This window comes from Gossypium raimondii, chromosome 13 (assembly GCF_025698545.1).
Source record: "Gossypium raimondii isolate GPD5lz chromosome 13, ASM2569854v1, whole genome shotgun sequence".
Taxonomy (NCBI): domain Eukaryota; kingdom Viridiplantae; phylum Streptophyta; class Magnoliopsida; order Malvales; family Malvaceae; genus Gossypium; species Gossypium raimondii.
In genome coordinates, this window is record NC_068577.1 from 9,255,709 (window position 1) to 9,327,797 (window position 72,089).

The following is a 72,089-nucleotide window of genomic DNA, read 5'->3' on the forward strand; positions in this document are numbered from 1 at the left end:
TCCCAAAATTAGTGGCGTTTTTTAAAAAATCGCCGCTAAAAGTCATATCATATAGTGGCGTTTGTGAAATAAGCGCCGCGAAAGAACACTACTTTTAGCAGCATTTGTAGATGAAGCGCCGCTAAAGAACATTACTTTTAGCGGCGCTTTTTACCAAGCGCCGCTAAAGAACATGATCATTAGCGGTGTTTTTTCCTAAGCGCCGCTAAAGAACATGATCATTAGCGGCGTTTTTTCCTAAGCGCCGCTAAAGAACATGATCATTAGCGGCGTTTTTTTCCTAAACGCCGCTAAAGATCATGTTCTTTAGTGGCATTTTTTCCCAAGCGCCGCTAAAGAACATGATCATTAGCGGCGTTTTTTTCCTAAGCGCCGCTAAAGAACATGACCTTTAGCGGCATTTTTTTCTGTAAGCGCCGCAAAAGTTAGCGACGTTATCCTTAGCGGCATTTTTTGTGGCGCTTCCTTAAGCGCCGCAAATGCCTTTAGTGGCGTTAAAAAGCGCCGCTAAAAACCTGTTCTGGTGTAGTGGCTCTAACCATAAGTCTAGAAAGCTTAATTTCTAACAGCCCGATTTTTCAGTGGTGTCGAAAATAGTGGTTTCGAGGCCACCAAATTCGGCAAGTAAGTTTGTACATATTATTATTTAATATTTACGAGTCAAATGTGGTTTTAAAAAGATTTTTGATTCAGTAATTTATGTTTTACAACGATTTATTAGGTTCAAGTGGTAAGACCCTAATGTCAAGTGGTTTTAGAAAGTGAGGTTTCGGGATCTTGTTTCTATAAACCGAGCCATAAATATTTTTATAAATATTTTCGAAGTGTCATTAGGGTTGTATTAAAGTTTCGTTGAAAAATTTTAATGTTTCGATAGTTAATTAATTAAAAAGAACTAAATCGTAAAAGATGTAAAATTTAGTCACTATTTGATTTGAGTGATTAAATGGTTTATTGAATAAGCAAAAGGGACTTAAACGGTAATTAGACCATTCAAGGGTTGGTGGATGTTAGTGGGCTTTTAAATTGTTAAAGTTTGATTATATTTATAAGGGTAAAATAGTATATTATTAAATATGTATAATATAAAAAAACATGATAAAAGCTCATTATCATGTTCTTCATTTTAAAAGCCACCATCGAAACCCTAAACGAGAAGAAAAAATTCGACCAACTTTGGTTTGGTGATTTGGTAAGTAAACTTTGTCTGTTTTTAATAATTTTTATATTTTTGAGATTGTTACAATTAGGTCTAGCTAACCCGTACCTTCGTTTCTGATTTTGTTAAAAATTTTGGAAGTTTACATTTATAAATATTAGATGTTTTTGATGAATAACATAGATTTGGAGCTGTGATTGTGTGATGATTTTGTAAAGTGATTTTTGTTAAATATTGATTTTAGGATTAAATTGTGAAAATGTCAAAATATTAGGGTTTGAACGTGAAATTTAGGTTTATTAGGGGCTGTATGAGGGCCTAGAATATTTTTATAGATTATTAATTTGAGAAAATTAGTTAATTTGATAGATTAATTAATTAAGGGATTAAATTGTAAAATTGTAAAAATTGGGGTAATTGTGTAAATTCAAAAATAAAAGGGTACTAATTTTAAAATGGGTTGGAAATGAAATATATGCTAATAAATAAGTAATTTTACATTTTAGATTAAGATCCCGTAGATACTGTGGAAAAGGAAAAATAGTGGAATAGTCCTTAAACTTTTGTAATTACTACAATTCAATTAAGGTAAGTTTATACGGTTAAAATTTAACATTTGTATAAATTTATGATTGGTATTATGTATATATTATATTGTTGGAAATGAATTATTGTTTGAATTATAATATTGAATTAAATATTCAGTTTGAATTGAATGTTGGATTTGAGTACATTTGTGATTTGGTGTATAACAGGGGTTTGGAGTGGAGATGGTATTGGAGGGAGATATCGACATTTTACCCAAGTAAACCGGGGTTCAGCATTTGTTGCGAACTCTCGTGTTTTACTTTCTTTTTGGTGTGATTAGGTGGATCAGCTCTTACGAGCTTCTGTTCACCTTTTGAGCTTCTGTTAGCGTATTCAAGAGGACCAACTCTTATGAGCTTCTGTTGATGATGTACTCTTATCCATAAGTCATTCTTTGAATAGAAAAATCTCGGTAATGTGATTTAGTTAATGAATTTGAAAGACATGTTATATATTTTTGTATTGATTTGAATACGGATGTGTTTATCGATTGAAGTTGTGAATGGCAGGGAGTTGTCATGGATGATTTATTATTATTATTTGATTAATTATAGTTAGTTCAGTAAGATCTTTGTTCATCTCGTCAAACTTACTAAGCTTCATTAAGCTTACTTGTGTTGTTTAATGTCATTGTAGATTTTCAGAAGGTTGGACGATCGAATCGGCACTCAAGTCACACTATCCAGTTTATCTCAGTAGTTTTTGAAACGTTAAATTCAGATTATATCACATGTATAGGCTCTTGTGCTATTTCGGTTAATGTTTGGCTTATGTAAATGTTATAAATGATATTTTGTGCAAATAACCAATTTGCAAAAGGTATGAGAATGAGGTATAGTTGTTATGCTAGTATGTGTGGCTTACATATATTTGATTTGTTGTGGTTGTGGTAACTTTGTTAGGTATTTTGATTTGGTATTGCTTGAATGAGTTGATGAATTGAATTAATGTGTATTTTGAGATTAAATTGTATATAATTGTGGTACCAATAAGGGTACATTGGTTAGGCACATATTAGGTTCGTTTTGATGTGTTTTTGACCCGATTAATGTCATTTTGATTTTGTATTTTGGTTAGTATTTGAGTTTCTTAAGGTCCAAGCAAATTGATTATGTTTGTATTAATGTATGATTTGAATGATTTACTATTCTATTATCCTATAATACTCAATAACCCTATTATGACGACAGATATGGGTTAGGGATGTTACATAGTTGCAGGTTTATTTTAATGAATTTTATGCATAAACGACTTAGCATTAATGTTTGATTATTGTATCTTCTACATTAAAAATGCTATTAATTTGGTTCTCTATTTGTGCCAATTTTCTATTGTTGTACCCCTAACATTTTACAAGAGCACTGATTGAAAATGATACAATGCATTGAACATCCACATTATAAGTAAAACTTGTTGCTACATCTCAAGCATTTTTAGTGTTTCATTACATATGATACACATGCATACACATTCAATTGATGCAATTTTATGCATGTTCATGAAATAATAAAATCATTTAACATAATTACTTCAAATTTATTTATATATAGCGTTCATACTACTAACGTTACTATTATAGGAGGTAGCATTTTGAGGAATCATTTTCATGATAATAGTTGTAATTTATCTTATCATTTTCATGATAATGGTTGAATTGATCAATTAATTATTTACAATAATAGGTAAAGTTCTACTTTGGTGGAGTTATAATCTATTGCAGTGATTCCTTGTAATTACACTGCTATAATGGAATTGATAAACTTCTTTGTTAGCATTTTATCATTTTGCTTGATTGCTTGTATTAAATGGATGATGTACAAGGTAGAGGTAGGTTTTTTCAATATGAGTGTTTAACATATAGGCGCATTGTTGGTCCTTGTGCATGTTGCTGAAATATTCTCAGTTTGCTTCTAAATAGCTCATTGATTTAATATCGCAGCTAACGATTATTTGAGTTAGTTGATTTAATATCGCAACTCCAAACAGCTCGCTGACCTACGTTCACAGCTGATATTATTAAGGTTAGCTAATTTAAGATAGAAAACCTAAGTTTATTTTAGTTAGTTGATTTAAGATCACAACTCTGAACAGATCACTGACCTACGTTCACAGCCGATATTATTAAGGTTAGCTGATTTAAGATCGCAACCTAAGTTTATTTGAGTTAGTTGATTTAATATCGTAACTCCGAATAGCTCACTAACCTTCGTTCACAGTTGATATTATTAAGGTTAGCTTATTTAAGATTTCAACCTAAGTTTATTTGAGTTAGCTAATTTAATATCGCAAATCCTAACAGCTCGTTGACCTACGTTCACAGCTGATATTATTAAGGTTAGCTAATTTAAGATCGGAACCTAAGTTTATTTGAGTTTGTTGATTTAAGATTCCAACTCCTAACAGCTCGCTGACCTATGTTCACAGTTGATATTATTCAGTTTAGCTGATTTAATATCGCAACCTAAGTTTATTTGAGTTCGCTAATTTAAGATCACAACTCCTAACAGTTCGTTGATCTACGATCACAACTGATATTTTTAAAGTTCGCTCGATTTAAGTTCACGATTTTTGATATTCCAACAATTTATTTGATTTAATCTCGCGACTATCATTTTTAAAGCTCGCTAATTTATTTGACAAGGGGAGGGACAAATTTTTACTTATAAGAAATACAGTTCGCAATGTTTTACAACACGGTTTATTTTTTTTAAACCATTCCTTTTAACTTCAGTATCACACCATCGAACAACAGAACCTACTTATTAAAGTTTCGTATGAAAACTTAAGTAGTAAGCCCCCAACAGAACCTACTTATTAAAGTTTCGTATGAAAACTTAAGTAGTAAGCCCCCAATTACATGTTCCATGCATCTAAGTTTGTCTTAGAAGAGTCACTTTATAACTTTTCTTCTACAAGGTGGGGGCAAATTGTTATACAATTATAATAAAATATATAATAACTTGACTCGAGATCCGATCCGAAATATCCATGGTTTAAATATATAATAAAACTGTAACGTTATCACTTAATCAAATTTTTATATTAAAATATTTTTATATTTTTATTTTGCTATAGACATTTTATTGTCTCCATTGATTGTATATCTATACTATTTATTAAGCCTTTTATTGAATTAGTGTCACCCATTAATCGGGTTCCAAATCAGTTAGAAAATTACCAAAAAATATTTTTACTTGTAAAGTAAGTTATATGATTATGAGGGTTGTGAAAAATAAAACGTCGATAATGACAATGTATCGCAAAGAAAAAAGAAAGAAAAAAATAAAGAACATACAAATTTTTACGTGGAAACCCTTTCGGGAAAAAACCACGAACAGATGAGAAGATAATTCACTATGTCGATTTCGAATGATTTCAAGAGTAGTAGACTATGTCTATTTATAGGTGTGTAAAATCATATTCTAATCAAAATAAAATAGAAGTAATGCAGTAAGGTTAAAACACCTTATTCAAATCAACATTAAACAGAGGAAGTATACTTTATTCGAACTTCTCTTGCACAGTTGTATTTTACCACTTGTATTTTATTTTATCATAAATTTGGGTCACATCTCTAACAATCTCCACCTTGACACAAATTCTTCAAAAAAACAAGTTCTTCATTGCGAACTCTCAACGAACAAGTTCTCCACCTCTTCCATAAAACCCCTTAAGGGTTTAACTTCAACAATGAACACCAACCAAGTCTAAACAATGCTCAAACTTGGTTATGGGAATTGACTTAGTCATCATATCTACATGATTTTCATGAGTGCTAATTTTGCTCACAACAATATCACCAAGAGTAATAATATCACGAACAAAATGATACCGAACATTAATGTGTTTTTTTCTCTCATGAAACATTTGATCTTTTGTAAGAAAGATAACACTTTGACTGTCACAAAATAATGTACTAATTTGAAGGTTCTCATTGAGTTCACTAAAGAATCGCTTCAACCAAATGGCTTCTTTACAAGCCTCAGTAATCGTCATGTACTCAGATTCAATGGTAGACAAAGCGACTGTAATTTGCAAAGTGACTTTCCAACTAGTTGCACAACCTCCGATTGTAAGGACATAACTTGTGAGAGATCATCTTCTATCAAGGTCTCCAGCAAAATCAGCATCAACATACCCAATGACTCCATTTCTAGTTCTTGCAAACTGTAAGCAAACATCAGCAGTACCTCGTAGGTATCTTAAAATCCATTGAACTGCTTTTCAGTGTTCTTTACTAGAATTCGCCATGTATCTGCTAACTGCCCTGACTGCATGTGACAAATCTAAACGTGAACAAACCATAGCATACATGAGAGATCCTATTACACTAGAATATGAAACATGTGACATGTATTCAATCTCATCATCTGATTATAGAGGCAAAACCAATGAAAGTTTGAAATGGGCTGCTAAAGAAGTACTAACAAGCTTAGCACTCTACATATTGAACCTACAAAGAACTTTCTCAATGTACCCCTTTTGAATTAGGTACAATTTACTTGTTTTTCTATCTTTAAAAATCTTCATACCAAGTATCTTCTTTGTTGGTCCTAAATTTTTCATCTCAAATTTTTCACTAAGCTGGCTTTGACCTTTCTTATCTCTCTTTTATCTTTTACTACTATCAACATGTCATCAGCATAGAGGAGTAGATACACAAAAGAACCATCACTGTTTTTTTTAAAGTAAACACTACTGTCAAAGCTACTTCTTTTGAAATCATGAGAAGCCATAAAGGAATCAAACCTCTTGTACCACTGTCTTGGTTATTGTTTCAAATCGTAAAGAGACTTTTTCAACAAGCAAACATAGTCCTCTTTTCTGAGGCTGTAAAACCCTCTGGTTGCTGCATATAAGTATCCTCATCAAGTTCTCCACGCAAAAATACAGTTTTTTTCATCTAACTACTCAATATCCAAATCATGCATGGCCATAATACCAAGCAAAGCTCGAATTAAACTATGTTTCACAACTGAGGAGAACACATCCGTGACGTCCACTTCTGGAATTTGAATGTAACCCTTACCAACAAGCCTTGTTATATATGGGTTCTTCATTTCCTTGAGTCTCTTTTTTCTTTTTAAACACCCATTTACAATGAACAACCTTTTTACCTTTAGGAAGTTTCATAATATCCCGTGTTCTGTTTTTACGGAGTGATTCCTTCTTCTCTTGCATAGCAAACTTGAGTCTTCAAAACTAACCGCCCCAGAATAAGTAGATGGCTCTTGGTTTGAATCTATATCTTTAGCCATATTTAAAGCATAAGCAACTAGATCAGCCTAGGCATACCTCTTTGGAGGTTTAATCTCTCTTCTAGTTTTGTTTTTGGTGATAGAGTATTGCGGTGAAAAAGCAACTCTATTCTAAATTTCTGTACTGACTTTAGGAGTTGATTTTATTGTGGATTTTGGATTAATCTGTTGCTCTACTTACTTTAGTTGTTCTTTATTGGAAGATTCTTTAAGAGATAAGTTAGATAGCATAGCAGTTTCATCAAAAACAACATCTCTGCTAATCACAACTTTTCTATTTTCAAGATACCATAACTTATACCCATTTACACCAGCTTTATAACCAAGGAAAACATGTTTAATGGATCTTGGTTCTAATTTTCCATTATCAACATGAGCATACGCAAAACACCCAAAGATCTTTAAATTAAAATAATCAACAGAAGTACCAAACCATACCCCTTATGAAGTTTTTTTCTCAATGGCAACGGATAGAGATCGGTTGATCAAAAAACCTACAGTAGAGGCTGCTTCGACCCAAAACAACTTTGGTAAGTTGGCATTCGACAACATACGTTGAACCTTCTTCATGATGGTTCTGTTCATTCATTCTGCAACACCGTTTTGCTGTAGAGCATGACGATCTAGCAAGTGTCTCACAATCCCTTCTAACTTGCATAGTTCATTAAAATCATCAGAACAAAACTCTAAGCCAATGTCTGTATAGAGGTCTTCTATTTTTTTTTCCGTCTATTTTTTAATCATAGTTTTCCAAGACTTAAATGCAGAAAACACGTCGCTTTTCTACTTCAAGAAAAACGCCCAAACTTTTCTAAAAAAAATCATCAATAAGTGTTAACATATAATTAGCTCCACCTCTCGAAGGCATTCTAGATAGCCCCCACAGATCAGAATGAATATACTGCAATGTTCCCTTCGTGTTATGGATCCCTTTGGTAAATCAAACTCTCTTTTGTTTCTCAAAAATACAGGGCTTACAGAAATTCTTTGCCCATCAAGAAGTCCTATTTTGCTTAATTTTTCCATGTTATTCTCACTCATATGCCCTAAGCACATATGCCAAAGTCTAATAATATCATCATCTGACAAAGAAGGGGAAGGGACAACTGCATCACCAGCAACCATAAAACCCTACGAAACATATAACTTGGCAGTCTTGCTCTTCCCTTTCATCACGACGAGGAAACCTTTGAAAATCTTCAAAACCCCGCTTTCAGCTGTGTATTTGTACCCTTTTGAATCAAAAGTACTCAATGAAATCAAATTTCTATTCAATTCTGGAACATGTCGCACGTCACTAAGTGTTCTGAAAACTCCGTCAAATATATTAACTTTAATCGTTCCAACACCTGAGATTTTACTCAAAGCATTATTTCCCATCAAAACAACACCTTCAGACACTGTTTCATAAGTTGTAAAACAATCCCGACTGGGACTCATGTGGAAGGTGTATCTCGAATCAAGGATCCACTCTTCTCTCACTTTAGAATTGTTAATAAAAATATGGCTAGAAGTTCACCATTGTTGTAGTCTTCTACAACATCAACTTCACCGGATTTTTCTAGTTGTTCGCTCTTTTGATTCGCAACCTCCATTTTGATCTTGTTCTATAGCTTAAAACACTCAGATTTAATGTGTCTCTTCTTCTTACAAAATTTACAAGTTTTACTTCTGTTTGAAGACTTCGATCTTTCCTTAGATTTATCGCGAGGATTCCGTTCTTGTGTCCTTCCACGATCATCATCAACATTTCGATATTGTCTCTCATGAACAATGAGACCCTCTCCCTGAAAGACGAGTTTAACCACAATATGCTTCATCTTATCATAAGAGGTCAAAGAATCATAAACCTCACCAACTGTGAAAGACTCGCGGGTATACAAAATCGTGCCTCTAAAGGCTGAATAAGATGAGGGAAACAAATAAAACAGAATCAAACCTAGATTTTCTTTATCATACTAAACCTCCATGGCCTCAAGGTTCGAGAGAATTTCTTTAAACACTATTAAGTGTTCATGCATAGACGCACCTTCCTCCAAACGATGAGCATAAAGACATTGTTTCATATGCAACTTGCTGGTTAGAGTTTTCAATATACATAGTTGCTCCAGCCTCTTCCATAATGTAGTGGCGGTCTTTTCCTTCATCACATCCTGCAAATTTTTGTTAGATAAATATAGATGTAATTGCGTCAAAGCCTTTCGATCTTTACGTTTCTTTTCTTCATCCGTTAATGTCGAAGGCATTTTATTTATCCCTAGCAAGGCATCTTCCAAATTCATCTGCGTAAGAACTGCCTACATCTTAATCTGCCACAACGCGAATCTGGTGCTGCGATCCAACAACGGAATTTTATACTTCAGCAACGCCATTATCGTGATCGAGATAAGCAACTCGAAAAGCTTTGATACTAATTTGTGAAAAATAGAACGTCGATTGTATTTTACCACTTGTATTTTATTTTATCATGAATTTGGGTCACATCTCTAACAAGGGTGTTATTGTCTGTTCATATTTTATAAATCAATAAAAAATTATCCATAATGAGATTTAAACCAATGACACCATACATATAAACATTTTTCATTTACCATTTGAACTATAGCAATTTTTAATTTTTATTTAAAATTTTTATAAATATATTTACGTTCTAAATTTTTATATATTTGTATAAATATAAATAATATAATTGATTAATTTAGTGTCGTAAATGACTCCACACTCTTACGAGTGTGATGAGATTTCTAGTATTGATAATATTAGTGATTGAATTGATGTCACAAGTTAACTCGATATCAACTCAAGATTGAAGACAACATCATGATAAATAATTGTAATGCATTTAATATTCTTAACTCGATGTATTTATGTGTTTAAATTTTCTTTAATCACAATTTAATTTATTTTTTCATTTTAATATTTCCGCATTGCATGTGTTGTTAATTAATTAGTTTCAAATAATATATTTTAGTCTTTATTGTATTTTATTTTTAAATACACTCATGTTTTCTTAATGTGTAGTTTCCACATGCATATGCGTGATAGATTTTATAGCAATTTTATAATAATTATTAATTTATTATTTGTAAATTTTGAAGTGATTTAATTCTAAACTTTAATATCTTAATGCTCAAATTGGCCCCGAAATATACTTGTTTTCCTACTTTGGTGCTTAGACCTTTTTTTTAATCTCAAATTGGTATTTAAACTATCATTTCATTACTTAGTTTAGTCCATTTTTTTGTAACGATGTTAAAAAAATCGGTTGACATGTTGCACCAATTAGAATGTGCCATGTGGCAAATCTAACCAGTTAAATAATGCCACTGGCTTTCATATTTATTAAAATTAAAAACATTAAATTTAAATTCAAAAAATATATAAAAAAAAAGAAAATTATATATTTAAACATTAGAAAATACCTTTGAATTTGATCCACCATCGATCGTAGTTGACTGATGTTGGTCGACCGTTGACTTTGAATTTTAAATATTTTTCATAAATATCAATATTTTTAAAAATATATATTTTTTATGCAATATTAGGGATAGTGGATGGGGTTAATATAGTTTAAAACTATGACAAACAAGTGTTGACAAGAGCTTTAATCACCACTCCACTCTATTTAGAGGTGCTCATGGGCCGGTTCAAGTCGGGCCTAAACATGATATTAACGTACTTTATATTTGTCCAAGCTTGGCCCGACCCGAAATATGGGCCTAAAATTTTTCCCAAACTCACTCATATTTGCAAGACTAACCCAAGCCCATTTTAGGCCCACTCATATTATTTTTAATTTTTTTAAAATATTTATATTATATTATTTTAATATTTAATAATTTTATACATTTTTTATTTATTGTAAATTTTGATATAGTCATCTTAACATTATTTTAATGTTAATATTAGAGTAATATTTTACTGTGTTCTAAATTACATAATATATAAAAATAACATAATATAAAGTATTATAAACTTAAAAATGGGTCGAGCCGGGCCAAGCTTTGGCCATAAAAGTTCAAACCTAAGCCAGACCCATATTTTAAAAGGGCTTAATTTTTTAACCCAGATATTTAATATTTTTATTTAAACTCTCACAATTTCGAGTAAACCTTTAGATCTAGACGGGTAGTCTGGCCATAATATAATTTTTTAGTTGAACCTAAAAGGCCCATCAAGAAAGAATTAGAGGAACGCGGAAGGACAAGGTAAAGGGACGATAAGAAAGGCAATCCAGATAAGGCTAACCCTACTCATACGGTGAGTGAATCTAAAAGGTAGCCTCTATCGTTCGGTCTTTGCTGTAGTTAAATTAATTAACTTCATTTTAATATTGTTTTATCTTACTACAGTTTTAGTTAAAATATTTATTTATTCGTATTTTATAATGCAAATGATTTAAAGAAATAATCCAAGCTTGCAACTTTCCACTCTCCAAATTTGACGGAAAATAAAAAGCAAAAGACTGACAATCAAGCCAACCAATCCCAAGTTAGACTATTCCCACCCGTTCATGAAAATAATGGAACCGGCCTTCATACAAGTACTAGTCCAACTGCAACTTATTAGACAAGGTCCCTCGTCAAAATTAATTTACTTCAATCGCATTCGTGATTCATCTCAAGCACAAGAAATATATCTACCAAGGTAGAAATAATAGAAAATAAAACTTCGTTCGCTGCAAATAGACAAATATAGTTGTCTTAACATGTGAGGATGAGCAACCAAAAATTAAAAAAATCATCTAAACACTTTTCTCAGATAGCTTAATCCCTTGGATGGCTCTTTAGCACAAGAAAACCCAAAGGATTTTTCGTCGCTCATTCCTCTCAACTCACCAAACAAATCATTTCGACTCACTCACAAAAATTGAACTACCCAATAACCCATCTTGGAGAGCCCCCCAAGTACCTTCAACTTTGACTAATAACTCATGACAACAAGGTTCATATTATTAAACCACTACTACTATTACCTAACCGCAAAACTTATGGGCACAAAATGTTGAGGGGGGCTACTTTTTTGCAAAAATCGAAGTCATCAGTGCTAAAATCACAATCAGGTAGTTCACTGGGTTCATTTCCTTCGATCCCACAAATGCTCAGGTCTTCAATGCTGCAATAATCCTCCAAAATCACCCCAGAATCATTGACAAAAAGATAATCGGATGGCTCTTCATCTAAGTTCAGCTCTTGTCCAACTGATCCAGACAAAAGTGGATCATCAAGGAAACATAAATCGGGAATCACTAAATTGGCAAAGTTAGCATCAAACCCTTCTTTGTTCGCATTCCCAGAATCATGGTTGCTGTTAAAGAATGAAACAGACGCAGAAGTATCCAATTCGAGCACTGATGAAGGTGTAGTATGGGATGAAGGGCTCACAGACTCTTCAGATACTGAAGCAACAGAATTGCTAGTGTGAGAAGTAGAAGCAGAACAAGAAATGTCATAGGTTTTATCGGAGGAAGCAGTAGCTGCAGCAGCAGCAGCAACAGCCAAAGCCTCGAATTCGAGCTTTTTAGCATCATATGCCCTAGCGGCATCTTCAAGGGTATCGTAAGTTCCCAACCAAATCCTGGTTTTCTCCAGTGGGTGCCTGATCTCGGCAGCCCATTTGCCCCACTTCCTTCGACGAACGCCAACAGGTATTTTGGCTTCAACCACAAGGGCATTGTCGTCAAGGGTTGTATCCAAAACTCTTTTTCTTCTGGTTGGGGTTTTACAGTTACTGTCTTGAGAAGAAGCCTCAAACTCCAAGGGTTTTGAGTGGGAAACCAAACCTAAAATAGGAACTCCAACTTCACGAACAACAAGCTTTCCCCTCGGGGCCTTCCTAGTAATAGTCCTCTCAGACTCATCTTCACTAGAAGATGAATCAGTGGCATAAGGGTCATGAAATATAACACGAACTTTTCTAGTCATTTGGGTGTCTTCTTCACTCAATATTGGTTGGGTTTTCTTGGACTTTTTGTATAATTTATTTTTATTAGAGGCTTCTTTTCGAGGTTCTGGCATTTTTATCGACAAAACTGGATAAAAATCTTAACTAAAACCCCCCTCAGAACTACCCTTAAAATACGAGAACAAAATCAAGAGGAGAGGGAGAACAAAAATCTGAGACTATCAAAGCAGTATAAAGTATAAGCCCCTCTCAGAAACAAGAGAAGATAGAAAAATCGTTGTTTTATGTGAAAACCACCGAAACACCCTACTCCAGAACAAGTCCTGCAAATAAAATAAACAGTAAATTTTCAAATCAGAACACTGACGAAACCAAAGAACCAAGAAAAAATCGAAAATGATTGATGACATACTTTTTAGGCCTCAAACGCATTGAAACAATCGGGAGAACAAGATTCAGTCTCTGCCTGTAGAAGCAGAGAGCCAAAGAAGCTTTGATGAACAAGTGAGAACAGAAAATTGTAGAAGAAGAAAAGCAGAGCTGCAACCGAGCCCCAATCAAAGCCAAATCAAACTCAGTCGACATAAATCCGCTAATCAGCCTCCCTTAACTCCCAAAAGCGCAACAAAAGCCACCACCGGAGAACCACAGTCAACAATATCTAAAGTCTCATCAGTAACAAAAAGCTCTCTCTCCCTTCCAATCCTTCTCAGAGAAACCAAAACCAAAAGATCGTCTTAGACAATGCTAGATATAGCATAAGAAAAAAGAAAAAGTGAGACTACAAACGTACGGATCTGATTTTCCTTTCTCCATAACAAGACAAAAAAGCATACAAGGTAGAGAAACACCAGAGTAAAAAAAAAACTTTAACCGACCAACGATGGTAACAGACACAAATCTATCTCTATGGAAGAAGAAAGTTTAGGAAAAGATGTCATGGAATACACATTATTTATTTAATAATCGAAAACCCAAAAGGCTATTTCCATTTTCCTAATCGTTACCTGTTGAGGTCTCTCTCTTTCCCTCCAGTGGACAGTGAACTGACTCTGGATTTTGTTATTTGTTTTTATTCTACTCTCGCCGTGTCTTCTTCTGTCTCAAAGGCCATTCACCTTCCCCAAGTAGTCAAAACACCGGTGGTGAAGAGAATTTTTATTTTATTTATGGAAATGAGCTGTCATGCAGATACATTATGCATGACCATTGGATTACCGATCTTACCATGTCATGCGTATATCATGTTTCACTGCCCCAATTTTTTTATTTGCACAAGGTTTGATGGCGTGTTGACTTCACGCGTGAAGAAAGGAAGTGTGGATAGACTGACTAATGTTGGCAGTTTTATTTTGGTAAACGAAGCGCCGCGAGTTGCAACGTACTACGGTACAATAAAGGATTTTTTATTGGCGCTTTAAATTACAATGTTGCCACTAACTACTGACCACTGTTTCTTTCTAACCTTCTAACATTCTTTGACTTTTCTTAATTCCTTTCCCACCTTAAATTAAAATTGTTTTCTACGGAAAAGTTCGGTATTCTGGTTAGATTTTGATAAATTATGAAATTGTGATTTTATGTTATTTTTATTTTGTAATTGAAGAATGATAAATTATATTTTTTAATTTTTAATATTTTTAGTTAGATTTAAATTTTTAAAGAAAAAAAATTAAAATTTAAGAGAAAAATTTTAATTTGTAATTCTCATATTAAATAAAGATAGAAAAGACGTAAAATTATAATTTTATATAATCTCTTTTCTTATATTTTTATAGTTATATTGATATTATCTACATTTATGACAATTGCATGCACGGATATATTAATTATTAATAAATTTATTAACGCGTAATAATATTTAAACATGAAATAGATTTTTTTCTAACATTTAAACATAAAGTAGTTATAGCTGAGATAACATAAATCAAATAACCAAATAAAGCAATAAAGTATAATTTAATTCCTAAATTAAAATATCCTACTTTGATCTTTGATTTTTTGTTTATATTAATTTTGAAATTAGATTATTTTTTCTCCATTTTAATTTTTAAACTTAAATTTTATTAAAATAACATTAATTTTAAAATTGTGTCACATCATTTAAGTCATTAGTTACGTCATCTATTGAGTAATTTTATTTTTTATCTTCGATGATGGTTGGGATTGGGAAACAACCTCTATTTGATTATCCTTCCCTTAAATATCATCACCAACTTGTTCTTTTGCAATTAGTTCTTGTGATATAGCCTTAGCATCAGGAGCAGGTGCAATTGCTTCTATATTTGCTTGAGTCACACTTTCATCTTCATTGGTCATATTGGTGGATCTATTTTTAACGACACTGTTAATGGACTTCATCATTATTTAAGTATGCTTGTTACTGTCCCTATAAGGGTCTGTTTGATTGACGGAATTGATTTTTCGGAAAATTATTTCCAACTTTTCCAGCGTTTGATTGGCGGAAAACATTTTCCATTTGGAAAATGAACTCCAAAACAAGGGAAAATGGGTTACATTTTAGGGAAAATGTCTTACCCTTTCAATTTTCGTAAGACATTTTCCGTGCTCTCCTCTCTATCGCCTCCTTCATTCCTTCCTTCATTTCCGGTAGAAAAGCGCTTCATTTATCGATTTTCTAGTAACTTGTTTTTTAATTATTCAATACTTGTTTTTTTAACACAATTACAAATAATTTATTTGATATTAGTTTTTTTCAATTTATAACGATTAATATTGTAGCTTAATAATTAAGTATTATTATAAATAAATCATTGCAATATATGTAAAAATAATTTAAAATATAAAATTTATTAATATATATTAATATATGTAAAAACAACTTTTCGAAAAATATTTTCAAAAATCATCAAGCGTGAGAAAATATTTTACATGATTCAATCAAACACTAGAAAATATTTTCCAGTAAATCATTTTACAGAAAAGTAAAACATTTTCCAGAAATCATTTTACGGAAAATATTTTACTGGCAATCAAACAGACCCTAAGTCTTGTTGTTGTTGGAGTAGCCCAAAAAAAAAGTTCCTTCATCACTTATTGTATCAAACTTCTCTTAATACACTATCTATGGAGTCATCATTTTTTTTCCCCAATTGAACTTAATAGATGACCTATTAGGCTTTCAATCAATTTGCTTATTTATGATTAGACCTAGGATATGTTAGGTTCATCTACTAATATAAGTCGTCTTTCTATATTACGATCTAATCACATAATACCGCTTAGTATTAGTTAAATATTAGATAACCAATGAGCTAATATTTGCTTCCATTTTACTTTACATGCAAAAACCATTGAGGATAATGTACAAAGAGTATTAATGTAATTTACGAATAATTTTATTACATCAATCTGTTTGAAAAAATACAAGTATAAAGACGAATATACTACACTTAGTATAATGCCCTCCACTTGACCTGAATTACTGGATCCAGATATCGGGTGCTTGATTTGCCATGAATTATACTATTACTTACATCCTTTTTACACATAACTTTAGCTTGTTTAATAGTTAAATCAAAGCATCTTAGTTTATATTTAGGTTTTCATACTTAAAGTAGTAATTTATGTTTTTTAGTAGTTTTATTACGCTTTATATATTTAAATAAGGTTACATGGTCTTGTAGGGAAAATAGAGAACTAAAGATGCATATTCGAGCCAAAACTAATACCTATGTCGCGACACTAAGACACTAATATCACAACATTAAAGATAGAGGCAAAAGCAAAGTCCTGGAGTGAAAATACCTTCGATGTCGCGACACTAACCTTCGATGTCGCGACACTAACCTTCGATGTCACAACACCGGACTCGATGTTGCAACACCATCCTTGCGCAACCCAAAAAGTCCCTGCACGTGATAATTGCATTTTTTAGAGAAATTAGGAGTTTTTGTCCTAGTCGAACTCTGAGGACTTCAAGGATAATTTAGTCACTTTAATATTCCGAGTTTAGCCCATACAAAGGCCATTGTAATAAGTTTAAACACACAATTTTAAGGAGATAAAAATAATTATTAGGTTTTTATTTTGTTTTTAGTTTTTACATAGTTTATTTTATGTTCTTGTAATCGAAAGATCCTTTTCCGAAGTGAGATTTCCATGAGGGGAGATTATTCCGGAACCACGCTTTCATCGATAAATCCATGAGCATCTCTTTTCCTTTATTCTATTATTTATATCTCTTTCTTTAACATTGTTTAATTGAATGTTTGTGTAAAAATTAGAATCAATTTATGCTTTATACATATCTCGCATATTTCAACTGTTCTAATCTTTTTAATTGATTGATAGGTAGAAGTTCAATTTAGATTAGTTAGATCTGGTTTAGCGTTATTAAACCTTAGGATTGACGACTCTAGGAAGTCATCTAGGTAGGAATTAACTCGAAATCAGTATTGCCTACCAAGCATCACTTAACAGATCAGTGGTTAGGGAAGGAAGAACTTAAACCCTAGGCTTGACGACCCTAGAAAGTCATTTAGGTGGGAATTAACCTAAAATCGATTTTCCTATCTGTGAAAATCTTACCTTACCCCAGTCTATACTACATCATTGAGAGGTGAGTAGTCTTGCCGTTTAGTTAGGTCAGTAGAATGTAATAGCCTGAATTTTTTGTGATGTCGGAATGGTGATTCGAGATTACTAAATCTGAAAAATAAGTAGAAAATATTATTAATTTAGTGAATATAAGTTAAATGTGAAGTTAGGAAAATTTTTGAAATAGTGAATAGTGTACTAAGAATAAATATTAAAATAATTAGAATCGAAAAATGAGGTATCGAAACCTCAAACTCATAAATCGAGCCATAAATATTTTTAGAAACATTTATAGAGTGCCAATGAGTTGGTATTAAAGTTTCGTTAGAAAATTTTAATGTTTGGATAGTCAATTAACTAAAAAGGACAAAATTGAAAATAGTGTAAAATTTGTTAAATTGTGATTAAATAGCTTAAGTGACTAATGAAAAGGGACTTAAAAGGAAATTAGGCCCAAATTATATGGGCTGAACGGTTGGGTAAGAAAAATCAGCAGAAGGTAAGGAGAAACAGGGGCAAAATTGGAAACTTAACAAATTAAATATATAAAACAAAGACAAAAGTGAAAAATCTAGAGACTTCTTCACAATTTATCAGCAAAAACGCCATAGGAGGTCTGAAACAAGCTGGTTTTTCATATATCTGAATCATGTAAGTTTAATTCTGGATTATTTCTTCCAATTTTTGTGATTTTGATACTTTTACAATTAGGTCCAACTAATTATTTCATTAGTTTTTGATTTCATGGCTGATTTTGAAAGTTACCATTGATGAGTGCTGGATTTTTTATGATGAATAAACATGGAATTAAAGCTTTAATTTTGTTATATGATGATTTTATTAAGTAATTTTGATAGAAATTTATTTTAGGGACCTAATTGTGAAAAAGTTGGGAATTAAGGTTTGGTGTTGCGGTTTTGAATATGAAAGGCTATGAAGTAGTCTAAAATAGTTGGAAAAGGTGTTAATTGAGAAAAATTAGATCAATTGAGAGGTTAATTGAGTAGGGACCAAATTGTAAAAACTATAAAGTTTGGGGTAAAAGTGTAATTTCGAAAATTAAAGGGAATAAATTGTGAAATGAATTAGAATAGAATTAGATGCTGATGAATGAATAAATTTTCATTTTAGATCGAGAACCCGAAGCAAGTCGAGGAAAAGAAAAAGTAGCTGATTAGTCCCTGAACTTTTATAAATTCAGCAAATCGACCCAGGTAAGTTCATATGGCTGAAATTTAATGATTAAATGTTAATTTCATGAATTATATAATGCATGATGAAATATATATTTATTGTTGAATTGAGAATAAAATAAAAATGTGAAAATTGAATAAAGTATCAAATTGAGCGAATCGCCAGATTTGAGTACTTCTGATCAAGTGACAAAGTGATAAGTGGTAACTTTAGCTACACTTATCTGATCAAGTGACATAGTGATAAGTGGTAGCTTTAACTACACTTATCTGATCAAGTAACAAAGTGATAAGTGATAGCTTTAGCTACACTTATCTGATCAAGTGACAAAGTGATAAGTGGTAGCCTAGCTACACTTATCTGATCAGGGACAAGTGATAAGTGATCATATATAAGACCATAGTTAAACTATCGCAAAGTGGAAGTGAAGTGCTCAATTTTCTGTAACCGTTCCTTAATTTTGATTAAGGATGGTAAGTGACAAATGGGCCCAAAGGAATTATGGTAAAAGAATAAGTAGTAGTGAGTTTATACCAAGGAACTCACCAAAGATTGTGGTTGACAGGTAAATTTAGTAATGGTGTATAATGTATAAGTGTATAAATGTTTGGTAAGGTTTATGTTTTGTGCCTATGAACTTACTAAGCTTTCTATAAGCTTACTTGTGTGTGTTTATTGTTTCATTAGATTGACGTATTTATACATTCGGAGGATCGGATCTACTCAAGAATCACACTATCCGGATTTACTCCGGTAGATTTTGTTAAACAAATTTTTGGATTTATATGGCATGTATAGGGAATTGAAGTAAAAAGTAATAGAATGAATGATTAAGTATGCAAAGTAAATTTGAATGTGATGGTTGTGTTAGACATTGAAATATACATGTTTTTAGTTTGAAATGGTTGATTGGTTGAACTTCATTAGTATTTAAATGAAGTAGTTGAAATACTGGAATTGGTTGTGATTTGAAATTTGTAGTGAAGGTTAGATAATTATAAAGGGTTATATTGAATTTTAAAAAAAAATTGCAATGAAACAATTTTTGGACAGCAGCATTGATGTAACTTTGAAAACCACCAAAAATTGTGGAAATTCAATTAGATGTTGAGTGAGATATGAAATTAAATATGAATGAATTGAATTTCACATGAAAGAAATAGAGTAAGAAAAGAGTTATATATTTTTAGTTATTTGAATTTTAGTGAGACAGGTAAGAATAGTTTCAAGTCCCTGTTCTAACTTTAGAAATTCATTAAAATTGTACAAAAGGAATTATGAGTTATAATTTATATTATTAGATTCCTTAATGAGTCTATTTTCAGTATAAATAAGTGGAAGCACCATATGAAGTCTATGCAAAGATAAAATTTAATTTTAGTGACAAGAGGTCAGGATAGTCAGTCACTGAAACATGAGAGACTTTAACTAATAAACTGTATTAATTGGATGAACTAAAAATTCTTAAAATTTTACCGTAAAAATAAATATGAGTCTAGTTTTAGGGAAAATTTACGGATCTAAATTTCGAGTTTAGTAGCTTGAGTTTTAATTAATTTAGTGACTGCTGCGCAGGTGGACAGCTTTATTAGGAACAGTGAAATAACTTTTAAAAGTAAATTTTTATGCCCTGAACTTTTAAATTAAGTCAACTAAGGTCTCATGCTCGACTCCGGCAATGGTCTCGGGTAAGGGGTGTTATATAGAAGGCTGAGAAAGCCCTGCTAGGTTAATTAGAAACCAACCATTTAGAACCCAACATCAATAATTTATTAGGTAAAACAATTGGATCTAAACTAAAGGAACTTACGTAGTTGAATAAGGTAACCTGGTTATGTATTAAATAGACGTAAACCAGCTTAGTTATAAAGAAAGGGAAAGCACTCAATTAAGTTTCTTAGGAGTTGAAGACCTTGATAAGACAATTAAATAAAAAGGTAACACTTGTTAGGTTTTAATAAGGCTATAGGTTATATACATAGATATGTTGGATAGGATAAGAAGGCCCTTCTTCACTCTTCTAACATTACTGTTTGGAGGGGCAAGAAGAGAGATTTCTTCATGCTTAAGACTGAGATCTTGGACGTCACCAGTGATTTCTCCATGACAAGGTAAGGTTTATAAACCTTCCTATTAAAAAACATAGACACGCAAGAGTACTTGGAGGAGATAAGACCCATATGAGTTTATAAGTTGAAGAAAGGTTAAGCATTAACAGATGAGCCTTAATGAAAATTTTCTATTCCATTATGCAATGGTTGTTAAGGTACCATGTCGGCTGTTGGAACTAGAGTTTAAGCTGCTACTCGTAACAACCAAGCGAGTCTTTATACTGACTCTTACATGTATGTTGTAGTCTAAATATTTCTGTGTTAATTGACTAAAATATGAAATTGGAACTAGAAAAGCATGACTTTAAGGCTTTGAAAAGGAAATGAACAATATGTGTGCATATATGTCTAAAAGCATGAACAAGTCTGTTGTGAATGTGTCTTTCATGAGTAAGTCATTGCATGAAGGGTCTATACATGAAGTTTAAGGGGAACATGTTACATGTCTGGAAGCATGAATGCATCTATCATGAAGAAGTTTGAAAAGAATAAGTTTGTCAAGCATGAGTTTACATGACAAGAAACACGAAACTCAAACTAAAGGGGATCGTCGAGACTAAAAACACGAATCTCTGATAATGACAAGTCCATGACCATGGCACTCTAAAGACCATATAGTGTAAGACCGTGGCTGGGCCATGACATCATATGGAATATGTAAAGACGGTTGGGTGAGTACTAACGATGAAGGGCAAACCTCACGACGGTGAGTATAAGCAACTCTCTATCATAAAAAACACCAATTTCCATATAAATAAGACTTTGTGGCTATCTTTGTTAAAGGAAGACTTTGTGGCGATCTCTGTTATAAGGAAGCCTTTGTGGCGATCTATGTTATAAGGAAGCCTTAGTGGCTATCTCTGTTAAAAAAATGCATTTGTGGCTATCTCAGTTAAATGGATGCTTTGTGGCTATCTTTGTTAAAATGATGCTTACATGGCGAGACTCTAAAAGGAATGCCTCTATGGCTATCTTTGGAAAGGAACGCCTTCATGGCATGATCTGAAGAATGACTCTCTGATAACCATCTAAAGACAACACCTATGGGTGGACTTTAAATGAATGACGAACACTGTATTCTAAGAATTGGCAAGTACGGATTAGCTCGGGAAGAAAAGCTATTATGGAAGGTCATAGCGAAGTTTGTACAATCAATTAGGTCAAAGTTATGAACAAGAAACAAAATAGCGAAGCCCTTGAATAAAAGCTCAAGTAAAAGAGGGTTTTCTCACTAAGTTTTATTGAACTTACCCCTCTTTATTTTATGTCTCAGGTAAAGGAAGCGTCGGGAAGAACGATGCCAGGGCTACGTTAAAAGAGAGGTGAAGTAGACACTTATGCATACAGAGCGGGAATTACACGACGTGTCGAATCCAATAGAAACATTTTTTGTACTAGTCTCGAAAGTTTATTTGTAAGCTTTATAGAGTGAATAGACGAGGTTGGTCGATAAATGAAGTTAGCAATGTTATTTAGAGATTGAGTAAGGGGGACATTACAAGCTAATGTGATGTGTAGTTAGCTTGTAAAATCTGTAGATAGAGTTCGCCGAAATGTAACTTTGATAAGCAGTATAAGAAATAAGATGTATTTCTTTAGAAATTTGTATGTCTTAAGCATGTAATAGTAATGTAACTCTCGAGATTCGAATTTAATGAATTGGGTTAGGTTGAGGGTGTTACATTTGGCATATCAACTTTACCTCAGAACTTGCACCACAACCAAACACTTATAAGTTCAAATTAACTTAGTGAATTTTAGCCAAGGTTACCTTTGAACATTTGTTGCAGGATTCCTCAACTGGAAGATTCTAAATTTCATTTTAGTATTTGGCAGACACTTTCCCAACTCCAAGCGCGTACCTATATGCCAAACTCTACACTTGATCCCATATACAAATTTCACCCATTAGGCGGCTTGCAGAATTTACTCCTCAACGCGGGTCTTATTTCTCATTCTCTACAAAGGCAGAAGCTAGATACATTCCTCAGAGTGATATTTATGCAGAAGTTACTTTCAACAGGTTCTCACAGAAATAGACGTTGAATGCTTTGCTTAGAATACTATACACACAACTATTTTTCTTGGTGGATTCTTATACAAACAAATGTTAGATATTCATCTCAGAATGTTTTGCAAATAGATCCTATCTTTGGCAAACTCATACACTAATTCTACAACTGTCAGAATACTGATCAGATCATATCTTTAAAACAAACCAGAGATCAACCAATTCTAACGGATGCAATATTTTAAGACATTCTATGGAATCCCAGAACACTATATTACATATTGAGAGATGTCCACAATTGGTGAATACTGTAGAAACCATGTAACCTCTATACTTAGTATGAAAATACTCTGTGTAGCAGACACTTATATTACCCATAACTTTGAGCACATCTAATTCTTTATTCTAGCATAATCATAGCGGATTCATATATAAGGTATATGTAGATAAAACTCTTTTAAAAATTTCTTCAAACCTATATTCAGACCTTGCCACAAAAGCGGGCTAACAAATACTTGCCACTTAGACAATACAAAACTTACCACAAAGGCATTACAGAATATGGCACAAAGGCTTCACGATGACTTCCTAAAAAGACTCTGTTTAGTTGCCACCAAGGCACCACATGAACTACTGTGTTTGTGATATGAACTCGCCTAAACTCATTATCACATGAGGTTTGCCCACCATAGCCCCAAGACACGCATAAAACCTAGTATACAAATGCGGCCTGTCTGCCATTTCCAGAATATGCCATGGCCATGGTCTTTCTTCAAAATTTTCATACTGAAATTCATTTTTATTGTCTCGACAGACTTTGTTGAATACCATCGCAGGGTCAAATCTCATATCACATAATTTCTCGACACTTCGTCAAACCCCTATTTCTCTAGCATTTTCAATAGTGTATCATACATATAAGATAAGTAAACATTCATGCAGACTTTACTCATACCCATAATAGAATCATACTTCTTTACATGTTTTCCACACATCGATACAATCATGGAGCACAATATTCACTCCATATACAAACATACAATTACTTTACAAGATCACATACACTCATGCCTACAACACATCACACATTTCAACTTATGTAGATACAATACGAGGATCACACATATACATTCAACAGTCACTCAAGGACTCATGCATCATTACTGGAGCATCAACCATAAGAAGAAACTTTCTAGAATGACTTGTAGGAGTCAAGACTAGGGACTCATCTGAGAACTCCCTTTCACTTCAACTCAGAGTTTTTATTCCAATGATCTTACCCGAACCAACAGTACCAACTATTTAAAAGCTTATAGAACTTCCATTAAAATCCTATTTCCAGAAAGTTTACTAAAATCTCAATCACAAACGACCCTTATATAGGGCCTCCTATGCACACCCTACCGTTTTTATACCATTTAACATCCTTACTTTTTTAAAATCATAACATGCAAAGCTATCAGACTTACCGGGAGATTAAAACATCCACCAATTAAACACATAAAACCTTAACTTCCTATTCAACGAAGAAGAAGAGAATATTTAAGTTTAAGAAGAAAAACAGAGTATAGAACGAAAGGAAAAAAAACATTCGAATGTTCCCTTCTTACCATATATATATACTCAGTTCCTCTTAGTGGATCTTGACAAGTGTTGAATGCGTACATAAATTGTCTTTTTAATGCCCTACCAAAACTGAGAAAAAAATAAAAGAGAATTCGATGTCGATATTGTTTGACCAGCCCACTTCGTTCAACTAACTCCCAACCAATCAAGTTATAAAACTCACATTGCATAATGTTCGAGCAAATCAGGCGTACCATACCTTTGGCGGTAACTCTCATAAGTCATGCTCTTGAAGATAACTTTCTCACACACTTGATTTGCACATCATGCTCAGTTAGAATTTTAAGGCATACTCTTCAGTTGGCGTACTCTTCTTTAATTGGGAAACACCCCAAGATGAAATCCTTAGATTTTAAACGGGCAGATACATTATGCGCCAGGATTAACTTGCCAAAATTTAAAAAAGTAGCGGGCTATACTACAATAATATGCCAAAACAGGTAACCTACATATATATTTACCTTTTTCTTGGATCCACCAATTTTGGCGTATTACACTTAGGGTATTAGATCCAACATCTAATTACCAAAATGTTACAAATCGGTAACATTAGTGACCAAATTGTAACAAATTAAACATCAGTTACCAAAACGTAAACTTAACCAAACATAAATGGCTATTTTTGTAGTTTACCCTTTATATATATGTATATGCTTGTGATATGAGATAAATACAAAAATATAATGCAAGGAATGATGAATGTATATATTCTTATTAATAAAATTGAGAAGGCCATATTAAACAGTCTCAGATAGAGTTTTCGGTATAGTTGGAATGCTATAGGATCCATTAAACCAGAGTATCTTTAGTGTTGAATGCATATCATTCAGTATTTCTTTAGAGCCCTAGGGGTCAAGAACGTACCACTTTAGCATTGGGTGCATTCCATCATATAGTTCTCTAGGGCTTTGAGGTTCATGGGAATGTATCGCTAGCTCCAGAGTCCTAGGGGTCTATGAGCATTTATCAATATAGTAATCCGTGTATCCGATCTTGAATATGTGTATGGTTAATAGGGGTTAAAATTCTTGTTATGATATGTAACGATGATGCACTATGAATATGAATTATAAGTTATAAAAAAATAAACCCGATATACTTGATATGTACATATATAAAAGAGACCTGATAAGCATGTGAAAGACCATGTGAAGTAAAAATTAAGAACCATGTAGGCTAGATGATATGAATACATGATATCTTCATAATTTTACTTTATACTACATTAAACAACTAATGAATGATATACTGGTTTGATGTTATGCTTTATATATATATATATATGTTTACATTTTAATTTCAAATAATGTTAGTACCACTGAGTTCTTATACTTAGCGTGTGGATGCGTTTGTTTTGTGCGTAAGCACTAAATAGATCCGAGATTAGTTCATGTATTTTAAAGGCATCAAAAGTTTTACAACATAACTTAGCAATGTTTGTGCTTCTTTTAAACTATAATGTCAAGTGGCATGTACCTAGTAATGAATGTTGAGTAATATGTCATTTTGGTGTTATGGTTTAGATTTAATAAGGTCCTAATAGTGAATTCATAACTTGGTTAAGTTTATATGTATATATGTGTTACAATGTTGATAAGTAATTAATTAGTTATACTTGGTTGGATTGATTGAATGCAATGATTTTTTTAGTGACTTGGATGATTGTGTCTATATATATGTCAAATGCATATGGATTAGTGTGTTATTAAGTTGGTTTATGTTTGGTCTCATTTGGATAGCAATTGGATGTCTTAGATTGTACATTATAGATATGTTTGTGTCTTGAGACATCAATAGTGTGTCTCAAGATCTCAAGAACAAAAATGACCATTTGGTGTATTTCTAGGTATAAGGCTTAATACTTATCATACAAGTCTCCAAACACCATTTTCAAGTCTTGAGACATAGAGGCCCGTGTCTCGAGGCAACAAAAATTAAAGCTAAAGGTTTAAAATAGGAAGGACATGTCTCGTGAACTGTCTCGAGACACGAGACATGTACCTTATTATCTCGAGACATCATACTTTGAAGCAAAAAGAAGAAAATAGGGGAAGCATGCCTTGAGACATGGCTTCATTGTCTCGAGATTTAACAATCTATTTTAACAAATTGAGTTAGGAATCATATCCCGACTCCGTGTTTGACCACGTATGACCCCAAGATATTGCAAATGAATCCATTTGACTTATTATACATATAATATATTTATATAACATGAAATTTTATATTTATTCCATGTACACTAGTTTTTCTATGATGTATGGTTGAAAATAGTTTAAGTTGCTCCGGCAACGGATGTGACATCTTGTATTTGGATCTGACGATTGGGTTAAGTGTGGGGTGTCACATTTGGCCTTTATTTGCTTTATGAGTTTTTTATTTTCTTATTTCAAAGAAGAATTTTCATTAGTAAGATTTGCATTAACAGTGCTTATCTGCTATTATTTTTCCTACATCATCTTGTATGTCTCCAAGAAATCTCCTTTTGATTTTGTTTCACATTCACTATTAGCTTTTATGTTAGTTACAACTGGATTACTGATTTGAAGTGGTGAAAGCAATATATTTTTTGACATGTTCCTCTTCCTCATTTGAATTGCTAGAATAGTCATTGTCACTTTATGTAATGTACAAAGACTTCTTTTTCTTCTTGAGTGTATTAGTGCACTATGCTTGAATGTGTCTAAAGCCATGGCATTCATTACCTTCTATACCTTTCTTCTTCTTTTGGGTAGAATTATCATTAATCAGAACACCTTTTTTTTGTAGAGGGGGAGTTTTTTGCAACATCAAACTTCTTGTTTCTTCTAGACATCTTAAATGTTTTGTTGAAGTTTTGAGTAAGCAAAGCCCTTTACTCTTGGATTTCTTCAATAGCAACATTACTAGTAGTTGCAAATTGGGGTTTCAACTTGAAGTGTTGTGTTCTTTTCACCTTTGGATATGTTCTTCCTGGATTCATCAAGGTTCATTCGAAATGTTTGTAACGGCCCTATGAGTTTATTAATGCGCATACTATCTATATCATTAGCCTCTTCAATTGAAGTTGTTTTGATGGAAAATCTCTTTTTACCAGTTTTGAGTTTGAGTATTCATTACCAAGTGCAAATACTTGATTTGAAAAATCACATAGTTTGGCAAAAAAACTCACTACGGATCTTATTCTCCTACATTCTAAGTGTATCAAATTTGGTGGTTAGCATCTACAGCTTTGATTACTTCGCAATGTTAGTTCATTCATTGGCTATTTCAAGAATATCCTAGGCTTCTTTTATTGCAGTACATTTGGAGATCTTAAATTCTTAACAATTAACTTTACAGAAAATGACATTCAAGGCCTTAGAATTTGCCTTGGATTTTTATATTTTTTTTCTATTTTTATAACATACATTTTGTGTACTTTTTATTTTCTATTTTTATAAATTTTTAAAAGTTATATATATTTGATAAAGGAAATTTTGTATATATTTACTAAAAGAATGCCACATGACGTGCACTCAATAGTTAAATTGACTAAAACAACCATTTTTAAGGGTATTAAAAAATTGAACAAAAACTATAATACAATAATACTTTAATTTAGTTGATTGAGTCTTAGCTCGATTGACATTGGTGTTGACAGTGTATGAGAACACGAGTTTGAGTGCGTTGAAGTGCATTATTCTCCTATTTAAAGGTTGGGGAGGAAGGCTATGAATAGTTCTAAGTATTGTATCAAAAAGAGTAGATATGATAAAAGCCTATAATGAATTTTATATTTTTTTGAAATTTTATAAATAATAATGATGTGAACCAAAATAATTAATATAACGAAATATTAATAAATTTCATTCAAACGTACTTTTTTATCGTGTGTAAGACATACATATATAAATTTTATTACTTTTAGTGAATATTAATTTGTTATCTCCAATTCAATTTAATATATAATATTATCAATTAAATTAAATTAAAACAATTATTTTATAAAAATCAAATGTTTTATTAAATCAAATGAGGAATAATTATGTTAACCATAAATTGTTTTAGATTAAATTATGGTTATGGTTTTTCTACTATGTTTAAACTTAGAATTTAGTATCTATTCTTTATTTTGGTATAATTTGGTTCTTCTGCATAATGTCATTAGTTAGTTAAATAGTTAATAACCTTAATTGTTCTAGGCAAAATATTGAAGTTGAATTTTTTTCTTAAAAGTATCCATTACAACTTCATGCAGAAAAATATATTGTATTAGAAATGAGTTTTAAAGAGAAATTCACGTCATCACTTTAATTGATATAGTTAAGGATGTTAAGTATTTAGACTAACTAATATCTTTATAAAAGTAGATGACCAAATTATGTCAAATTAAAATATAAAGGCTAACTCTCAAACGTGAGCACACTAGAGAGATCGAAACTACAATTTTACTATTATCTTATAATAACTAAAAAAAGAGTCATGTCATTAGTTAATTCAAATAATTAGTACCCTTAATATTTTCGATAACCAGCTTGAATTTTTTTAATAACACTTATTCCAACTCATGATGCCAAAGAAAATTTTTGATAGAACAGCATTTTTGCAAGAAAAATCAACATAAAAATTAACCAAAATAGCTTAATGTTAGCTATTTAAACTAACTAATGTCATTGTAAAAATAAAGAATCAAATTATGTAAAACTAATATATAAAAAATAAATCACTAATATATAAAAAATAAATCTCAAATATGAATATGACAAGGGATTAAAACTAAAATTTTATCATTATGATTGTAGTGACAAAAAATATGACTGGACGTGTGTCACGGGGAAAGCTCCTAGGCCTTCATTTTATATAGATAAAAGGAATTGACATGTGATTCACCATAGCTGCTCCCTCTCTCCTTTTCATTGTAGAAAAGTGATTAACTTTTAGTGCCTTTATTACGTTTAAATTTGACATTAATTTTTATATTTTGATTTCTAAAACAATTTAGTTTTTATATTTTTATAATATTATTAATTAATCTAAATAGTTAATATTTAACTTTTATTAAAATATTAAGTGGTTATATATAATTTAAATACACTAAGAGTTTTAAAGACGGAGATGCAACTTCCTATTTCTTTTAAGGTTTTCTTGCTTTTTTCTTTTACATTATATGGTCAAATTTTAATTTTGGCTCATATACTATGCTGTTATTTTTAATATACCTTGGTTCATCTAGTTTTTGAAGTAGTTAATATTGTTAACTGTCAATTTTTTTAATAACACTACTCCAATGAAAAAAAATTATTTTATCACGAATTCAAATGAGTGTTTTAATAAAGAAAAAAAACTTAATTGTTATGAATATTTTATTAAGTGGATGTCCATCATGATCAAGATAAATTTTAATGTACTTTAAATTCTAATAGTGATTAGAATTAGATCTCTAATTCTTTTATACTTCTTATGCCTATAAATAGAGACTTTGATGAAGTATTGTAATCATCCCTTTTGATCAATAAAGTACATTCCCTATTGCTTTCATATTTTCTTTGTTCTTTATTCACTCCATCTCTCTTTATTTTTTAACACGTTATTAGTACGATCTTGCTCAAAGTGATAGTTCCTTTTATCGACGATCAAACTTATCCTTCATGATTTTCAATATCTTTAACGGCAAGATGCAAAGTTTTTACAAGAAGCTTCTTTTATTTAATGTTTCATATCTGATTATTATTTTTCATTCTTCTTTCATTATATGTTATCATTGTTTTGATTAACTTATTTTACTTTTTGTTCTTAAGGATGGTGAAAGATTTGATATCGTTATCTATATGAAATTGAGAAGTAAGATTCACTCTTAAAGTTTGCTTTTGATATTTGCTTGGGGTGATCTCTTTTCTTCATTACAAAGGATGTTTATAATCACTACTTCTCATCTATGGTAACGTAAGTCAATCTAATTCTTTTGAAATTTGATTTAATTTCTATTAAAAGTTCAATTTATATAATTCACTATTCGTATCTATATGAATTTATAAAACTCTTCACACATTTAGTTATTGGGATTTTTATGTGGAGATAAATATTTTTTATTTTTAATAGATTTGATTGGTTTAATTTTGATTTTGATTAAGATATATGATTATTATGGAATGTGAGTAAAAATACTTGTTATGAACTTTGAGATATTCACTGTCTATGATAATTTCATATCATTGTAAATTTTGAGATGAAATTATGTCATAAGAGGTGGAGGTTAGAAAATGTTTATGTTTAAACTTTTATAGCTGTAAAGTTATTTTAATTTGACATTATAATATTTTGTATTTTGTTGTGGTATGATATATAAAATATATATTATCTAACCACAATGATTTATTAGTGACATGAATTTATTATTTGTTACGTTTAATATATTTTTATTTATACCTATTCATTTTATTTTTATATGAATAAATAAAATTTTATTTAAAATAAATTGATCATTCATTAATGTTATACAATAAAATGATTATATACTCTGAAGAGCTAATATTGCATCAAATTGTAAAAAGCTCTTTAGGAGCTTATATTTTAGCTCATTGTGATGCAAAATTTTATAAAATATAATGTTGTTTTTCAGATCAAGAAGATATGTTGAATAAAACCTTCATGTGTTTTACATTAAAACCATATATATAAATAACATGAGATACTCATGCATTTGTATTATATATATTCCCTAAAGGAATACATTACACTATATGATTGAAATATCTATTGTGCTCCTGCAGTAGCAATATTGTGAAAATGACTTTAACAATATTTTCGAACGATCTCATACCTTCTAGTGGCTACGCAAAATAATTAGTTACTAATGAAAAACTATAAAATTCTTCCTACTAGTTTTGCTTCATTCCCTGAAGTGAATGTAGCAGTACATAACAATTATGAAAAATGAAAATATAGAGATCATGATTGTTGTTGTAATTGAGGATGTGATTGGAGATTAGTCATGACAACATGAATAGATAGATTTTGATTTGAAATCCACATATGTTTTGCGATGGTGATTATGAAATAAAGAATCAATGGAGGCTTTTAGAAGTCTATCCTACTAGATTTATTGCATTCCCTGAAGTGAATGCAAACATAAAGAAAATAAAAGATATAATCATGAACCACTAAAAGTGGGAACATGGTAATAAATAAGAGAACAATGAGAGTTCTCAAGATAACTCTTCAAAGGGTAAAGATAACTTATATTATCAATGTGATATTAAAGATTATTGGACACATATGTAGCATATGCCTAAATATTGTGTTCTGTTAATATTCTTTAAGGAATTATATGAGAAAGTAGTAATAAATTCTATCATTATAGATAGAAAGTATTTATCTTATTTGGTACTAAAACAAACAAATATTATTCCAATATTTGATAGTACAAAATAGTCAAAGCTCTAGAAAAACTAACATATTAATATCTTGTGATGATTAATCTATTGGTTTTAAATGATATTTATAATGGATCTTATATTGAGATTGTGAATGAGGAAAATATTATATTTCATATGAATCACTATTGCTATAAATATCTATTTTGAAAGGATGAAAAGAGAGGATTTGATTATTAATTTATATTTATTTTATAATCTTTGTGATCTTCTTTTCTCATCATCCCCATTAAGGGTTGGAAGCAAAACATTTGACTGTGAAAGATCTATTTATGAGTAATAAAATATGATAATTCTATCTAAAACTCGTTATGGTTGGATGCACTGAAGTTGTAATTTTTTAGATATTTAAAGATTTTGGCATATTCCTGAAGTGAATATTGCATATAATTGTTTGGAAACTATATTTATTTTGTTGACTTAGTGACATTATAATATTCATATTTATTTAGACATTTCCAGTAGTAAATGTCACAATAGCACTTATATGTGGATACAAAGTAAAAGGAATGATAGTAAAACTATTAATTTGCTACAATTTAGTATAATTGAAACACATGTTAAAGTAAACTAGAAGTTTCTTGATACAAATGCATTTACTACTTGACGTGACTAGTTAGACCATCCTGAATCATATATAATGCGTAAATTAATTAAGAATTCATATGGACATTCATTAAAGAACCGAAGATTCTTTAATTTAAAAGAATTCTCATATGTTGCTTGTTCTTAATGACAATTGATTATTAGAAACTCACTAGTTAAAGTTGAGATTTAATGTCTTACATTTCTAAAACGAATATGGGCCCATTCATCCACCATGTGGATGGTTTTGATATTATATGATTTTGGTAGATGCTTCTACAAAATAATCACATATGTTATCAATTTGCAACATGTCGTATGCAAGATTGATTATTTAAATAATTAATTTTGGATCATGCAATTAAGACAATTCATCTTGCTAATATTAATGAGTTTATATCTCAATGGTTTAGAGAAATTATTGATTTAGTTTGAAAAACTTTTGTAAAGTTTACGCATAATGGTTTAGAGAAATTATTGATTAAACACATCTGATTAATGTCTAAACCATTACTTATGAGAACTAAACTTTCTATTTCAATATGAGATTGTGTTGATTTACGTATTGTATGCATCAAACCAATAAGTTATAAATACTCTCCATTACAATTGGTTTTTGATCAAGAGCTAAATATTTCTCATCTTTGAGTTTTTGTATGTGCGTATATGTTACAATTGCTCCACCACAACGCACAAAGATGAGTGAATCCTCAAAAAAAGTTGTGAATATATATTACAAGTTTCTTTATATTATTAGATGTTTTGAATGTATTCGAGATTCAATTATGACATGATTTGTGATTGCAATTTTGATTCGATAGTTTTCCCAACATTAGGGGGAGAGAAATAATAACTTGTAATGAGCTAGGGGGAGAATAATTTAAACTAGAAGTTTAATATGGATAACTCATTATAAGTTAACTGTTAGATGTATTTACAAACTTAATGAGAATAACCAAATGTTATATACCATCTAATATTTTAATTTGAATCAAAGTCCCAGTAGGACAATCAGTTGGAATAAATAATAGATTGATCAGTTCTAAATATAAAAATTCTTCTAGATGGTTATATAGTGAAGGCGGGTGCTCCAGAAGAGACCCAAGATATAACTATAAGTAAAACTTCAGAAGAGATCCAGGTACCTGAAACTGAATTTTAAAATAATGAAAATAAGAGATCGCAATAAGTTATGTCAATTCGAGAAAATGTGGAATCGAATAATAAAAGTGGTCAATAATGATTTTGCATATAATATTATTATTGAAATAATGAAATAAAAGAAGGATCTTGAATAAATCTATTGAGAAATATAGATATGAAATAAATTGATCAAAATAGAAAGACGCAACTCAAGTACAATTAAATTCGTGGAGTTTTTGGACCAGTAGTCAAAATATCTAAAGATATAAAGCCAGTGAGGGTGCAATTGAAGTAGTTTTGCAAAAGCAGAATAAAAAATATGAAGTTTTTCACTAAGTCCTGGCATTGATTATGAAAAGATATAATATTCTTGTATGGTGGATGCAATAACCTTTAGATATATTATTCAGTTGACCATTCATAAAAGATTTAACTTACGTCTAATGGTTATTGTTATAACATTTTATGAATCACTATATAGTAAAGTTTATATCAAAATCCTTGAAAGATTTAGGATGCTAGAAGCATATTGATATTCTCGAGAAATTGTTAATTTATATGAATTGAAATAATTTGAACATATGTGGTAAATTTGACTTAATGAATAGTAGTTGAAGGAGGGTTATAAAATGATCCAAAATACCTAATTCTATTTTTATAAAAGAATCATGATTAAAGTTTGTTATGATTATTGTTGAATCTCTTGAAGAGATCAGAATATATTTCTCCAAATTTCCCTCACTCATGACTTTTAAAAGAATGGTAATATAAATGTTTAGCAAATACATTCAAATAGTTATTTGAAAAACTAGTATTCAAGATTGAATACGTAGAACATGAGAAAATATGTGATGTTTTCATGAGGGGAGTAAATACGCGTTGCACTCTTTTTCCCTTAATCGAGGTTTTGTCCCATTGGGCTTTCCTGGTAAGGTTTTTAATGAAGCAGCATATTATGCGTATTATAGATTGTGTAGTCTTTTTCCTTCATTAGGTTTTTATTCCACAAGGTTTTTCCTAATAAAGTTTTAACGAGAGACATTATCTACCAATAGACATCCAAGGGGGAGTGTTATGAATATCTTATTAAGTGGATGTTCATCATGATCAAGATAAAGTTTTAATGTACTTTAAATTCTACTTACTTTTTATGCATATAAATAAAGACTCGATGAAGGATTATAATCGTCCCTTTTAATCGATAAATTATATTCTCTATTACTTTCTTCTTTATTCTCCTCATCCCTCTTTATTTTATAACACTAATAAGTATTTTCAACATTATTTTATCAATTTTTTAATTTTCAAAATGTCACCCAATTTTAGTGAATCTAATAGAAGAATTTTAATAATAGTAATAATTAGAACTAAATTTTTAAGTTTGAAAAGTAAAAACACTATATAAATTCTTGAAAATAAAATTAGGAAACTAAATTTTAAAGGTATAAAGTGTATAAAATATTAAATTTTTAATAATTCACCCAAGTGTGAAAACAACCATCCCAGTATGTAAAAGAAAAGACAGTTCTAGATTCTATATTCTTTGCTATAATTCCGATGGAAAGAGATGATTGTATTTGGCGTATTGCATTTTAAGTTGATAATTGAAGCAACAACGTGAAAAGGAATTTGGCCAAAGTCCACCTGGGTTGAAAGCTAAATATAGGAGACCTCAAATTTGCAATCGGCATTTTAAACTACAAGCATCAATGAACAAGCATGTAATGAAGTTTTAACCCTCAACAATGAAAAGCTTAAAACGAGACCAAAAGTCGGGAGAAAATTATCAGCCTTGTATCCCCATTTTCCAGGACATGGAAAAGTTCTCTCCAACAGGTAATTTCAAACCTGTAATATTTACCATCAAGGATTTGCTATTTTCTTGTCCATCTTCAAGATCTCGCAGGTGCTTTTGTTTCATTGAGCTCAATTCTACGTTGCAAGCATCAGGGGCTACGGAACTTCCATTAATTTCAAGAGCAGATATCGTTTCTCTTCCACCAACCCCCAACACAGTTACCTTCTCAATTATCCAACCCTTGTCTAAAGCAAACTTGCCCTCCTCAACTTCAGACCAAACCTTCACAATTCCCTGGTCCAGGGTTGCATATAACTCCACATAAGTTGAATACCCGTTTCCAAGTTTCATTTCTGGAAGTTCGTCATTGTCGAGATAGAGGCTTCCTTTGGCTTCTCCTTTGCTTGCACCAGCAGGGAAACTCACTATGAGAGTGAAGGGTGTCATTCTGGCTTCCTTGGAGATCATTCCACCCTGTTGCATTGGTAGTATGGTATTCTGATATAAATGCACATTAACCACGTGCAAGGGCGCATCGAGGGTAAAGTACTGTCCCTTTGACACAACGGTTTGAGTCATATCAAATACATTGTACCAAGAGCCTGGGGGGAAAAGTGCTTTAACCTTTGTTTCCCCCTGCTCAAGGACTGGAGACACCATGAGACTACTTCCTAGTAAGAACTGGGTGCTCAGCCCATGACATTCTTTGAAAGCAGGAAATGAGAAGAAAAGTGGCCTAGCTATTGGTGCTCCACTTATATGAGCAAAATAGGTCAGAGTGTAGAGGTAAGGAAGAAGCTTATACCGCATACCTAGAGCATTTTGAGCAGATTTGGTTACACTCTCCCATTGATACAGCTCCTGTCTAGGAGAGTAGTAATTTGCATGATCCCTAGAGAAAGGGTAGAAAGCACCGACTTCGATCCAACGGTTACACAATTCTTCTGTTGGAGCAGGATAGAAGCCACATATATCTGCACCAACCATTGGAACCCCAAATATACCAAAGTTCAGCACTGTACTTATTGAATACTTCAAGTCTTCCCAAGTACCCTTATTATCACCGGTCCAATGAGCAGCATACTTTCCTGAACCAACATAAGTAGAGCGAGACAGTATAAATGGTCGTTTTCCCTCGAGTCCTTGGAGTGCCTTGTGAGTTGCTATAGCTTGAGAGAAGCCGTAAAGACTATGAGCATCATACTCTAAAACACCATTGTAGTGAACTGCACTAGTCGCAATAGTTTTGAACCCTATTGGTACCTGTAACCCTGAAGCATTTATATTATATGGTGGATCATCCCATCTTGTCTTAGTTATGTTCTTGCAGTCCAAGCAACATTCCCAACCAGGTCCTGTCCCACTTGGACACTGCTTGCCTTCTGGAATTGTGCACTTCCCGCTACAGAAATTTGAAGCTTCATTCATGTCAATCCAGAGGCCATCAACAGGGACAAGTTCATGAAAACGTTGAATTTCATCACCCCACCATGCCACAGTTTTAGGGTTGAGGAAGTCTGGGAAATTAACAGCCCCAGGCCACACTTGGGCTAAGTAGGGCTCCCCCTCATACTTGATAAATACATCATTGGCAATTGCTCTTTGGTATACACCATAACTGGAATTAACACCAATCCCAGGATCAATAAGGACGATATATTTCATGCCTATGCTATGTATTTTTTCAAGGAATGCAAGAAGCTTTGGACGAGGGTAATTGATGGGGTTGAGAGTGAAATCCTTATGGCCGTCCATATGATCATCATCATTCCAGATTACATCCAGTGGGATCTTGGCCTTCTTGTAGTTCTCAACAACATCTTCAACTACAGAGAGGTTATGATAGCCCCATCGACATTGGTGAAACCCTGTACGTCAAATTTTAAAGAACAGAAATAGCATTCAGTACAGCAGGAGAAGAAAATACTTGAGTTAGCCAGATTATTTAAATCAAATAGTGCAAACTTCAATGAAGGCAAGAAAAGCAACTGTATTATGTTCTCTCTTCTTTTTAAATTAGCCCAACAATTGTAAAAACTCTAGCCTCAAGGTCACATTAAAGTCTTACTGCTTATTTCTCAATTAGTCGTTAGAAAACTATTATACTTGGTGCTTCTGCAGTGGGGAAAGGCGCAGAGGTACTAGTTTTTAACTTTTATCATGCATAAATCTACCAACACAAAAGGTGCCATAACATCAAGGGAAGCAAAAATAGTTTACTTTAGATACCCTCAGCCACAGGGTAAGGATTCTAGATAGAGCTTTGGACCAAACGTAATAAGTGCCCGATCAAGGTAGGGCAGGCTTACTAACTAATTATCACAGCATTGTGGTAATGATGTGAGAGTGGTCATCCCATTTCTATCTCAAGTAGGTAAGACGATAGTGCTCTTATGGGAATTCCACAAGTTGCCTTTTACTTAATGGGTTAGCACTAACAGGTCAAAAGAATATATTACTAAAACTTGGGTGTCGGATCAGATATATGTTAACCTTTTTAAAAACTTCTTTTACGTATTTAGAGAGTCTTCAAATACTCCTACCCTGTGCTCATGCTCATCTAACAGTAAAAGGGAAATCACTAGGACAATAATCAACATGATCGTTGATGTTATCTCATTCTCCTATAAAGACCTAAATTGCCAAACGTCAATTTATCATTGAAAAGGTTGCTTCCGGAGAATTAGCACAGCAACACATAGATAGATGGGGACTTGAAATGAGACAATAAAGTGAATACATATATGGGTCCGACCAATCCACCAACCTATATTAAAATGAGAACACTTTATTTCCACCTTAATACATTAGACAAATGGCAGATATAATCATGAACCGAGATGAATAAGAGATCACATTAGCTGGCTAAATCTTCCAAGGCACAAATTTGCCTAAAATCTTATTCATCACACCAAGGTTTCCTATATATTAATCATAATCATACCCCCATAAATGGCCTATTATATATTACCCAAAAAAAGGCAGAATATGGTTTATTAATCTAACCTTTTAACTTCAAACAGAAGAATGAAGAATATAGTGTTATCAGAATGAAAGGGCATAGTACCTAGAGACCAGTAAGGCATGGGAGCAGGCCTGCCGATAAATGAGGTGTATTGATCAACAACGTCGAGGGGAGTGGGTCCTACAAAGAAGTAAAAGTCGAAAACACCACCAATAAGCTTATAAGTCAGTGAATTTCCTCTGTAAAACACATCCATGCCATTGCTGTTCAACAAGAGAACAGCATGCGCATATGGCTTATCACCCACATTCCTCAACTCCATATAAACAGGGTGGGACCCATACAAATCAGTGTTGAGATTAATGGCTGACACATCGGTTGTGTACAATGTATAAGGGTCATTTGGATACAGCTTGATTCCATGAGGTTGTGTGTTCTCTCCAAGTCCATACAGTGAAGCGTCTTCAGGCAACTGAGTGGAAATCTCCAAGTACTGGTCTTTGAACACCATTTCTCCGAATGAGTCTCCTCCACCTGAGCTGGAATTAAAAAGGGTCTGCCCATTGGATCTCCTTGTTACCGCAAAGCTAAAAGGGTCAACTGTGTGGAGGAATATCAGCTCAGACCCTGCAATCTCTAACACACTTATAGGCTTCTTTCTCGATCTCCCAATAGCTTGTTTCGGTTTAGGTGGTTGGTCTCTTGGCAAAAGATTGTATGGAACTTCCCATCTCTGCTTCTCTGCGTCTGTTATGTGCACCCTCAAACGATTTTCACTCTCATGTCTGCAAAATAAAAAAGAAGAAAAAAACAGTAGGTATTACGGTGAGCTACATTAAGAGCAAATGTACATCCAAAACATTAACAGTTGCGTGACTTTATGGTGGATGATTAACTCACTTGACATAGAGTTGCAAGAGAGGAATATCAGGACCATAAAAGTTGTTCTTTTGGTTAACCTGAAGGTGACCCAAGAAGCCACCGTCAGAGGTGTCTTCAATGGAGATCAAACGGTAGCCTTTGCCAATCCTAGTGGGAGCAGCGGATGAGGAAGATGATGAATATCCTCCGGAGAAACATGATATTAAAACGAGAAGAAGACGGAAGGAGCTCAAAGTCAAAGAAAGTAATGAAATGGTGAAGGACATTGCTTAGAGGGGAGAGGAGAGAGTAAGAAATAAAGCAAATGATAAGGGGATTAAAAAGGACTACTTAAGACTGAAGATGATGATGAGAGAAGGAAGTGATTGGATGCATGACATTGACAGCATGAGTGGGGTGGTCTTAGACACGTGATGAACAATATCATGGGGTGTGACTGTGAGCTTGAGTACAGAGGTTCTTGCTTATTCGATCTAAAAAGAGTGGTCCCACTGCTAACATAGGCTTTTGATTTTGGTAGTAAGTTTGATATTTTTTATGGATAATAAATAATAATTCTTTTGTTAAGGATACTTAGGCGACGTTGAATAGTAGACCTTAAACCATCATTCTCGGGGATGCTTCGACAGCAGCTTATAATTTTCTCCCTTCTACTGCTAAACTGAATAAAACAAAGAGTAATGCATATCCACTTGTAAGTTCTCCTGTTTTCACTGGAGACTACCTAGGAAATATGAATAGAAATCCTCCGCCTCCTAAACAAAATGGCGCCACATGTTCTTTATTTTTTCCATTTTAATTGTAATTCATGTTTTAAGTTTAAATATAATGATTTAGGTTAGTTTTTAACTTATTATAAATGTTTTTGTTTTTGTTTTTATTTTTATTTTTATTTTTATATTTCTATTAATTTTACCTATTCTATAAATAAAAATTTACAATGACTTAGTTAATTTTATATTTTATAACTGTTTTATTTTTATATTATATTAATTTTAATATTTCTCCAATTAACATATAGTTTTAAAATTTTAGTTACAATTTTATTCAAGATTTAAAAAAAAAAACACTTATTTTATAAAAAATGAGTTACAACTAAAAGAAAAACGTGGCATATCTTAATTAGGGAGCTAGTTGTTTAGTTGAAACTCATATTTTTATAAAATAGAAGTCTTTTTTTAAAAATTTGGATAAAATTGTTGTTAAATTTTCAAACTATATTATTAATTTGAGAAAGATGGAAATTAATATAATATAAATATAAAACAATTATAAAAATAAAAATTAACCCAAGTCATCATATATATTTTAATTTAAAGAATAAAAATGAATATAATCGAAGATTGGACTAGTTTAATAAGTTGAATTTTGACAAGTTAATTATTATTATTTTCATTAATTTAGTTCTCTATTGAAAAAAAATACTGAAATCGAAAATTTGATTTAGGGAAAAATGAGTTTCATTGGTTTGAATTTGCTTTAAATCTAACTTTTTAATTACATAAAACTTATAAAAGTAAATTGATTGGTTTAACATTTCAGATTTAATTTAAGAATCAATTTATCAAAGCTCAACTTACTAAAGTAATAGGAGGTAACTTTTTACTATTTTATATTTTTCATGAATTAAATATTTATGATGAATTAACTTAATTTCTTCTTTTCTTAATTTATTTTTAGTATTTTTATTTTCTGTTAATTTTAAGCCTTTTACCATTAATATATAATTTGAAAAATGAGTTATAATTTTTTATTAAAATAGTTCACAAATTTAATTTAACAAAAGAAAAGCGTTTATTTTATAAAAAACAAGAGTTATAACTCCTTGTTTTTTCAAATTCAGTATTTTTCTTTCTCAGAAAATTAACTTAATGAAAAAAAGTCAACTTGTCAAAACTCAAAGTAGCTCTATAATATAAATTAGAAAAATATGATAACTTTGATTAATTAATTAATTAATTATTATATTATATTAATTTTAATGGATTAATATTTTGTTCACTATTAGTGAAGTTTTTTAACTCCATAAACGAAGAAATGAGTTTAGTACATGACATTGTCTGTTTTAATTTTTTTAAAACTTTTAATATTCTTTTGAAACACATTAATATGTATCAAAAATATGTATCACCTAAAATTCACTTGCTGTGGAGTAGCAAGAGGAAGAATTGTCCCAGGTTGCAACACCTCTGATTCACCAAAATATGCATCAAAAATTGTGTTTGCACTCCCATATGACGGAGCAACATTATCAGGATAATGATTGCAGCATTCCCATCCAAATACGGAAAAATATCTTAAAAAAATTCACATCGCGGGACATAAAGAACTTCTTAGAATCTAGATCATATAAATACCAAACTTTTTTGCCAAAAGGGTAGCCAACAAAAACACATTCGATTTCGACTAGCAAACTTATTATCCTTAGAACGTTGATTATGAACAAAACATAAGCAACCAAACACACGAAAATCAACAAACAAAAGAGGGCTACCAAACAACATTTCATAAGGTGTTTTTATTGTGAAGGAGTTTGATTAATGAGATGAGAAGCAGACAACACACGCTCTTAAAAAAAGTTATAGGTAGATTTACCTGGAAACGCAAAGTACAAACTACATTTAAAATATGTTGAGGAGTATCAACACAAAATGTTTGAAAAATAATGTCATTTGCAAGAAAATAATCTTGGTTTTGTCATTTGCAAGAAAATAATCTTGGTTTCGTCTCATTATCACTTCTAATACACTTTATTTGTTGAGAAAATTGATGATCAATCATAGCAATGAATGACATGAAAACTTTGAAAACCTTATTTTTATTAACCAATATATATACCCAAACAGCACGAGAGAAATCATTAACCAATGTCAAAAAATGATGAGATCCATCAGATGAAGCAGTGTCATAAAACCCCCATAAATCACAATGAACTAACTAAAAAATACAAATGACTTTTCTTTCACTAATTGGAACGTTATTTCTAGTCTGCTTAGCACGATGACAAATTTCACATGATTTATTCAGATGATTTCTAGAGTTACTAACATAAGGAAGTAATTTTGCTACTTTCTCGGAAGGGTGACATAATCTTTTATGTCAAAGTTCCAAAGAGGATAAAGCTTCAACCAAGATCACTTTGACCGTCAAAACTTGCCGAAAGTAGTAAAATCCATCTTGTTTCTCACCCACTCCAATCAGCTGTAACACCCCTTACCCAAGACCGTTGCCGGAGTCGAGCATGAGGCGTTACTTGACTTAACTTAAAAGTTCGGGGCATAAAAATTTACTTTTAAAAGTTATTTCACTATTCATAATAAGGTTGTCCACCTGCGCAGCGGTTACTAAATTAATTATAAATCGAGATACGAAACTCGAAATTTAGATCCGTAAATTTTCCCTGAAACTAGACTTATATATCTTTTTACCATAAAGTTTTCAGAATTTTTGGTGTAGCCAATTAGTACATTTTATTAGTTAAAGTCTCCCCTATTTCACTGATCGACTGTCCTGACCTCTCGTCACTAAAATTCAATTATCTCATTGTATAGACTTCATATAGTGTTATAAATTGTTTCTACAGAAAATAGACCCAATAAGGAATCTAGAAATATAAATTACAACTCATAACTATTTTTGTACAAGTTTTAATGATTTTCCAAAGTCAGAATAGGGGATTCTGAAAACCACTTTGACCTTGTCTAACTAAAATGAAAATATATTAGAATACATAATTCCTTTGTCTACACCGTTATTTTTCTATGAAAATAGACTCAATAATATTTAATTATATATCGTATCCACCCTCTAATTCATTTTCTACTATCCTTGGTGATTTTTCAAAATCACGTCACTCTCTTGTCTCAAAACCGATTTACTACCAATTTTACTTTTCATGATTTCTATGCATAATTTAGCACCTAGACATTTATAACAGCAAACACCTTCATACTTAGCCATTTTAATAACTATTCATCATCAAATATTTACATATCATCTTTTGGTCATATCTTAAGAATATACAATCGAAATGACCAAGTCCCTATACATGCCATAGCTCAAAACATTTATCGTCTTAAAATACCGAGTTGTGGTGGTTGATAGTGTGAACGCTCTCCGACGTCTTCAAGATCCCGACTATGCTTGATAATACTATATGAAAGAAAAAGAAATAAAAGAAGTAAGCATAAAGCTTAGTAAGTTTACAAGTAAATAAATAACAACATTTAACACAAATAATGATATGCAAGTATCATGTTCTTAAGTTTCCTCTTTACTTACTCTCATTTACTTGTTTATTTACTTACCTATTTAGATAGCTTAAGATTACAACTTACTCTTCTCTTGCTGAAATATTGGTTCTCACTGGTATCATAACATATTATTAACTCTTATAACTCACCTGAAGTTGCTAATTATACTTTTACTTGAACTTCCATAGAACATAATCTATTTTCTAGCCCGTTGAGCCACATTGGAATAATAAGGATACTTGGGTCTCATATCTGATAATAACATGCCAAAGCTATGTCCCAGACATGGTCTTACATGGGATGTTTCCTGTACTGCCAATGCCATATCCCAGATATGGTCTTACATGGGAGTTCTCATATTGGTGCCCATGCCATGTCTCAGACATGGTCTTACGGGGGACCTCTCATCTCGGTGCCAACGCCATGTCCCAGACATGGTCTTACATGGGACCTCTTATCTCGGTGTCAATGCCATGTCCTAGACATGGTCTTACATGGGACCTCTTATCTCGGTGCCAACGCCATGTCCCAGACATGGTCTTACATGGGATCTCTTTACCCAAATGTCATGACATTTGTATCCAATACACTCCTAATGTTTCAACGAGGCTTTTTAACATTGATTCTCTGTCATCTCATACTTGAGTCAACATTAAATAAATTCATGAAATAAATATATAATTTATGGAAAATAAAAAATTAATAATAATTATTAAAATATTACATTTATTCACCGTAAACTTACCTTGGTACAAAATTTGACCAAATCTAGCAACTTAGTCCTCTATCTTTTTCTTTCCCCGGTCTAACTCTGAATTTCGTTCTTCTTGATCTATAATAGAAAATTTAGCTTATTTAATACTCACATTAATCAAAACAATCCTTAACTCGAACTTTGGAAAAATTACGATTTTGCCCTTACACTTTTGCATAATTACACTTTTTCCCCAAAGCTCGGAAATTAAACTTCATCTCTTATTCTTATGTTTTATGACATGCTGAACATTTTTACCTTCTATGACAACATCAAATTCCCACTCTAGCATGTACTTATGAACATTAGGTATTTTTACTAATTATGTCAATATACTCGTTTTCACTTAAAATCGACTAGCAAAAGTTGTTTAACATAATTTCAAGCTTCATGTTTTACCATAAAACATCAAAATAAACACATTTCACCTATGGATATTTTTCTAAATATAAATCCTAGATTAAATTATTGCTAGAATAAGCTAAATCAAGCTACCCGGATTCCAAAAACGTAAAGAACATTAAAAACGGGGCTAGAATAGACTTACAGTCGAGCTTTGAAGCTTGAAAAACCCTAGCCATGGTTTCCTCTTGTGAAATTCGGCCATGGGGTTAAATATGGACAAATATTGGCTTTTAATTTTGTTTTTAATTCATTTTAATAACTAAATAACCAAAATGCCCTTAATGAAAAACTTTGGAAACATGTCTAACCATGTCCATTTTTGTCTACCAAATTAACCAATGGTCTAATTATCATATAAGGACCTCCAATTTAAAATTTCATAACAATTGGACACCTCTAACATGTAGAACTCAACTTTTTCACTTTTTACAATTTAGTCCTTTTGACTAAATTGAGTGCCCAAATGTCAAAGTTTTTGAACGAAATTTTCACGAAATCTTTCTGTAAAATTTTAGGCCATAGAAATATAATAAAAACAAAATTTTCCTCGTCGGATTTGTGGTCCCGAAACCACTATTCCGATAACCTTAAATTTGGGTCATTACAATCAGCTCCCCCGAATGAAGGTCCTGAATAGCACATATGTTAGTAGAGAATTGGAAAAAACAATTCATATCATCATTCAACTGGAAACCGAAATTAAGTTTCAGTTTAATTCAGGAACGTAAAGAACATGTTTTAAGTGAATTTTTTTGTCAATTTAACTATTCCTTATTGGGTAGCCACCATTGTTTGGTCATTAGGGAGTCCTACGGGACATGCTACAACATATTTCACATTTTTCAAACACATAAGATCACCTGTAACATGATTTGAACACTCGTATTGGAAACATGAAAATATACACACTTTTTCATGCCCTTTTTAACTCAAATTCATGCAATTTCATAGTAATTCTTGTTGAAAAATATATAATAATTATAAAATAATTAAATTGTACTTAAATTAATTAACATTATTAACATGTTGAATTTTAATTAATTTATAATAAATTTTGATTAATTTTGATCATTTTCGACAGATTCACACAAAGGGCAAAATTTGGCTCAGCAAACACTGCTAGAAACGCAAAACCGAGAAGCGATTTTTGAAGCATTGAGGCGAATTAATTTTTCAGCCGAAGACGGTCCAAATTATGAATATTAATTCATAATGTAATTAATTTTAATTTTAATCCAATTTATTTTGGGTTAAATAATTATTATTAATTAATTATGAAAAGATGCTTAGTTGAGCTGAACCGAGAAAACCGATCCAACCAAACACTGGGCTGCCCAAAACCGTCCCACATGCTGACCCAATCAGCTTGTTTAGCTGATTATTTGGCTTGCAAAACAGCCCTTAAAGACTCCTTGAATTTGTATTCAAACCCCTCCATTTATCATGTCTTCCTAGATTTGCTCCTACCTTACAATAGCAAGTTTGAAACCTTCAAATTTGCCACATGTGTGGCCGACCATGTGGGGAGTCTATTGCTGCTGATTTTTGTTGTTTTTAGCAGCGATCTCAACCTATAAATACCCCCCTTGGCTGCTCATTTCAAACACACCTTAAAACCTCTCATCATTTCACTTCTCTCTCACTTTCTCTCTTCAAAACCCTTCATTTGTTCTTCATTTTCCTTCCCATTCCTTTGCCGATTTCACCTCTTGGAAAATATTCCTTCAACCACTGTTTGAATCAACATTCAAGTGTTCGTGGAAGCCTCGATTCAACAAGAACAAAAGGAGAAGGAGGAGCAGAGCTAGTCAAGCCTCAGAGAAACACCAGATTTGATTCTTGCTCCTTGTCATTTTAATTTTATTGTTGTTGTTATGAACATGTCTATGAATACTTGTGATGTTGATATGTTTAATTTAATTAATATGGCTTAAATTTAATTCGTGTTAGGTTGATTGCATTTTGTCCACTTGAGTTATTAAAATTATGTTTGTGTTGTTATAGGTCTTGGTAAAATGTTTGATTAAGTAAAACCATGACTAAGTTATTCTTGCATTATAATTGTAAGGTGACTAATGAATTAATTATTTAAACGTGTTGAAATTGTAATTAATTGACACAATACTTAATTTGTGCATGTTTAATCTTCTAAGGTAGTGATGGTTAAATTTATGACGGTATTAGACAATACATTAGTCTTGCATAACTTGCAAAATTATTGTGATTAAACTGTTTTAAGGTAGAAATACATTGTTACCTCACTTAATCTTTTATGTGCTTATGAATATTGATTAATTGTTTGAATTGGTATTGGAAAATGTTCAAGAGATTAGTTAATTTAATAAGTATGTATGAGCGTTAGTTAGTAAATTCTTGAGTTACCGTGAATTTATTCATAACAACATAAACATGAGTTTAGTAATTTTAAGTTAAGAAATGTAATTAATCTAACACAATTATGTCATCTAGATTAACATCATCTTTTGAAATCATGCATTGAAAATTTTATTTTTATTTTACTTAGTTAAATTTTAGTTTTTAATCACTTCCTCAAAATCAAAATATTTTCTTTATCAAAGTATTTTTAATTGCATTCATAAATAATTCTTTCCACAGTCCCTGTGGGTATGATAACTTGACATTTACTTGTCACTTTATTACTTGTTGCGATTGTGTACACTTGCACATTTCCGTCGTTCCACGTATCAATAATCCAATTATTCTTGGACTTACCATTCAACCGAGTGGAAGTTGATTGTTTATTACCGAACACCATCAAAAGAGACTGTCATTGCACAACAGTAAAACCAAGAAGTGTGACCCCCTGGTGGTGGTGGAGGAGAAGAAGAAGACTCGCCGCCAGCCATTTAGAATGATGAAAAAAATCATGTCAAAAACCTTCTCAGATGCCATGACAAGAATAGTGTAATCTCTTAAATTTTATTGATAGACCTCAAAAGTATATATATACAGTAGTAGTTGTGTAGAAATCAAATTGCTAAAAGATAATATGCTATAATAATATCCTATAATATCCCATTAGGAATCAAATTACTAAAAGATAATATCCAATAATAGTATCCTAACACACATGGCAACATTTTACCCTTACTTGTGGAGTTTTTAAACTCCACTGTCAGTGCATCGAATAAATTTTCAATTTTAATATTTCTCCTATTAGTATATAATTTGAAACTTAATTACAATTTTATCGAATAAAAAAATAAAAACACTTTTATTTTATAAAAAAATGAATTACAACTAAAAGAAAAAAAAAGACAATGCATAATTTTGAAGGGCACAGATGGAGGCAAGGTTTTGGGGTAGGTGATTTTCATTTGGGAAATATTAGGTAAGGATCTAATTTACAAGTTCTTCAAGAGATGGAGATTTTGGCAAAATTAATAAGTTTCTATATTAGATATCACCTTTAGATGAGATTTTTTTTTCATTTGATTTCTAGAATTTATAATTTTTTTTAGGGAAATCAGTTGATATACAATCACCGGAGTTTTTAAACGCTATAAGTAGGGTTAAGGGATTGACAAGTATTTAAGGGATATAGTAAAACATTTAAAAAATATTAAAAAATAAATACGTGTCAATTTTTTAAAGATACTTGTAAAAAAATAAATACTCCCATTTTTTTATATTTATATATTTTTTATTTTGTAAAAAAATTAATATTTTATGATAACATTATTCTGACATCCTTGTCTAACACGCAAACAATAAATGGCTGAAAGCCTCAACCATTTTATTTAATGCCAAAATGATTAAACCAATGACGGATGGCTTTAGGTTTTTATTTGTGTAAAAAAACTTTAAAGATCAAAGTGAAAAAAATGATATACTTTATATACTAAATGGTTCATTAAGTCTTTTATAATTTACTTTAAGTTAATTATAGTTGAATCAATGTAAAAATCCTTTATTGATTTCTCAATCATTAATTAAATCCTTCAACTCCAAAAAGAAGTGGACAAGAATTAAACGTGTTCATATGTCAGGTTTAAGTTTACATTTCTCAATCTTAGGTTGACCTAGTCCAATCCATTTTACTATTTTGAAATAATATTTTTTTATATTTATATTAATATTAATATATTTTTATAATTAAGTTTAAATAAAAACTTTTTTTTTTGTTTTTTGAAACAGTGAAACGAGTCATTTGGGCGAGTTTGAACTGATGAGCTTGGTTTAAGGCTCGGGCTAGAATTTTTTAAAATCGTGCCTTAACCATGAATGCCTCTATTGGTAATCAGTGCTTAGATATACAAAAGGCTTACACATTTCTCGGGCAAAAAGTAGTTTTATTTATATACATCAAATCAATATAAAAATCTCCGACACAAAAAAATACGAAAATGTTTAACATTTATTTCATTAACTGAAAGAATTTCCATGCAAAATCGACTTAAACCTATACAAGACATACACTTAAAACAAGTAAATGACCTATATTAGAGAAAAACCTAAAGGTCGTTGATTCTAATGTCACGGGGCAAGAACTTTAGTTTGGCAAAATGTGTAACCTTAGGTGATTTCTTTGCTTCAAATTTGCCTAAGTCAGCCTTACTCTTGAAAATGAGAATTCAAAAAGCAAATTCTCTAAGTGCCACACTCGATTATCCTTATTGTCTCAAAATTTAAGGAAAGTTAGGATTAAATTTAATGAATTGGAAAATTGTTAGGCTTCATCGAGGAAACTCAAAAATTTTAATGGTCGAATTATGATTAGTTAGATCTCGATTCTGGTTTAGTTAGATTGGAACCAGCTATCTCCCTAGTGGGAGACAAAATAATTAGCATTGATTGGCTAAAATGGACTAGGAGACTATGCAAACTTTCGCTATAAATAAATGATTGTAGAGAGGAAATAATTCTCTTGAAATTAGCTGATAATCTCTTTCTTGTCTACAACAGCTTCTTCAATTGCACCAAAAAAGAAAAGGAGGTTAGAGAAAGCTCTACATAAGGTGGTAAATGCGAGTTTTGAAGTTTGGGAAGTCGAGAATTTGATAAACTGGTAAGCCCTAAGCCTCCTTGTACTCGTGGATTAGAGGAAAGAGAAGTAAGAATTCTCGAAATATTTTTGTGGGTTTTGGGTTTTTAAGGTTTGAATACTTTCTAGTTAACAAATAAATTATTGTTACGTTTAATTGTCAGGACAAAGGAGGTTCTGGCATGGGCAAGCTAAATGGTCGAGGATAAAGGAAGCAATGTGAGTTTCTGCGCTCTGTCTTGGATGATTGATGAGATTGAGTTGTTAAATGATTTATGTTGTGACTATTCTGGGTTATTTGAGTCTGTCGTTGTGTGCAAAAATGGTGATTGAGCATACTATGAATGCATAATCTTACACAAGTATATGAGTATTTGTATGTATGATCATTGAATGTTAAGCGGATATTACATGGTGTAAAATATGTGGCGTACTTTGTGTCATGTATTAAGTACATTGATTGCACGAAATGTATGAGTATATTGTATACAAAGTACAAAGGTATTTACCTTGACGGAGTAGATGAAGATATGATTAATTGGCATATTGGAGGAATGAACAGGTCAAAATGGGGATCCAAGGGGGTTTGGGTGAAAATGTAAAATGTTATCGACTGGCTCGCTAGAGTGACATCGTGACGATGGTCTATCGACTCTATAGAGACGCAACGACGGTAAAGTCCTTCAAGCCGATACCGTGGAAACGATTATTAGGTCATTCGAGGCAACACTTCAAGTGAAATTTAATGTGTATGACCATAGCTTGGCTATAGTAACAAAAGGAGTCTACCAGGATGTTAAACATGAGTTCCTACTGTGTAAGACCATAGCTTGGCAATGGCAGCAAATGGAGTCTGCTAAGACATTAAACATGGGTTCCTACTGTGTAAAACCATAGCTCGGCTATGGCAACAAAGGGAGTCTATTAGAATGTTAAACATAGGTTCCTATTGTGTAAGACCATAACTCGACTATGGCAACAAAGAGAGTTTGTCAGGATGTTAAACATGGGTTCATACTATATAAGAACATAGCTCGGATATGGCGTCAGGTAAAGTCCATAAAATGTTGAGCTAGAAATCTAATAGGACAAGGTAAGGGAGGCCGTTGTATGACTTACTTAGAGAGCAGCATGATCGGATGAATACAACAAGTCTAAGAATGCGAGTAAATAGGATAGTCCAAGGATCTCCCAAATTACCAAGATAAGAAAAACGGGTAGGAATATCCGAGAATACAGGTAAGCCTATTAATGAGGGATCCCGCCAAACTGTCACAGAAAGAAAACTGGAATATACGACTCTTAACAATGGAGAAAGAAATAGGAAGGATAACTATGTTGAGGAATGAACTTTAAGGAGAACATAGTTAAGCTGGAAGACAACCAATGGTAGGCAATGAACTTTATATTTAAGTATGTGGGTATCGGTGTGAGTTAAGCTGGGTAAGTTACAAAGGAAACTAGGATGCAGAGGAAGCAAGCTAAGGCCATAGAGATCCATTATCGTAAAAGAAAGATTATACATCTAAGGTAGAGAATAAGTTTGCCAGTGGTGAACTACGAAAAAGGGTAGAGCGACGACTGCGCTTGTGGGATCTGTAAAAGGCCAATGATAGACATGGAGTTGAAAATTTTTGTTTTAAAATTTATTTCTTGAAGATTACGAAATACTGTTGTGCACTGTTTCATAATACCTCATGAAGTTCATTTGAACTTATGAATTGACTGCCTATTTGCAGGATAAAAATTTGACTCAAGAATCAAGTAGAGAGACCAAGCCGAACAATGCCAGTTTGATGGATGGGCGTGGATTTCATTCATGTGTATAGAGGGGCTCCCTTAAAGGCTTCGCCTTGGGGATCAAGTCAAATGTAACAACCTTTAGTTTAAATTTTTGTGTTGTAAATACAACTAAGTTTGAGAGGCTATAAATTTAAAGAGTTATAATTATTAGTATAGTTTGCTGTGTAATTTAAGAGTTTAAGTATGTAATTATAATAAAATCAGATACATCGCTAAGTAATTTGGGTCATTGTATCATTTAGTACCCCAACTTGACGAACGGGTCGGGTCTAGGGTGTTACAATAAGGCACCAAAATAAAGTGGAAGCAAGCTCAAAAGATAATAGAGCTCGAATTGAACAGAAAAACTACAAGAAAGCAATGCATACAAGGTATTTGAGTAAATGCTCTCAAATATATTCAATAACTATGAATGGGATGATTACAAATGAGAGGGAAAGCCTCTATTTATAGTTGAGCTCTCTAGATGCAACGATACAATTTAAATTATATCGACGGTCAAGATTAAAGCCTATCTACAAGATGAGAGTCCTAAGGGATTTAAACTCTATACAGTTTAAATATTCAACATGGTAACTCTAGTTTTACTGGAGTGTTTCATTGGGCCGCTACCAAAGCTTCAAGTAGATGGGTTTTTCCATGTGTTCTATAAAGCAGGCCAGTTCAAATGGGTCAAATAAGTCTCATTTAATCAATTGACTTCCATGAGATGTTCTGTGTGCATTTGTCATGGGCTTTGATCTGCGGCCCGTGACACTAACATCAAGTCTAGACATGATAGGCTTCTAATGATACAAACCATGTCAAGGTTTTTTTTTTTTTCGTCATGGGTGCATGAGGAGACTCTCGCTTGTACCTCGAAAACTTACGTCATAAATGTCATGGAGCGTGAGAGTCCCCTACCAAGTTTTCGCTTGCCTTGCACTAGATCCATCACAACAAGAAAGAGCTTATCATGTTGGTATCGTAGATTGTGTATAGCCTATCAGTATTCTATACAACATCCTATAATAATAAGATGAACCACCTTCTGCTACTCTTAGCATCTTCAACATTATAGGGTAACTAACCCTGCACAACCAAACCAAAATACATGGCAACATTGGTACTACCCACTTTAACGGCGACTTCGGAATCTTTAGCCTTAACGCAAAATGGTGACAAGATCACAAACTCAAAACCTCCATAGAAGGCACATCACCGTTGCTCGCCCACCACATAAAGCCTCCCCTTCCATTGGAAAAAAATCCCCAACGTGATAGCCCAGTGCAACACCCATTTGTAAAGGCCTTGCAGTTGAAGACCTTTAACCCTTAAATGGGAGGAGGGCTATAACCCAACAAAAAATAGAGTTATGAAGAAAAAAAGAGAGAGAGATGAAAAAACAATGGGAACTAAAAAGAGAAAGGAAAAGAGGCCTTCGAAAGAGGAGAGGAGTCGCAACTGTCAATTAGGTTGCCGACCATGCAAGTGGTAGAACCAACAAAAAAAAAAACCAATGCCTTGATATTACAAAATGAAAAAGAAAACCTCATAAGAAGATATTAATTTCTTATTTAATTTTCTAACTTAAAATGTTTAGCCATTTAAATACTCCAAAGAGTTGAAGGTAAATAAAAACAAAACAAAATAAAAATCAAATTGGATTTGGTTGTATACCATATGATAAGGTCTCGTGATCTTCATTAAATAATGTCAGTTTTGACCTTTCTCATTTCTATATATACATGTTTACTTGATAAAATTTAAACAACCTTAGAAATATACGTAACATCGCGGTAAAATTATCATAATAGCTCGTGTATTATGTTTCATATTGTGTTTTGGTTTTTCGAATAAGAAAATAGGTAAACTGATTTTTGGATGTTAGATAAAAGGGTAAAATGATATTTATATTAAAATTATTCTATTAAATGTTTATTTTGATGTTTTATATATAAATTTGTTCAATTTAATCCTTATTTTTTTATTTGAAACAATATAATTTTTAATATTTCACCGTTATGAATCCAAATGCTGTTAAAATAAAATAAAAATAAAACAACTTTTGTAGAAATGCAAAACGAATTCAAATTTCTTTTAAAAACATTCAAACAAGTTTAAAATGGATGAGATTATTGGGGGATTCATTAGCGCTCTCGTCAAGTGATGGAAATGATAGTAAATAAGTAGTCTAGGAGGCAGAGGTAAATACCGAATGCTAATTTGGGATTTTCCATTATAAAGATCTTTATCTCTTCATTTTGGTGGAATCTGTTTAATCTTTAGAAACTACCAATTGTCTCTGTTTTTAGTTTCTAAGTGAAAAGTTCCAATTCATTTAAAACAAAAGAACAGTTGGGGCATTGAGCATCATCGCAGCGGAAAAACAATTTTAGACGAATCTATATGCGAGGCAATGGATCTTAAGATAAAGTTCAAAGAATTTGAGTAGATTGAATCGAATCTGGCAGCATCCTTCCAGCGCAAAAATTGAACCGCACCAACTTTTGTTTCCAGCTTTATTCTATCCACCCAATCAACAGGAAGATAATCCTCTCTAAACTTTTTACAAAGTTTTCTTGAAATTTTCTCTTCCGCTTCATAGATCATTTTCGGATGAAGTAATCAAGAGGGGATAATTAGATTACTTTTTAATTCAAAACTGATCTCAATAACATTTATCATATAGATTTTTAGAAATTCAAACTAGAACGTGACGTTTAATTAAATTATTCAACTTATTCATAGATTTTTATTTAATTAAATTATTTGTATCAATTATTTTCATTTATTATTATAACTGCTACTCTCTTCCAAAACAAGGTTTTGGTTTTCAATCTTAATAGCTCCTATCTAAATTATATACTACATTAAAAGAAGGCGTCAACTGTAAAAAAAAAAAGAGTTTCTAGTAGCTAAAAGTTTCTATATGAATAATGAGGATTTAATATTGTTGACCCACCAATTCAGTCTCCTCCAATATTACGAGAGTTGTACCATTATCCATCGTTTTCCCAAGAAAAAGAAAGGCCTGGGCCCTCTGACTCAATACACACGCAACCTATTCCAATTAGAATTTCTCTAAACTATGATCTACATTGTTTTTTTAAAAAAAGTGTTACTAAAAATCTCCTCCGTGTCCGGTTGAAGCATGCACCTATGCTTAGGCAGCTGAAGGGAAAAAAAATACATAATATTCCCATTAATCAATAAGCGAGCTACCGATAAAAACTCAATGATACAATTAGGCATATCATTCAATCAAAATAAACAATAGAACTATGAAAAATACTGGACACATTAGAACTAACCAATTTAACCAAAGTGTGAGAAACGATATTCCCAACATGCAGCACATGTTGAAAGTGAATAGAGGTAAACATGGAGCAAAGTTGTTTAATCTCATATACCAAGGAACTCAGGCTGGAATGAGCACGTCCTTGCAAGTAAATTGATAAGAGCTACCTACTTTGATTCCAATTCAGTAGACAAAATAGGTTGTTGTTGGCATCATTGACTCACAGATTATTACAAATTGTAATTAATTGATTCAAAATCTTGAATTCAGGCAATAAAGATTTATGTTCGATATTTTATCTTTCTCGTTAATCCAATTAACACAATTTTCAAAGTCAATTACATTATGATAATACGAAAAAATTGAGAATGGTAACAAGAAATAGCAAAAGTAGGAAGAACTTCCCTATCAGCAAAACTGGAAAAGTGCACGAACAAATCATGAAAAGAAATGACATTAGGGACTAACTGAACTCTCAACTCCTCAGTTCCCCTAACCAAACCGATTCTTAAGCATTCCAACACGATACGCCAAAATGTGACACTACTTGCATTTCCTTTCCCACAAATACCATCTTCAATAATCCCTCTCTTTACCCAAATTAAAACCAATCGGAACCATTGGAAGAAAAAGCGTGACTTTTTGGACAATGGCAAGATAATTATTTTACTTCTATTTGTTATCATCTTATAATAATGAGACTTTACAAACGGATTTAAAATGTGAAGTAGTATATGTTTCATATATTTATGCACATCAACTTAATAATTTTGTCAGATAAGTTAGTTCACCTAAATAGCCTGAAAATTAAACAATATATATATTTCTTATGGTTTCATTTCCTGTGAAATCAAATGAACATGTATGTTCCTTCTCATTTTCTGAAGTGCCCAAGCTCATGAAGTTTTCAAGACCATTCTATTCCCATGGCTAATCACTGAACATGAATGAATTATGAAGGTAAATGCTAGTTGTCGTGAGGTCTAAAATTTAGAAATGACGAGCACCAGGGCAGGGCAGCAGCAAAAAGTGATAAACTGGTCTTCAAAATGGACCAGAAAGCCATCGTCATGATTTATCATCTTTTTGTCTTTATCTCCATCAAAAGGATATTTATCTTCTTCAAGCAATGGCGGACCACCTACTGGTTCCATTGCAAGCCTCGGCATTAACTTGACATTTATTTAGTCTTTGGTCCCATCCCATTATATATCTTTCTTTTTTATGTAAAAGAGACAATAAAATATCTTATCCCAGTATATATCACTCATTCTTCTTGCATGTCATCTCCTCCATCAATATTTACTGCAATGGTCTCACACTATACTAGTCTTTAGTAATTATTATGAGTTTGTCCACTACTTAAAGTGGACTGCATTTTGAATATGAAGTTTACACATCATTTAATGGGTTTTAAGTTATCTAATACATGATTTATATATGTATTAACACTCCTTTTGAGTTAAAAGTAAAGCAGATAATGAAGATACAATTTATTTTTCTTTATATTTGTATGTCTGTAATAGTTTTATTATAAAAGTCAAGATTGATGTAGAATCAACTTTTTTTTAATTTTAATTTTAATTTTATAATAAATGTTCATCTTAAAATTTATCTATTTAGTTCTCTATAATAATCTTTTGTCTCAAATTTTAGTAAAACTAATTTATTCTTAAGTGAAATAAAATAATAAATTTTAATTAGCATATTATATCAATACATTGTTTAAATTTTGTATAAAATATACTAATCATATTTTTTAATGTAAGTAATTATTAATAAATAAAATTACATTTATAAATTTTATTAAAGATATGATCTAAATCCCACTAATTAATATTAAGGTAAACTACATAAATGATCACTTAAGTTATCATTTCCATTAAACGACTGTGTTGATATGGCCATTAACTTAATGATAAAGATTTTAGAATTTTTCTCACATAAATTTTCATGTTTTTTATTTAATAAAAACTAAACAAAATAAAAATAAATTCCATCTCTAATAATCTTCTCAATCACCTTTGCCGGAACAACTTTCTTCGCCATAGGACTCACCGGATTCTTCTTTTTCTTCCTAACAATCCACTTCTTTTTGGGCGGATAGCTTATTTGTCACCTTTCTCTCCGACGTAGTTCATTGCGGCCATGGACAAAGAAGCTGAGATGGAAAATGACGGTGCGACGATCGGACTGGAACTGTTGCAAAAACAAAACTGGAAATAGAGGGCAGAACTGTGCTACCATATACGAAACTGTTTCAGAAAACTACTTTTAGAGGCCCTTTAAGTTTTTAATTTTTTAATTTTAATATTATAATTAGTGTTTAGAAAAAGGATAAATTTGTGTTTGGCCCCCCTCCAAAGTTTTTCAAAGTTTTTTTAATTTGATATCTTGTATAGAATTTATAAACTTTGATGATAAATTTAGTAACATTTTAGTTTAATTTGACAAACTAATATAAAGTAGTATCTAAATATTAATTTGGTAAAATAAAATTTAATAATTGCAATATCTAAGTATAAATTGTAATGACCGAAAGTCAATATTTTGGAACCCGATTCAGAATCGGAATCTTAAATATTTTATTAAATATTTATGGAGTTATATTAGAAGTGAATTTAATTTTGGTTAAGTAATTTTGTTAAATTAGTGTTTAATTACGGTATAGGGACTAAATCATAAAAATGTTAAAAATCAATTCTTAAGGAATCTACAATTAAAATTTAGTGTGAGGGCCTTGTATAACAATTATACCACTTAAGTGAGGTTAATGGACTGTTGTATTACGAATTGGATGTATTTAAGGTTAAACTTGTAATTTAATAATTATTTTATAAAACATTATCATAAAATTTTATCATAATAAATAATACATTAGCGGATTGAAAGAGAAAAGTTTATTTTCATCTTTCATCAAACTGAATTGAGCTAGGGGGAGAGGAGAAGAACGCCGGCCTAGGGTTCTTTAAGCATCAAGCTTCAATTGGTTAGTCAATTTAGCCCCTTTTTTTTGTAATTTTTATGTTTTTGGAATCTCGGGAGCTCAAGTTAGTTGACCCATGTTGTATTTCTCAATACTATTAAAGTTTGAGAATGTTACCATTTTTGAATGGTTGAAGTTTTAGGGACCAATTTGATAGATTTTAAGTTTAGTATTGAAAAAGGACTACATTGTAAAGTCAATTGATGATTTTGTGCAATAGGGACTAATTTGCACAAATTTTGAAATTTGTGGTAGAAATGAGAAATAGGATTTAAATTAGGCCTATAATGAAATTGGTATAAAAATTGGAGGTTAAATTTGAAAGTTATGTTATCCTTAGTTTTAGGGACTAAATAAAATACAAAAGTTGAATAAAATAGCAATTGAATGTGAAAATGGCTGTGTATCGATAATTTTATATGTTTTTTTAATCCATAGCTAATGCTGACTCGAATTCCTCGAAAAAGAAAAGAAAAAACAAAGTCGTTGACAAATAGCTTAGAGTTTACGATTTGTGTTTCTATAATTCAAACTAACTTGTATTTGTTCCATATTGACTTGTTTGTGCATGGTAAGAATGTAAGGTGAGATCTTTGTTAAATCGAGATGTATTGGATTGATTTGAAATGATGATGATAATGAAGACTAATTTGAATATATTTGAAAATATGTGTGTTTATACAAATATGAAATTGAGTATATATAGAGATGGCTATTGTTGTCTGACTGCCTATAAATGTGTTATCGTTTATAATTAAATAATACACAAAAAATATAAGAAATTAAATCGACGGTGTCCGCAAGCGTATGGGTCAAATTATAATATAGTTTAGTATAATGAAATACTTTGGAAGTATTCCGAGGATCGTACCCAAGTGATTGCAGATTAGAGAAATCGTTATTAAATTAATTACATAAAATAATTATTAATCTAATTGAGTAAAGAATTACTAGTGTGAATCCAAATTAATCTTTTAATTAAACTAATTAAAGTAACTAACCTAAACTAACCTAATGAAATTTCGTATTCCTAGTGTCGACAATGCAAGCCTCTAGCCAATGATCGATTAAATCCCTAATTAATAAACAAAAGATTAATTATCTATTAATTAACTAGTATTACCTCCCAGTTTTTACTAATTAATTAATCAACAGATACTCGTTTATCTCCCGACCTCACTTTCTCCGCCTGGATAAGTACGAGTTATTCAGTTCGACTTATCTCCCGATTCTCTCCCTTATGATTACTTATTAGGGTTATCAGACCTAACCATTTAAGAACACATAATTTATACAAACTAATCCTATTATGAACCCTTATTCTTTTGTTAATTAATCGACTTGATTAATTAATTAGTTCAATAAAAAATCATGCAAAATATGAATAAAGCACAATAATCTATTCAATTATTCATACAAACATCAATTGACTAGATTAAAGAAAAATAAATAAAAGAAGAAAAGAGAAGAGAAGAGATAAGAGAATGCTCATGAATAATTATATTGAAGCACGGATCTGGAGTAATCTCCGCTCGCAAATGTCTTCAAATTGGAGTAGGAACTTTCGACTATGGAAGAATAGAAAAAAACTAAAACTAAAGAACTGAAGAAGTGTTTGATGAATAGGTTGATGGATTGATGCCCTAATTTGTGCACATAAGCCTATTATTTATAGGCTAAAGATGTGCACTTTATGCTCGATATACCCTCGATATGCACTCGATACTTTGGGTGAAAGTAAGAAATAAAATCTCTGAGAATCTGCGAAAATATGGTTGCTGACGTCATCCTTGCTTGTAGCCCACGTTTAGGTTTTATGGCTCAACACAGGTTGATGGGGCTCAACACAAGGCTGCGTGCTCCAACACAGACCTTGCATGTTGAGCCACACACATTGCGTGTCGCACCGCACAAGTCATTTTTTGGCTTTGGGCATTTTTCTCATGCTTTTATGGTCTAAGAAGCTTGTGCATCACTCGCCCCAAGTTCCTACGTCAATTGGGCCTAAAATTAAGCTTCCTACACACTTAAATACCCAAATTAAACCTACTCAAGACCCGTGTCGGCCTAATAGGTCATCAACACTCAAAAATGTGTTAAAAACATTTATTTTTATTAACTTTTAATTCTAACCTACTAATACTGAAGATATAATAACTAATTATAAAATGCCTAGAAAACAAGCTCGTTAAGTGCAGAAATTACCTAAAATAACTACTACAAGTGACGTCAGGCCACTTACCCCCACATTTAAGTCATTGCTTGTCCTCAAGTAGGAAAAAGAAAATAAATAAGATCTATAGCTAAACAACATACTTGAGTCGGCTTAATACACAAGATTGGATCGGAGCATCGACACTAAGAAGATTTGCCTAAATATATAACTCTAGCTAGAAATTTAAACAATTCAAAGTTATTTACTTCTAAACGGATTAGTTCAATAAATTACAAAGTAAACAAATCAAAGAAAATTAAATATATATTTCCATCAAAATGTATATACAAATATGGTATTTATTTTTGCAGGGTATAGTTAGCTCGAATATTTTTTTCCTACTTGGTTTATTTTTATCCATGCTGTCGAAACCATTTTTTTGAAAACAAAAATTTAGTTGTCGACTTTTAAAAATAAAACTGGAGTCGCCACCGATCCTTTATTAGGGTGTGATCGGCTCACCTTAAAAATTATTTTGGCCTACGAATTTTGAGAAAACGAGTTCGGAAGTCAGTTACGCACGAGGAAGGGTTAGCACCCTCGTAACGCCCAAAATCGGTACGAAATTGACTATTTGATGTCTTAGTGTCGAAAGTTAAAAAGATTTTAAAATAAGCTTGAATGATGAAATTTGCAAAAGGATAACCAATTGTTCAAGTCATGTAAAGAAATCGAGTCCCAATACGTTAGGGTACAATTCCTCATAATCCCCGAACTTTGAATATCCACTTTTATTTTTATGCGAAAACCTTCATTTTGAGAAAGTAACGTGCCACATCCAATACGTTAGGACACAACAAATTAAGTTTCCAAAAATGATTTTTATACTCATGCATCCTGAATAAAGAATGTCCTCGGTTATTTAAGATTAACAAAGAAAATCAGAACCCAATACGTTAGGGCTCAATTTCCCTCGAAAATCCCAAACTTCGAATATTGCTTTTATTCAAAAAAAAACCTTTGAATCAAGAAAATAACTTTGATGTATGGTTAAAACCCAAACTATATTTTCAAAAAGGAAATGTTAAAAAAATAATGTACAATATGATACAAATACTTTAATTTAAAGCATATATGACTAAATATTTACAAACATATATACAAGTACAATATACGAGTAAATTTACGAATACATATACGCATATATATACCTAACACACGTATGCAAGTATACATGAAAAGAAGGAATGAAATCTATCAAACAACAAATAAAAATACATGTATTGAAAATAAAATAAAAGTATAAAATATGCATATATATATTTACAAAATAAAAATAAATGTATAAGTATATATATATATATATATAAAATATAAAATATATAAAAGTTTAAAAGAGAGAAAAATAAAATAAAATAAAAAGAAATAAAATGTATGCGAAACATATGCCTGCATTTTTTAAAGCTTAAGAACATATATATATACTAGTAAAAAATATAAAAAAAGAGTTATACGTTTGTAAAAGTAAAAAAATGAAACCAAAATATAAAAACGATATGTATATATGTACATGAAAATAATGAATATATTAGTAATAATAATAGACAATAATAGTAATAATAAACAAGTAATAGTACCATAAAACAATAATAACGTAAAAAAAATAGTTTTTTAAAAAAAGGATTAAATTGAATAAAAGACGAAAAAAGCAGGGGCGAATTCAAAAATAAATAAAAAGGGATCAACTCGAACGCGCGAGTAGCAATGGGGGACTAAGAGGGAAATTAATCCCACCCTCCAAAACGCTGCGCAGCATGGGACTGAATTGAAGCAAAACTAAAATCTGTGACCCAATTTAAAAAAAAATAAAACAGGATTTAATTGAAAGGCGGCGCAAAAGGGAGGGCCTAAGTGCGAAATTTTCCCATCTCGACGTCGAGCAAGACGGATCCTCCTCCGGTCGGGTCACCGAAATGGTCCAGCCATTTAAAACGGCACCGTTTTAATTTTGTTATAAATTAAAAAATAGAAAAAGAATTAGGGAAAATCATTTTCCTTTCTCAAAACAGATCGCTTCTTTAGGGTTTTATCAACCCTTCAGCGCCGTCGTTTTCAAGAACCCACACGGCCTCCGTCGATGCCCGGTCTCCATCCACGACGAGAGGGCACCAACTCGGCGATTTCGATTTAAAAGGTAAGTTTCCTCTTCCTCTTTTCTTTATATTTTAATGAAAAATAAATCAAACAAGAATAGACAAAATAAAAAACTCGATTCACCATAAAAAATGTTTTGTATTTTCGTATTTTTTTCCGTATATCTTTCCTTTTACTGATTTTACGCCCCGTTAATCGCAAATCCCTTCGATTTTATAGCCGAATCTTAAAGAAATAACAATAAAAATAAAATAAAAAACAAAATAATCCATTGATTCTCTCATTTTTTATTGTTATCTGTTATTGCTGCGTTGTATGCCCTTTTTCCGCAGGTTCAGTGGCCGTTGAGTGCGCGCGACGTGGGCGGAGTGACAAGCGCGACGTGCGGGAGCGACGGTCGCGATGTGCGGCGCCTGCGGGGGGGAAGTGGTGTGGCGCTAGTCTGCTGCAACGCCTAGGGTTTCTGCTAAACCTTCTGGTGTTTTGGGCTAGCAGGCTTAGTTTAGTAATTTGGGCCATTGGGTTTTAAGTATTGGGCTTGCTATTGTATTTTATTTATGTTTGGGTTTTACTATTGGTAGGGCCGGGCAAATAATTGGTATTATAGCTGCCCCTCTTTGCTCGTTATCGTGTGACGAGAATGGAGTAAAGATTTAAAAAGACCAATTTTTTGCCTGGCCATATGGACCTTGGCATTTGTAGCCTTGTTCCTTCCCACTGCATCTTGAGAAGTATAGGAACTGGCGCTTCAATCTACTCCACTGTAATGTCGAGGAGATAGGATTCATACGTTGTAGCTTCTCAAAAGAACAAAATTTGCTATATTTAATCTGCTCCACTGCACCTTCAGGGAGATAAGACTTGTAGCTTCAATTTGTTCTGCTACAACTTAAAGATAAGTCTGATGCGATCTGCTCTACTGCAACTTCAGAGAGATGAGACCTGTGGTCTTAATCCACTCCATTGCAACTTCAGGGAGATAGGATTATTGGCTTTAATATGCTCCACTGCAACTTCAGAGAGATAAGATTCGCCATCTTTAGTCTACCCCACTACTACTTAGAGAGACAAGATCTGAAATCTTCAATCTATTCTACTGCTGCTCAAGGAGATAGAATTACTGGCTTCAATATACTCCACTGTAACCACAGGGAGGTAAAATTCACCATCTTTGATCTGCCCCACTACTGCTTAGGGAGACAAGATCTGAAATCTTCAATCTATTCCACTGCTGCCCATGGAAGTAAAATTACTGGCTTCAATGTACTCCACTGTATCCACAGGGAGGTAAAATTCACCATCTTTGATCTGCCCCACTACTGCTTAGGGAGACAAGATCTGAAATCTTCAATCTATTCCACTGCTGCCCAGGGAAGTAGAATTACTGGTTTCAATGTACTCCACTGTAACCACAGGGAGGTAAAATTCACCATCTTTGATCTGCCCCACTACTGCTTAGGGAGACAAGATTTGAAATCTTCAATCTATTCCACTGCTGTCCAGGGAAGTAGAATTGCTGGCTTCAATGTACTCCACTGTAACCACGAGGAGGTAAAATCCGCCATCTTCGATTTGCTTCGCTGTCTATGCAGGAAGGCAAGATCGCTATCTTCAATCTATTCCGCTGCTACCCAGGGAAGTAGAATTACTGGCTTCAATATACTCCACTGTAACCACGGGGAGGTAAAATCTGCCATCTTCGATCTGCTTCGCTGTCTATGCAGGAAGGCAAGATCTGCTATCTTCAATCTATTCCGCTGCTGCCCAGGGAAGTAGAATTACTGGCTTCAATGTACTCCACTGTAACCACGAGGAGGTAAAATCCGCCATCTTCGATCTGCTTCGCTGTCTATGTAGGAAGGCAAGATCTGCTATCTTCAATCTATTCCGCTGCTGCCCAGGGAAGTAGAATTATTGGCTTCAATGTACTCCACTGTAACCACGAGGAGGTAAAATTCGCCATCTTCGATCTGCTTCACTGTCTATGTAGGAAGGCAAGATCTGCTCTCTTCAATCTATTCCGCTGCTGCCCAGGAAAGTAGAATTACTGGCTTCAATGTACTCCACTGTAACCACGAGGAGGTAAAATCCGCAATTTTTGATCTGCTCCACTACTGCTTAGGGAGACAAGATCTGAAATCTTCAACCTGCTCCATTGTCTCCGAGGGAGGTGAGGTTGGTGTCTTCGATCTGCTTCACTGTCGATGCAGGAAGGAAAGATCTGTTATCATCACTGATCTGTTCTCTGGGGAACATGACCTGTATAATGAACCTAATTATGCCTAAAGATTAGGATGATAGGATCGGAATGAATCAAATACTCCTAACTAGGCATGTATGAATGACATTTGAATGAATGCAGAATGTCATAAAAATGATATTTTAACGCTTGAGTTATCAATACTCCAAGTTTATTAAGGTCTTATCACTTAATGTACTATAACGTCTTTATACTCGGCTGGTGAACCCAATAAGCACTTGACCAGATTGCCCCCCACTGTAAACCTTCAAGTTTGATCCACTGGAATGCAAAAATTTGTACCATCTTCCTCCGTTGTAACCCAAGAGTAAAAGATTTGACATTTTCTCAATCCTCCGTTATCACAATTCAAGGATACAGGATGTGAAACTTTTTGGTCCCTTACACCATTCCCAGGGTGTTGTACCAAATGCTCATGCACAAATGAAGAAATCTTCTCCAAGAATAACTTCTTCTTATTATCCGGTGATCATTGCTTGCTTATTCATTGAAGCTTTATCACCAACACGACATCTTGCCATTTTGTTCAATTAATACATTAGACAAGAAAATTCAAAGGGATAGTCTTCATTTAGACTCTTCTTTATCAGATTTCCGACCTGGTGTGTTCTAAACAATAGTCCTGTTTGAGGTTCCTCTATTATTCAGAAACTTCTAGAGTAATATGCAAAACTTCCCTTGTAAAAGTTTTATTAGTCTATTAATCATTATTCTAATGCCACATACTTGCAAAAATATCATGGATAAGAATAGAGTTGTCTCTGAGCATAGCTCGAAATGAATAAATTATCAAGGATAATAAAGATGGATAACAAAGAAATTGATTTAGGAATGCGTATCTTGGCAATGAATGAAGTGCTCCAAGAATAGCAAAAATGGTATAAGGATTAGGTGCCCCAGACATCGCAGCTTGAACTTCTCTGTACATACTTTCTAAAGACCATTCTGAGCTTAACATGTGTTTAGGAGATCTATAGTACTTTGTCGATGCCCCAAGATGTCGCTTACCCTTTCCTATTAATTCAGGTATAGCAAGACCACTGCATGCCCTGCTCTGATCAGTATTTGAGCTGCTCTGATAATCTCATGCCCCATTCCGATCAATATTTGAGCCTCCCTTTTTGGGTTTTCAACTCAAATCCCCTTCGGTCTAAGGCGCCCTTTGCGGGTTTTCACCTTAGCCTCTCCATTTTTACTTTTTCATTTTTCATTTTTTCATTTTTTCACATCACTTTTTTTCCTTTGGACTCAAACTTCCCTTTGCGGGTTTTTACCTTGGTCCTCTCATTCTTTAAGCGGAGAATTTCCTGACTGAATCTGGGTTTACAGGACTTTACAGGTTTATCATCCATCTCGCTCAAAATTAAAGCTCCTTTGGAAAAAAAACCTTCTCTATAATCATAAGGTTCCTCCCAATTTGGCATCCATTTCCCTCCATAATTTTTTTGTAGATGGAGGATCTTCAACATTTGGTCACCCTCGTGGAATTCTCTAGGATGAACCTTTTGTTATAGGCTTGCATCATTCGTTTCTTGGTACATCTGACCATGATGAATAGTTTCTAGCCTTTTTCTTCAAGTAGATTTAACTAATCGTATCAGGATTGGATCTTCATCCTACTTCAGCTCAGTCAAAACTCGAAGAGAAAGAATTTCAACTTCAATGAAAAAATTGTGATAAACTGAAAAGGGTGGCATTGCCCCAGTAGAGTTTTCACTGCACCATTCATGATATTCACCTTGAACATACTGCAAATTTCTGATATCGTGCTGTTGTTCAGATTGCAATAATAGCGCTTAAACTGGGCACATCGTGGTATGACCTTGCGAAGGTATCTTTGAATGCTTGAAGTAACCCAACAACGTCTTGCTTTGTTTTTTTGGTCATGCATGTTCCCTCAAGGTCACAGTCTCCATTGTCTCCTCATGAGGTAAAATTTTCTTCCTGCTCTACCATCCTTAATAAGTCCAGAAATAAGCTACGATCCATGTCATCTTCAAAGTTGTGAGATCCCTCTAAACACATGTCTCACTCAAAAGGAGATTCTAAATATGTAGCAGTGTCATTCATGTCATTGATATTTGGGGACCCATAGTGGGTACCAAAAAATATACAAAAGAATGTATGAATAATATGAATAAATGAATGAATGATTTGGCAGGAGAAATCCAATAGAATGAAGAAAACGTAAAGACTGAAAGAACATTTGCTCAAAGATGATTGCAATAATGTATTCATTAAAATAATAATATTCAGACGTCAGCCCATTTCACAAAGAAATTCTTATTGCTTCTAGGCTAAAAGCAACAAGTGTGTTCTGAACATTACTCTAACAAACTCTAAATACTTTAGGGGTTTCCTCTACAGTCCCATTATTTAGAACACCTCTAAGGCGAAATCTAACAAGGATCATTTAAATGTGTCTGCATATATGGCATCGATGTGCAAATTTCTCACCAGTTCTTCATACATTGCAGTCCCTCCATCCTCAATCATGATTGGGTAACGGATTTTCTGCACTTGATGAGTCACCCAACTTGACAACACCCATGTTGATGAGTTTTTCAACTAGCTTTTTGAAGGTAATGCAATTCTCGATTGAGTGCCCTGTAATTCCCGCATGGTAGTCACATTGTGCGTTCGCATCATACCACTTGGGATACGGAGGTTGTGGGGGTTTTAAGTAGGAAGGGGAAACAACGTGCACATCAAATAAGCTTTGGTACAGCTCCTTATACGACATCGGAATTGGCGTAAACTGGAGCTTCTCAGTACCTGGTTTCACTCCAGATTCCTGTCTCAATGAACTTTGTTGACTAGCAACCCCCTTTCCTGGATGACTTACAACAACTGATTTAGAATAACCTGTGTTGTTCACCTCATTTTCTCTTCTCCTTGAAGCTAGCCGCTTGTTGCTCTCTTCCGCCTCAATTTTCCCGCTTCTTATAGCGTTTTTGATCATTTCACCATTCATAATTATGTCAGAAAAGATTTTTGTAGCATTTCCTAACATATGAGTAATGAATGGGCTTTCAGTGTGTTAATGAACAGCATGGTCATTTCTTTTTCTAAGAGCGGTGGCTGAACTTGGACTGCGACTTCCCTCCATCTCTGTGCGTACTGCCTAAAGCTTTCACTCAGCTTCTTCTCCATGTTTTGAAGGGTGATTCTATCAGGAGCCATATTCGTCACATGACTATACTGTTTCATGAATGCTTGGGCCAAATCCCTCCATGAACCAATCGTGGTATGACTTAGTTGATTGTACCACTTGGATGCTGCCCCTGTAAGGCTGTCTTGGAAACAATGTATCAAGAGTTGGTCGTTGTTAACATATCCCGCCATTCGCCTACAGAACATGGTGATATGAGCCTCTGGGCAACTTGTCCCATTGTACTTCTCAAATTCTGGCATCTTAAACTTGTGAGGAAGTACTAAATCTGGGACCAAACTTAACTCTTTGGCATCGATTCCCCGATAATTTTCAGTGACCTCCATCGCCTTGAACTTCTCCTCAAGCCACTTGCACCTTTCTTCTAGCTGCTTTGGTAACTCCTCCTTTATTCTTTCCTTTTCAGCCACTTCATCAAAGTCAGGAATGGCAGAGTTAACAGGGTAGTTTTCGGGGTTAGAGCCTAATCTAGCTCGAAAGTTCGAAGCATTGGCCTGGGACTGCTGAGGCATGATAGTGACAGTAGATTTGCGCGGGTATTCGACTTGAGCTCGCTTATGTGGAGGGGTGAAACCTGGAGGATGAGAGGTTCATCATCATTTCCCTCATCGACATTTGCCATGGGGCCCTTTCCTTTATCACTTCCCTTAGTTATCAGTTGGGTTAACTTTGCCACTATATCTTCTTGGGATTCTCGCATCTTCTCAGACATCTCTTGTTTCATCTTGTCTAACCGCTCCTGCACCCGTAGCTGAAGTCGGTCCTGCATCTCCTTCTGACACTGTTCGAGTTTTCCAATCTCTGATCCATGTCCTTAATCTTTGCTCGAGTGTCGTAACGATGTTTGGTTGGTTGGCTGGTTTCCAAGTTAGCTGAGCAATGATTTTAGTTAATTAGGATCCTTTAACTGTGTTTAATACATATGATGTAATGAAATGCAAATGCATGAAATGAATGCGAAAATAAACGTTGATTCTTGGTTCAATTCTATTAGAACAACTTTACTAGAAAACAAATCTCTTACATAAAACAGATATATATACGATTTTGCCCTTATAGGCGGAGTCATTCGATCCTCTTCTTCATTCAAGCATTAAGATAAATCTCACGAACTCTTCAAAAGGGATGTCTCTTCTATCTTCTTTTTACTTGATCCGGGCCGTGACTTGTTGCTCCTTTATCGTTGTGATGCTCGTTGGCTTCCCTTTAAAAAAAAGTTCAGCGGCTCTCGAATAATCTTTGTCAGCTTGAGTCTTCGGGCAACGGAGTAATGGTTATGTAGTCCTCCATTAAACTATTATCTTTCTCTTGTTGTGTTTTCTTGGAACATATCCGGGCAACCGTATTATTTTCCACTTTATCAAGAAACCCATTTCCTTATGACAAGCTCTCTATTTAACAACCGAACGTGAATCAACACCTCTTTTTATGATGAAAATGCAATGCAATCATGATGTCATGCAATCAAAACAAAATAAACCCAAGTCAGTATCACACCAAAAAGATATAATCCAATACAAACATGAAACAGCAAGAGCATTTATTCAGGAATCCACTAGGGTTTGGTATAGCTCTACCTAGGGCAAGTTCCTAAAGCTCACTATATGAGGCTTAGTTTCTAGAGTAAGGGTACCCGAACCAGCAGATTCCTCGATCTTCACCCATTATAGGCTCATATGGATCGAGTTCAGTTCAGGGGAATACATTTCCCTATGGCTGCACGGAGATGAAAATCTCACGAAGACATAGGTACAGATGTATCCCGGAAGTGGTCCACTACCCTGCACGGAGGTGAAAACCTCACGAAGGACTAATTTCTCGCTCCCACTTAAAGGGTAAAATGCAAAATGCAAATGCAAAACTACCAACATACCATGATGAAAAATCAATGAGTGCGAAGGGAACTCATGAATTTTTTTAAAAAACTTTTGATTTTCGACACAAAGACAAACATAATCAGTTTATGGCTCGACTCTCTAAAGTCCCCAGCGGAGTTGCCAAGCTGTTGAAACCGTTTTTTTGAAAACAAAAATTTAGTTGTCGACTTTTAAAAATAAAACTAGAGTCGCCACCGATCCTTTATTAGGGTGTGATCGGCTCACCTTAAAACTTATTTTGGCCTACGAATTTTGAGAAAACGAGTTCGGAAGTCGATTACATACGAGGAAGGGTTAGCACCCGTAACGCCCAAAATCGATTGAAATTGACTATTTGATGTCTTAGTGTCGAAAGTTAAAAAGATTTTAAAATAAGCTTGAATGATGAAATTTGCAAAAGGATAACCTATTGTTCAAGTCATGTAAAGAAATCGAGTCCTAATACGTTAGGGTACAATTCCTCATAATCCCCGAACTTTGAATATCCACTTTTATTTTTATGCGAAAATCTTCATTTTGAGAAAGTAACGTGCCACATCCAATACGTTAGGACACAACAAGTTAAGTTTCCAAAAATGATTTTTATACTCATGCATTCTGAATAAAGAATGTCCTCGGTTATTTAAGATTAACAAAGAAAATCAGAACCCAATACGTTAGGGCTCAATTTCCCTCGAAAATCCCAAACTTCGAATATTGCTTTTATTCAGAAAAAAACCTTTGAGTCAAGAAAATAACTTTGATGTATGGTTAAAACCCAAACTATATTTTCAAAAAGGAAATGTTAAAAAAATAATGTACAATATGATACAAATACTTTAATTTAAAGCATATATGACTAAATATTTACAAACATATATACAAGTACAATATACAAGTAAATTTACGAATACATGTACGCATATATATACCTAACACACGTATGCAAGTATACATGAAAAGAAGGAATGAAATTTATCAAACAACAAATAAAAATACATGTATTGAAAATAAAATAAAAGTATAAAAATATGCATATATATATTTACAAAATAAAAAGAAATGTATAAGTGTATATATATATATAAAATATAAAATATATAAAAGTTTAAAAGAGAGAAATAAAATAAAATAAAATAAAAAGAAATAAAATGTATGCGAAACATATGCCTGCATTTTTTAAAGCTTAAGAACATATATATATACTAGTAAAAAATATAAAAAAAGAGTTATACGTTTGTAAAAGTAAAAAAAAATGAAACCGAAATATAAAACGATATGTATATATGTACATGAAAATAATGAATATATTAGTAATAATAATAGACAATAATAGTAATAATAAACAAGTAATAGTACCATAAAACAATAATAACGTAAAAAATAGTTTTTAAAAAGGATTAAATTGAATAAAAGACTAAAAAAGCGGTAATTAGAAATAAATAAAAGGATCAACTCGAGCGCGAGCAAAGAATGGGGACTAAGAGGAAATTAATCCCACCCTCCAAACGCTGCAAAGACATGGACCTGAATTGAAGCAAAACTAAAATCTATGACCCAATTTTAAAAAAAATAAAACAGGATTTAATTGAAAGGCAGCGCAAAAGGGAGGGCCTAAGTGCGAAAATTTCCCCTCTGACGTCGAGCAGCGGATCCTCCTCCGGTCGGGTCACTGCATGGGTCAGCCATTTAAAACGGCGCCGTTTTAATTTTGTTATAAATTAAAAAATAGAAAAAAGAATTAGGGAAAAATCTGTTTTCCCTTTCCCTGAAGCAGACTGCTTCTTTAGGGTTTTATCAACCCTTCAGCGCCGTCGTTTTCAAGAACCCACACGGCCTCCGTCGATGCCCGGTCTCCAATCGCGACGGAGAGGGCACCAACTCGGCGATTTCGGCGAAAAGGTAAGTTTCCTCTTCCCTCTTTTCTTTATATTTTTAATGAAAAAATAAATCGAAACAAGAATAGACAAAATAAAAAAACTCGATTCACCTTAAAAAAATGTTTTGTATTCTCTGTATTTTTTTCCGTATATCTTTCCTTTTTACAGATTTTTGCCCCCCGTTACACTGCAAATCCCTTCGGTTTTATAGCCGAATCTTAAAGAAATAACAATAAAAATAAAATAAAAAAACAAAATAATCCCTTGATTCTCTTATTTTTTATTGTTATATGTTATTGCTGCGTTGTATGCCCTTTTTCCGCAGGTTTGGTGGCCGTTGAGTACGTGCGACGTGGGCGGAGTGACAAGCGCGACGTGCGGGAGCGACGGTCGCGATGTGCGGCGCCTGCGGGGGGGAAGTGGTGTGGCGCTAGTCTGCTGCAACGCCTAGGGTTTCTGCTAAACCTTCTGGTGTTTTGGGCTAGCAGGCTTAGTTTAGTAATTTGGGCCATTGGGTTTTAAGTATTGGGCCTGCTATTGTATTTTATTTATGTTTGGGTTTTACTATTGGTAGGGCCGGGCAAATAATTGGTATTACACATGCTTTTAACTCTAATGCAGTAATATTTCCCCAATAAATCTTATGATGATTTATTTGTTTGTTTATTTGTGCCAATATAATCGAGATTTTTCCCAAACACTTTTTTATAAGGGTTATACTAATTATACTGCACTGTTTCAATAACCATGGATTTTACCGAGTATTTTCTTTTACTTGAACATCTTATATTTCTACAAATACAATTACTTATTCATATCTACCTTTACCACTTGGTATATTTAATCTCTTTTTCCTATTTACAGTCTAATAAACTGAACTAATTAGTGTAAATATAAACAACCTAAATTATTTAATTTCAGGCTAGATTTACAAATTAAACAAACAAC

At 32.6% G+C, this 72,089-nt stretch overlaps 2 protein-coding genes across 3 annotated transcripts; both read right to left on the reverse strand.

The window, feature by feature from the left end:
• Positions 1–11,659: 11,659 nt before the first annotated feature.
• On the reverse strand, positions 11,660–14,083 carry LOC105783660 (ethylene-responsive transcription factor ERF119). 2 transcript variants are annotated; one of them, XM_012609241.2, is made up of 3 exons: positions 13,917–14,083; positions 13,322–13,614; positions 11,660–13,232 (listed from the first exon to the last, which is right to left on the reverse strand). In XM_012609241.2, the coding sequence occupies exon 3, from the start codon at positions 13,020–13,022 to the stop codon at positions 11,994–11,996; it is 1,029 nt and encodes a 342-aa protein (XP_012464695.1). In that variant the 5' UTR covers positions 13,023–13,232; positions 13,322–13,614; positions 13,917–14,083; the 3' UTR covers positions 11,660–11,993. The 2 variants fall into 2 exon arrangements, with proteins under 2 accessions (XP_012464695.1, XP_012464692.1); XM_012609238.2 differs by lacking the exon at positions 13,917–14,083 and having other exon boundaries at positions 13,322–13,892.
• A 21,099-nt stretch (positions 14,084–35,182) lies between these two features.
• Positions 35,183–39,482, reverse strand: LOC105783044 (alpha-xylosidase 1). The gene is made up of 3 exons (XM_012608222.2): positions 39,197–39,482; positions 38,399–39,081; positions 35,183–37,199 (listed from the first exon to the last, which is right to left on the reverse strand). The coding sequence occupies exons 1-3, from the start codon at positions 39,442–39,444 to the stop codon at positions 35,320–35,322; spliced, it is 2,811 nt and encodes a 936-aa protein (XP_012463676.1). The 5' UTR covers positions 39,445–39,482; the 3' UTR covers positions 35,183–35,319.
• Positions 39,483–72,089: the final 32,607 nt, after the last annotated feature.

Bases quoted from the DNA above. Each gene is read 5' to 3' on its own strand.
- LOC105783660 (XM_012609241.2), bottom strand. From the start codon at position 13,022: ATGCCAGAACCTCGAAAAGAAGCCTCTAATAAAAATAAATTATACAAA.
- LOC105783044 (XM_012608222.2), bottom strand. From the start codon at position 39,444: ATGTCCTTCACCATTTCATTACTTTCTTTGACTTTGAGCTCCTTCCGT. The intron at 39,082-39,196 runs GTGAGTTAATCA...TTTATTTTGCAG, and splicing joins CTCTTGCAACTCTATGTCAA to ACATGAGAGTGAAAATCGTT. The intron at 37,200-38,398 runs GTACTATGCCCT...TTTGACGTACAG, and splicing joins CATGCCTTACTGGTCTCTAG to GGTTTCACCAATGTCGATGG.